Genomic DNA, 72,089 nt, shown 5'->3' with positions numbered 1-72,089 from the left:
TTGTCAGATCGCGCGATAGCGTCCTGGAGCGACGTAGTTGGGTTTTGGTATAAATCCTCCCGGAATTTAGAACGAACCCACAACGTGTTCCGCAAGGCGTCAATGGCAATACCGTCTGGAATGTCAATCCTTGAGACTACGGTTTTGAACTTCTCCATGTAGTCGCGAAGACTCTGGTCTTTGGTTTGGTTGAGGTTCCACAAGCTAGCGGCAGTAGCGCTGCGCTTGGTGAACATAATGTAAGTCTTGAGAAAAGCTGCCGACAAGTCGCGGAAACTTCCGATGGAGTTTTCTTCTAACTGGGAAAACCAGGTTAGGGCTTGCTCGTGGAGAGTTTCGACGAACAGTTGGCAGTAACCTGCGTCCCTTTCTTCTTCTGGGAGTCGAGCCCGTGCCATCGCAATATTGAAAGCTGTCATGTGTTCCACCGGGTCTCCGCCGGGTTTGTACTCGGGTAGGCGCAGTTTTTCTATTTTTCTGAGTTGGACGCTGGTCAGAGCACTAGTAAACGGAGTACTTGAGGTTGCGGCGAGGACGCTCTCGATTTGCGGTGCCGCGCTGGTTACTTGATGGATCTTCTCGCTCATTTGTTGGAAACTGAGTTTGAGCTCAGCGAGCTCGCGTATGGTTGCCAGATCAGAACCTACCGGGGGGTGGTCGGCGAGAAGGGTTTCGTTAGGCTCGGAGTCGTCTGAGAGACGTTCGCCTCCGGTCGCCGTCGGGTTTGTGTTAAAGAGGCGACGGCGTATCTGCTGTGGACGGCTTGTTTGGCCGTCGAGAGCTGTGAGGGCCGCGACCAGAGCAGCTAACTGGTCGTTGGTCGTCTTTTGGACTTCGTCTTGATGAGCAAGTCAAGCCATGATAGAGCTCATGAAATCTGTGGTGATGGGCGGCGCGGCTTCGGGCGTCGGGGTTGGTTCGCCGCCCGGAGCGCCGAGGGTGGCGTCGTTTTGAACCATGGAGATCTAGAACGTTACTTTAGTCGGCCCCACGGTGGGCGCCAATTGTTTGTACATGATTCGGTTGATTAGAATAATGAACTTAGGAATGGGGTGACTAAAGACGCTTTTATTAGAATCAAACAAGAGGTTACAAGATTGACGGGAATAAGGAGACAAGATCGAAGGTTTAAGAAACAGGATCAAAGAGATGATTGGGAAACCCTAGATCTAGCCGCCTCTGTGTGTGTTGTCCAAAAGTCCGCTTCTTCGTTGTCTCCTCATCCTCTCTTATAGTGTAACCGTCCGTGATGCCCTAATCGTGTCGTCCTTTGGGCCCTGTCGTTAAAGGCCGAGTATGCGGGCCTTGGTACTGTTCTCTATAAGCCGAGCGTATTTAGTCGGTTTAGCTGATCGGCTAAAAGTACTCTGGGATCGAGCCGACACCTTTAGCCGCTTAAGCCGACTAAACTAGTCAAGTTTGCCGGGCTAGGGCCTGTTATTCGATGGGCCTTGTGGAGGGATGTAATCCATCTCCTACCATAACTAAAGAATAGAATCGCGATGTTATAAAAGAAATATATATTTATATATATATGTATGCAAGAAATATTTGTTTTGGAAGTTGTGCATCAGTTTTGTGAAGAAATAGAACAGACGTCTCGCTGCAGTACCGTTGGCGATCTAAAAAAGGTTAAAAGAATATCATGGTTTGATTCTAACTCTATATCCATGTCGTATAAGAATACCTAGTTAAAAAATACAGGTCACTAAGAGCATTTTTAACTATCGCATTATATAAATTATAATTACTGATTGTAATATTATACTTGAATATTCGTTTAGAAATTTAGCTAGGACGGCCATGGAGAGTGCGACCAACCGATGATCTCATCACTTATTCTTCTGGCAAAGAATTTGATCTATTCTTTGGTTTTGGGGTTCTATGGCTATCAAGGTTTGTGATTTAATGGAGATCTCTATGGTTTAAATTAGTTCTTGTTGAAGATTAAGGACCAGATAAAGCGAATATAAAGGTTTTAAGTATCATATATAATATCAGGTTTCTACGGGTTTGAGCATTTCACTAAGGGTTCTAAACCGGATCTGTGTCCTCTTCTCATTGTCTTTGATCTTTCTTTCAAAGGTCTTAGAGTGGAACATAATGGAAATGTGATCTCCGATGAAGATCATATGCCTATATGATAGTCTTAAATGCTTTGATCTCTTTTATATTGTAGTTTGAAAGTATCAACTGGACATGGACTGTCTCTTGAGCTCGTCATGAGCCGTCTCTTGAGCTCGGCATGGACCATGGAACTTTTTGGGCCCATTGTCGCCTTATGGACTTAAAGGACACTCGTTCGGGTTCTCAGAACACTAATACAAGAAGTCTATTCATGAAAAGGCATGGTTTGTGTTTGAACTGTCGTTGCATTATTGCTCTCGTTGAAACTTACTAGTATATTATTGACAACATACGGATATTGTATAATAAGTCCATCCATATTGCATGGATATATATAACAAATGCTAAATGAAGCCATGAATGTTTCTTCATGTGAGATTATGCTTAGACTAAATAATGATGTCTGCCAATGAAACAGAATTCGTTGAAAGATAATATATGTTCAAGTCATGAACAACCTATCATGAAGGAATAAAGAACTATTATTCCATTCTTATCACTCTTACAGATTGGTACAGTAGGTTGAGGATGCGACGTAGAACACAAATATAATTTTTTAAAGAAACTATTTGTCCCTGTAATTAGATAATAAAGACACATAAATTTACAGTGTTTAGTCTATGATAAATCATTATAAATATTTAATATAATTGTGGGAACCAAAATTCCCACTGTCTATTTTCCGTTAAAATAAAGAAAGATAGAATACCAAAATTTTCCAGAGTTCCCGAATTATCTGCGTAAATACACGAAAAACGAAAGAAACAAAGCTAACAGAATATTGTAAGTAGGTTGCACAAAGGCGTATTATTGATTGGTAAAAGAACAAAGTTACAAGATTCACGAGAGATAAGACAGATAGGGGTTTGGCTAGCTGAGTTTATCTAAGAACAAGAACGAAAAAAAAAGTCTAAGTCAAAATCAGGACGCCAAAATCCAAAGTTTTTCTAAGCTAGCAGAGTTCTCCTAGGTCTAAAAAATCTCTCTGTTGCGTCCTCGGCTCTGGCTCCTCTTATATATCCCTCCTAAGTCGGTTTTCGCGGAAATATTCCTTTTCTTTTCGATCTTCATCATTATCTTCGAAACTTTACATTTATCTTCCGATTTCGCGAGATTTATCTTCTTCTGCAAGTAAAGATACGCCGTCATAGCATCATTGGACTTGGCTTTGTTTATGAAATTGTGAGTGGGCTCTTAGCCGTGTTCTGGGCCTCTTTGGACCGTTTTCCGACTTAAGTGTTTTTTTTTTACAATTTCTTCGAAAGAACGTTTATTGACACGACATCGGTTTGCCAAAGAAGTTCATATTTCTCTTATAGTTAGACGAGTATGGTGTCAAGTTAACCGTCGTCATTTTTACGAACACCAGGAACTGTATTCGGGAAGACGAATTCTCACGGTTCTTATTATAAAGCTCCAATGGCAACTCTGATCGATACGAAACAAGACCGATTTCAACACAGTCTTGCGAGAGGAGCATTGCGGACAGGACGAGAACAATGCGATCGTCCCAGCTCGGCCATCCCCCGAACTGGACGGATGGCCGAGCTGATCGCGCGTTCGATCCAGCTCTGCCATCCGCCGAGCTGGTCATGCGTTCGATCCAGCTCGGCGGTTGGCCGAGCTGGTCGCGCGTTCGATCCAACTCGGCCATCTGTCAAGCTGGACTGTTTGTTTTTTGGTTCTGGGGTTCGTCTCTCTTTTGAAACTTATCCTCGAGAGATTTTACCGAGAGTGTGTAGAGAAGGTTTCGGCGAGGAAATATGATTTTAGACGTTGATTTCGAGATAACCGTTTTTATCCCAACAGTTAGCCCCCCAGCTCGTAAGCTTCGAGTTCGAATCTTGCGGGCGAGTGATGGTGTTAATCGGAATTCGTGTTGGGGTCGAAGACGGTTACGACGAAGTTAACGTCCAAATCCCCGAAGAAGAAAAATTCTTCGACAAAACTTTTTCGAAATAGATTCTTCTTTACGAAAATATTTGCGGAAGAAACGCGAATCATCGGACAAGAGCTCGAGAAGGATCGTTACGCAGCGACCAAACACGTGCTCCGTTTGGTCGCTACGTAGCGACCGATTTCGAGCCAAAGCTCAGTCGCTACGTAGCGACCAAACGTCCGTTCCGCTCGGTCTCTACGTAGCGAGCTCGGTCGCTACGTAGCGACCGAGCTCTTCTGAAACGTCAATACGACATTAGTCCATGCATTCTCGTCTACCCTTCGATGCTATCTCCCGAATACCGTAGCGAAGCCATCTCACGTACCCCGCCATTTCTAAGATTATCAATCAAAATTTACCGTAAAAACCACGGAAAGTTCATTCTTTATCGAAAGAAGCCGTAATAAACGCTTCGAGTCGAAAGACGCCCCAAAGGGACCTAAGACATGACTCGAGGCCCAACTTACGATTTCTTAACCAACAGCCCGTAAACCGCATGTCGGTTTACGCTTGGTTCCCAAGGGAAGATAAATGTCAAGTTTCCGCGGATAAATACGAAATTTTGAAGATAATTACGAAGATCGGAAAAAATGGAATATCTCCATTTTTATGCTATGGCGGCTTAAGGGCAGAAGAGGAAAAGCGTAAACCGACCTTGGAGCCAGTATATAAGGGGTCCTAGGCAAGAGGCATGAGGAGGAACTTTTTCAGAGAAAACTTAGCACTTAGAACAATTAGGCAACTTTCCGTTTTTGTTATTTCGAGCTGCGACTCAATTAGGTTTAGCCGTCTTAGGGTTGCTAGAACTAGGAATCTCGCCGACAGCTCTCGAGCCCAGGCTTATACCTTGTTGTAAACGCTCATACGCAAATTCGGAATAAGACTTCTCTTTGCTCTCTTCTTACGATTTTTATACTTCTTCGTTGTCATTATTGTGTTCTGATTTGCTTGGTGTGTGGTATTAGCAGATATCCGGGACCTCTGGGAATTTAAACGGAAATCGATAGTGCGAATTTTGGTTCCCACAGTTTAGCGCTAGAAGGAGGGGGGGTACGGATCAATCTAACTCTCAACCACATCACGCTCAACCAGACATGTCAACTGACGACACGGATAACGTGCAAACTCCTCTTAACGGAGGCAGCGGTACTGATCTCCTTACTCCCGCAGCGGACGTATCCGCGGCCAACGCACCAGCCAAAACCGCGGCGCTCGAGGAGTTTAAAAAGATGTTCCCCACCTACGAAAAAAGGTCGGAAGAACAGGATAAGCTCGTGAGCACCTTGACCAAACAAGTTGAAACTTTAACGGCAAGGACTCGAGCAATCCGCCCCCGTGGAACCACTAAAGTCCGCGGGAAAAGACTCGACTTTGCGACCCCACTCAACAGGCCTGGAGCCGCCCAGGAATGACCTTCGGGTCAAAACCCTAGTGAGAAGTCTCCCGTCGAAAGGGGAAACTCCGAAAGCCCTCCGCCTCCCGCGAAGGCTTCGGAGGACAACGGAGTCGAGCAAGTCGACCTGGATCCTAGTGATGTCTCCAACAATACTGATGAGGATGCAGACAGACATCCAAGAAGGACCAGAAGCCGATTCACTCGGGAAAGCTCTCCGTTCGACAAACCAATGACAGAAGAGGAGGAAATCCTCTATTGGAACGAACAGGAAGAGCTGGCTGAAAAAAAAACTGAGCTCACTTGTAGTAAACGCCGACAAGCGCGGAAATCTGCTGACGAGACGTCGGATATACGCGATCTTCGCGACTATATCACCAAGACTGCGGCAGAAGTAAGAGCCTTAAAATCTCAAATCCATCATGTTACGAGCGCGGCCCCCGAGATCGACAGACTGCTGGAAGGGGCTCGGAAGACCCCTTTCACCGCTTGCATCTCAGATACGAGGGTATCCGATCCAGGAAAAATCAAAGTACCGAAGTATGATGGTACGACCGATCCGAGAGCGCACCTTCAGGCTTTCCACATCACGATGGGAAGAGCGAGGCTGAAGGACGGCGAGAGAGACGTCGGCTACTGCTGCATGTTCGTCGAGAATCTAGAAGGAGCAGACCTCGGTTCGCGTGCCTTAAGCGAAACTCTATCGGGAGTTTCCGACAGCTCGCATCGTAATTTCTCAAGCAATACTCTATGTTCATAGATAGAGAAACTTCCGATGTCGATCTCTGGAGTCTGTCCCAGAGGGAAGAGGAACCCCTCCGCAAGTTCATCAGCCGGTTCAGAGTTGGTAATGTCCAGGGTCAGCGGGATAAGCGACAAGGTGGCCATCGATGCGCTCAGAAAGGCGCTCTAGTACAAGTCAAAATTCAGAAAATGGATATCCCTCAAAAAACCGCGGACGATCCAAGACGCCCTCCACAAGGCGACAGACTACATCATGATCGAGGAAGAAACAAAAATCTTATCGCAGAAGCATAAGTTGGCGAGATCGTCCTCGAAAGATGTAGACCCAAAAACAAGGAAGAAGAACCCTCGTAACGACAAGTATGTCCATCACGAGGGGGAAGAACTCCAAGGAGCGCATAATTACGCGATCGGCTCAGACCAGGACCGAACCACGGGTAATATGTGGACTCGCAACCAAGGATATGATGAAAACACCTTCTGCGAGTTCCACCAATCCCCGAGGACACTCCACGACTAACTGCAAGGTCTTGGGAGCGAGGCTGGCCGCAAAGCTACTAGCCGGAGAACTCTCGGAAGTGACCAGCGTGAAAGATCTCATCCTCGAGACCGATCACCCCCCGAATCCGGACAGAAATCTTCCCGCGGAGAGATCTCCCCAAAGAAACCAATCTGGGGATAAACGCGGCAGGAGGCCAGACGACAAAGGGAACGATAACAATCGTCGTAGAGTCAACATGGTCATCGGAGGATCGTAATTCTGCAACGATACGGTTTCGGCCATCAAGGCTGACCAGCGGAAGGCGAAGTCAAGCGCGAACTGGCCTACATGGTCTCCTACCCGAGCCGATCAGAATTGCTCAATCACCTTCACAGAGGAGGAAGCCGGCGGGATTGATCAGCCTCACTGCGATCCGCTCGTCATAGACCTCGTCATACGAGATCTGGAAGTCAGAAGAGTACTCATTGACACGGGAAGCACGGTCAATGTAATCTTCCGCGACACTCTCAATCGGATGAGCATCGAACTCGGAGAAGTAACTCCAACTCCGAAACCGCTCACAGGCTTTTCTGGCGAAGTATCAATGGCCCTCGGATCCTGTCATGGCCAAGGAGATCACAAAAATCGTAGAGTTCGCGGTAGTCGATCATCCTACCATCTACAACGTGATCATGGGAACCCCGTGGCTCAACGCTATGCAAGCCGTTCCATCGACGTACCACCTGGGCGTCAAATTCCCGACCCCAAATGGAGTCGCAGCTATCTGGAGATGTCAGAAACAGTCGCGACTGTGCTTCCTCGCAGAACACAAGTTAAGACAGATGACAACCTCTGCAACGGCAAATCGCAAACGCACGAAGATTGATAAATCTTCGACCAACAACGTTTCGAGAAAAGATGATTTCACATTGTCTGCCGACGCAGACGCTTCGGGTGTCGAAATTCAACATGAGTCCGAAGCCGACACTACAACTCAACCGGAACATCCGGAAGAGAACACTGACCCTTCCACGATTATCTCGATCAAGGCGGTCAGCACGGCGACAACCGCCGAGTGAAAACGCTCGCGGCGTAAAACAGAACTACAAGATGGCTTGATCCTCGAAAGGGGTACATAGGCAGCTCGTCGAAGGACGAGTTCAGCTATCCCCCTCTCCAAAAAGGGGGGGGGGAGTGGATGCGTATACTCGTATACTCCCACATAGGAAAAGATGCGTTATTGTAATCGAATTCTATAGAGATTTCGAAATTTTTTACGAAATATGCGTTGCTCTTTTTAAAGACAAAATCGCAAAACAATCTCACTTCAGCACCAAAAATATACGTATAGTCTTCGAAATAACTGCGAGACGTCGCCAAGTTAAAAATCGAGATGATACGAACAAATTGTCCGAACGCGACCACTACAAATCTTACACTCCGTTCGTCGATTGGCCCCGACGAACACATCAGCCGTCTTAAACAAACGCAACCTGATCACTCTTTTGATCTTCAAACTTCCAACACAAGACGAAAGCACGCTACAAAAAAAATCCGAAATTTTGGTCTAGCACTTCCAGTTGGCTTAAAAATTGTCTTTGGAAAGATGCTCGATTCGTACCTTACAAGTCGTATAAGCCGAGAACCTATCGCGGACTTTAAATCGGTACGAATCAGGTAGAAATCGCAATAAGAAAACTGATAGCCGCCTAGTAACCGCACAAACCTTAAAACTGAGAGTAAACCTAGGTCTTGCCCTAAACCCATCGCATTGGTCTCATACATCTCAAAGACATGATATCTAAACGATACGAGATTCCTAAAACATGTCTCTTCGTTCATATCGCAACGTTCCCGAAAAATCGTAAATAATTTTTACGAAAACTCACGTCTCGAACGAACTAACAGATTGAATGCCTCAACGAAGATAAATATGAGACGACAACTCATATTCACCTCAAACCCACTCTAAACAAAGTAACCCAAACAGACATCCATTATATAAACCGCATAGCGGTAGGGGTTCAAAGCCATAAACGGCCAATCCCGACAAAAATGGCCAAAATAGGCCCGTACAAAGTTCGTAAGCCATACTCGGCCAGACATACATGGACAAAGGTCACACTCGACCGCTAGATACTAGATAAAGGGAAAAACTCATTAAAACCCTCACAGATCATAGTTAAAACTCCCGGACAAGGAGGCTCCGAATGCATCCGTGGGAAAGTTCACTACCTCATCGTCACCGGCAAAATCAGTCGTAGTTTCTACGGTATCAGGGGAAACCGGAATGGGGTCCCAGAATCTCTGAATCTTCCCATCGATCGGAGGAATGGTCGCCTCAGCGTGAGCATGATCCTTCATGCCACCCTTCATTAACTCCATCTCCCTCTCAAAAACGTAGTCATCTTCTTGCGTCTTCTAAAGACTCCCGACGGAGCCGCGACACTCACGGAAGTCGCCCAGCGAGTTGAAAGCGCCCTTGAGATTCCCGTAGTCAACCTGGAATTGAGAAGCGCGAGTTTTCATCACCTCGACGATTTCCCTCTTGCCTTCCGTTCCGCCCTACGAACAGCCCTAGCATGATCATGAGCAAGTTGAGCGTCTCGCGCCAGCATCTCGTCTCGCATGCGAGCAAGGTCCTTTTCCGCCTTCTCCGCCTTAAAGCGATAGATCATGGCCTCTCTATGGCTCGCCTCGATGGCCGATCCAAGCAAGTTCAAACCCTATAAAACCGATAGACACATTATAAGAAAAAAATAATAATAATAATAACGATCGTCAGAATTCTTAAAGTTTATACCCCGTTAATGATACGAGATCCTTCCGCAATAACTCTCGGCCTCCCTGACTCGCTCGTGGCCTGAGGAGCATCAAAGCCCGATGGAAGACCAGCAAAGAAATCATCAAAGTCCGGAATAGGGACCTCGCTTGTACCGCTTCCATCGCCGAAAGCAAGGTTCGGATCCCATCCTGGAAGCATGCAGTCGTCCACCGAAAAGTCCAGGTCGCCGAGATCAATATCTTTTCCCTTCGAAGGGTTTGGCCCCGTCACAATCGTGGGAGCAGCGTTGGGACCTTGGTCTTCAGGTTCGGAATCACTCCTTGTTTCTCCGCCCAAAGCAGGAACAGGATGCGCAAACCTCAGCGCCTTTCGAACTCTCTTCGGCGTAAAGGAAGTCCAGAAAAAAGGACCATTCCTGAGCAGGTCCCTCATCGCAATAATGTCCTCAGGAAACGGGGCAAGAGGGTTGATAAAGGGACGATCGTTCGGCAACGTCCGAAACAGTGAGATACAACTCTCCTCAACGAACGCCGCGTCTACACGGACGGAAAAGAAAAACTTCCTCCACGAGTTGAAGTTAGAAGCAAACCCCTTTACCACTGACATGAAGTTCTGAGGAACTAGCCTGTACGTATTCGTGTCCCGGATGATCTGTAATCGAAGACGCGCTTCAAAATGATCAACGGTGAGAGAGAGACCATGCTCGTAGCTCAGGACCAGGATCCCTATGAGGTGTTGGATGCCAAGAGGATTCAGTTGGCTTATCGCCACCCCGAAACGACCCAACACACGGACGATGATCTCGGGGATCGGGAACCACAAACGGCAACGCACTACGAATGCCTCGTAACAAGAAAAGAAGCCCTCCGGTGGAGTACTAGCGCACTCTCCTTGACGAGGAACCCTGAATTCCACCGCGTCCGAAATATGGTAGAAAGACCGCATGACCTCGAGGAATTCACTAGTACTCCTACTCGGCGCACCTGCCTCCACCGGGCGATGGTTCATGACCGGGAACGATTTTTCCATCTTCGGCACTCGAAGCTCTTCAGAAACGTTCTCGGGCAAGGATCCTTTCTTCGAACTCCTCTCCTTACTCTATATCTAGTGTTTTTCTTTTAAAATCAGGAAAGAAATGATAAAGAAAAAAGAGAAAGAACTTTTCAAGAAAAACCTCTCTATGAGAATGAGTAAGTGTGAAGATTGTGAAGAATTTACCTCCCTTCTTATAGGCATGAGAAATTACTATTTCTTTGCGGACTTTTGGACACGAACTTCGCCCAAATACACCAATCTCATCCGAACTCGCCATACCGCGCATTGGGACCACGCTAGAAATCCACGCTCCCAATGAGCTGGGGGGCTAACTGTTGGGGTCGAAATAGATTTTTCTTTACGAAAAGCTTTGCGGAAGAAACGCGAATCATCGGACAAGAGCTCGAGAAGGATCGTTACGCAGCGACCAAACACATGCTCCGTTCGGTCGCTACGTAGCGACCGAGTTCGAGCCAAAGCTCAGTCGCTACGAAGCGACCAAACGTCCATTCCGCTCGGTCGATACGTAGCGGCCAAGCTCGAACCAAAGTTCGGTCGCTACGTAGCGACCGAGTGTTTGCTCGGTCGCTACGTAGCGGCCGGCTAGAACCAAAGTTCTGAGCGCTCGGTCGCTACGTAACGACCGAGCGCTCAGTCGCTACGTAGCGACTGACCTCTTCTGAAACGTCGATACGACATTAGTCCATGCATTCTCGTCTACCCTTCAATGCTATCTCCCAAATACCGTAGCGAACCCATCTCACGTACCCCGCCATTTTTAAGATTATCAATCAAACTTTACCGTAAAAACCGCGGAAAGTTCATTCTTTATCGAAAGAAGCCGTAATAAACGCTTCGAGTCGAAAGACGGCCCAGAGGGACCTAAGACATGACTCGACGCCCAACTTACGATTTCTTAACCAACATCCCGTAAACCGCATGTCGGTTTACGCTTGGTTCGCAAGGGAAGATAAATGTCAAGTTTCCGCGGATAAATACGAAATTTTGAAGATACTTACGAAGATCGGAAAAATGGAATATCTCCATTTTTATGCTATGGCGGCTTAAGGGCAGAAGAGGAAAAGCGTAAACCAACCTTGGAGCCAGTATATAAGGGGTCCTAGGCGAGAGGCCTGAGGAGGAACTTTTTCAGAGAAAACTTAGCACTTAGAGCAATTAGGCAACTTTCCGTTTTTGTTATTTCGAGCTGTGACACAATTAGGTTTAGCCGTCTTAGGGTTGCTAGAACCAGGAATCTCGCCGACATCTCTCGGGCCCAGGCTTATACCTTGTTGTAAACGCTCATACGCAAATTCGGAATAAGACTTCTCTTTGCTCTCTTCTTACGATTTTTATACTTCTTCGTTGTTATTATTGTGTTCTGATTTGCTTGGCGTGTGGTATTAGCAGATATCCGGGACCTCTGGGAAATTAGGGTTTTCCTAGTTTCCTTATTTAAACGGAAATCGACAGTGCAAATTTCGGTTCCCACAATTCGCGGTTAAAATTGTTTTTTCCCGAAAGATTTCTCCTGATTATTTTAATGCGGAAAAAGTTACTTCAACTCTTGATTTCCTATAAGTAGTGACCTCCCTTCTTCATTCTTTCCTCATTCTCTCAATTTCTCAAGTCCTCTTTGCGTTTTCTCTAAAAATCTTTTCTCCACCAAGATGTCTTCTTCCAGCAATGTCTAGTAGAATGGTGATGTCGAGATGAGCGACGCCGCCGGTGCAAGTCCGTCGGTTCTTCCTGCCACCGTGGAGGTTCCAGTCGAGGCCCCAACTTCCGAGGCCCTCCCCGTGTGTGACACCGTCCCTGCTGGTGAGGCGGTCGCCAAGAACGTGCTGGCGCCTGTTGCTGAAGTCCAGCCGTCGGGCTCCTCCACGACTCCGGTTCGTGTTGTCGATGCCTCCTCCAGTCAAGAGATCGATCGTCGTAGGACTCTCTGCTCCAAGCACTACTCTGGCTGTCGTGCCCAAAAGTTGCAAGAGGACGAGTGCTAACCCGGATGCGACTAAGAAGAGGAAATGCGTTGAGGCCGGCCATTTGCCTACGAGGGCATCTGGTTCGGGTTCTCGTTTTCTTAACACGTACGAGTTGATCGTTTTTGATCACCTCTTTTTCCTTTCAGTTAGTCTCGTTGATTTTCGGGATGATCAGCGAGTGTGGGTCGGAGGTTGAGCGTCTTGCTAAGGAGTTAGAGGAGTCGCGAGAAAGTCGTCTCAGCTTGAAGGAAAGTTGAAGGTGATGGAGGACGCTCACTCCCTTGAGGCGGCTCGGTTCGAGTCTCGGATCGGCGAGCTTGAGCGGGATCTTGGGAGCTGCGCCGGCTGAAGCGCAAGATCAAGAGTGGGGAGGAATCGTCGGTTCGTGTGATTGGAGAGGCCAAGGAGGCCATGCGTGCCGAGTTCCAGATCCACCTGTCGAGGATCTCTGGTTTCCTTGATTCCTTGGCGGCCATTTACGTTAGGGATTTGGCCTTGGCAGGAGTCGAGGGAGGGACGAACGAGGTCGGTGAAGCGCCTCAGTCTCCATGAGTCGAAGGGGCCATGCTTCCCGTTCGTAGGGTAGAGCTGGTAGGTGCGGAAGGAGACTTTGATCTGATCCTCGCGGACATGAAGTCCGCGTGTGTTCTTTCCTCCTGCTCAAGTGAGCCCGTTGGTCAGGATCTCTTTTCCGGGGACGCAGGAGGAAGCGTGGCTCTGAACCCGGAAGGGGTGGTTGGTGAAGATGAGGCTCTGCGTGCGGAGGATGATAGAGTTTGCAGTCTCGAGTGGGACTTTTGTTTTATGTTTTTTGTTCCGGCCAAATGTGGTCGTGTTTTTATCTTGGGACTGGCCGCTTGTGGCTTTGAATCCCCGTCGCTTCTGCGACTTTTAAATGAAACTTAGTTTTTGCGTTTTTAAGATCTTATGGAGTATTCATATGGGTGTAGAGGGAAGACTACGAGTTGTCATCTCGTAGGCTAACTCTGGGTGTACAGCCATATCCATAATATGTTTCGAGAGTTTCCCATAGTACGAAGACTCGCGGAATTTCTGAAGATGCACGAATACTAGCCAAGAGACAAATTTTGAAATCTCGTATCAGGATGTTTGATACTATGCTTAGAGATGTTACAGACCAGTGTGTTGGGTTTAGGGTAAGACCTAGGTCTAATCACGGCTTTAGGGGGCGCGATAACTACTTCGACTTATGTTTCCCGTATCATTTTCGACCTGATTCCGTCCCGCTTTAAAGTCCGTGATATGTTCTCGGCTTACGTGACTTGTATGGTAGGAATCGAGCATCTCTTCGAGGACAATTTTTAAGTCTCCCGAAAGTGCTGACCAAAATTTCCGATTTTTTATATAATGCTATTACCTTTGTGTTGGGTGTACGAGAGCTATCTCTATGAGACAGATTAGTCTGTTTAGGACATTGAGAGTTTGTTGTGATCAGCAACAAACTTATCGGTAGATATTACCGTTTTTGATTCTTCGCGAAGGATATGTATTAAGAAAAGATGTGCCTTTTATAGTCTTGAACATACTGTTTTTAAAGTAAGTGTTTCCTTTCGGAAAGTTCTTGACGAAAAAGAGTCCTTCGGGCATTAGCGACGTCTCGCTTTGCCGAAGGCTGAAGTTTTATGTCGTGTTCTAATGACATTCGGATTTTGGGATGTTTTCCGCCGTGTTAAAAATTAATTTCAAAAATATCGAGTCTGGGAACAGATATTTCTTTTTGGGAGTATACGAGTATACGTATACGTACCTACTCCCTCCCCCCTCCTTTTTAATGAGGGAGGGACGACTGAGCTCGTTGTATGACGAATTGCCTACGAACCCTCTTTAGGGATCAAGCCGTCTCGTAGTTCAGTGCAAAGTGCTGCTTAGTGGTAGAATTTGTTGAGGTGCATCGCGTTCCAAGTTCTCGGAATTGACGTCCTGCATATTTGCGATTTCGTACGCGCCTGGTCGGACTACAATTATGATTTTGTAAGGTCCTTCACATTTGGTTCCGAGTTTCCCTGCATTCCGCTCGGCGGTATTTTGGAAAACATTTCGTAAGACTAAGTCGCCTTTTTAGAATTTACGGCTGCGAACATTAGCGTTGTAGTACTTTGCTGCCACCTGTTGATAGTTTTGAATGCGTATGAGGGCTTGGCACCGTCGTTCGTTGACTAGATCAAGCTCATCAAGCAACATTAGATTGTTCGAATCTTCTCGTTCCGGGAGTAATCTTCTGCGTACTCCGGGGAATTCGACTTCTGTTGGGATCATACATTCGCTTCCGTAGACGAGAGCGAATGGAGTTTCTCCCGTTGCGCGTCTCGGAGTTGTGTGATGTGACCATAAGACTCCTTCGAGTTCTTCAGCCCATCTATCCTTTTTGGCGTCCAGTCGTTTCTTAAGCCCATCGAGGATGGACTTGTTAATCGTTTCGGCTTGGCCGTTGCATTGTGGGTATCTAGGAGTCGATTTGGTCAGTCGTATCTTCCATTTTTCGTAGAATTCCTCGAACCTGGTCGAAATAAATTAGGATCCGTTGTCTGTTAAGATTTCCTACGGGACGCCATGTCTGCAGACGATGTTTCTCCACACGAAACTTTCGCCTTTGGCGTCTTTGATGCTTGCGTAGGAATCGGCTTCGACCCATTTTGAGAAAAAAATCCATCAAAACTAAAAAGAATCGTTTTGGCTTTGACATGTGCATGGGTCCAACTATGTCCATCGACCATCGCATGAATGGATATGGTGCCGAGATCGATGAGAGAACTTCTTTCGGCTGATGGATGGTAGGAGCATGCCTCTGGCACTTTTCGCATTTTTGTGTGAAGTTCTCGCAATCTTTGATCATTGTCGGCAAATATTGTCTGTGGCGTTTGATTTTGATCGCGAGGGATCTTCCACCCGAATGGTTTCCGCATGATCCAGAGTGGACTTCTTCCACTATCCTTCGTGCTTTCTCCCCTTCTACGCAGGTCATGAGTGGCCCGAAAAATCTTCACTTGTAGAGTTCTCCTTCCACCAAGACGTATTGCGCGGATTGGATCTTAATCTTTCGGGCCGCCCATTTTTCCGATGGGAGTTTTCCGTCGGCGATGTATGCGAGGATTGTTTCTGTCCTAGGTTTGTCGAATCCATACTCTGATTGTTGTAGATCCTTCGTTGCCTGGACATCAACTTCGTCTCGATCACCGTAGGGTGACTCAATTAAGTTTATTATGACGGGTGGCCCGATGCTAGGGTGCTCAATGAATTCAACGGGAATCAACCTGCTCAGACCTGGATCCGAGCTAGATGCCAAGGCGGCTAGAGACTCAGCCTGTGCGTTTTCGGCACGAGGAATCCGGGTTAGAGCAAATTGGTCGAAACTTTGAGCCAAGTTTTGAATGAGTTGTAAGTAAGCATCCATTCTCTCGTCCCTTGCTTCGTATTCCCCGCTGTATTGACTTGCAACTAGTTGGGAATCGTAGTAGGCGTTAATATTACGTATTTTTAGGCTGTGAGCCAATCGTAAACCAGCGATTAGGGCTTCATACTCGGCTTCGTTGTTCGAAGCGTGGAAAATCAGTCGGAATGATTGTTCTAGTGCTTCTCTTGTTGGCGACGTGAGTCTGACTCCGACTCCGGAGCCTTGTTTGGAAGAGGATCCGTCGATGTGGAGGGTCCTGGTCTAATCGGGTTCCTGGTTAGTCGTGCACCCTGTAGGGAGTTCTACTAGGAAGTCGGCGAGCACCTGCGATATCGTACTCGCTCAGCTCGATTGCCCATTTTGCTAACCTTCCAGATTGACTGGGGCTATGCAGGATTTTTCGTAGTGGGAACGATGTGAGTACTACGACTGTATGGGACTGGAAAAACGGCCTTAGCTTTCGTCCTGACATTACGACTGCAAGTGTGAGTTTCTCCATCATCGGATAACGTGTTTCTGCGTCGAGTAAAGTTTTGCTTACGTAAAAGATGGGTTTTTGTTCGCTTCGTTTTTCTCGGATGAGGACGCCACTTACAGCCGTGACTGATACCGCGATGTACAGGAACAATGGTTCTCCTTCTATGGGTTTTTTGAGCACCGGGGGAGTGGCCAAGTAGTGTTTCAACTGTTGGAAAGCTTTTTCGCACTCATCGGTCCACTCGAATTTCTTATTTCCCTTTAAGGTGTCGTAGAAAGGCAAACACTTATCCGTTGATCGCGAGATAAAGCGGTTGAGCGCTGCGACTCTCCCGGTTAATCTTTGTATCTCCCGATTTGTTCTCGGGGATACCATTTCGATAAGCGCGGTGATCTATTTAGGGTTGGCCTCGATCCCGAGGTAGGTGACGAGGTACCCCAGGAATTCTCCAGATTCTACTGCGAATCAACACTTAGCAGGGTTAAGTTTCATATTGTGCAGGTTTAGCCTTTCGAAGCACTCTTGGAGGTGAGTGATATAATCCCGCTCTTCGAGGGATTTGATGAGCATGTCATCAATGTACACCTCCATTGTCTTTCCGAGTTGTTTGGAGAACATACGGTTGACGATTCGTTGATAAGTTGTGCCGGCATTCTTAAGACCGAACGGCATCACCCTATAGCAGTAGGTTATGCGGTCGGTTATGAATGCGGTTTTTTCCTAGTCATCGGGGTTCATCATGATCTGATTGTACCCAGAGAACTTGTCCATGAAGGATAAGAGTTTGTTCCCTGCTGTCGTTTTGACCAAGCGATCAATGTGTGGTAGTGGGAAGTTATCTTTTGGGCATGCCTTATTGAGGTCCGTGAAATCGACGCATAATCGCCACTTTCCATTTTTTTTTTCACAATGACTGGGTTAGCGAGCCAGTCAGGATACCTAACTTTCGTTATGGATCCGACTTGGAGAAGTTTTTCGACTTCGTCGTTGACCGCTCCAGCGCGCTCGGGTCCCAGCTTTCGTCTCCTTTGCTTGATAGGTTTGAAAGTCGGGTCGACGTTGAGGTCGTGGCACGTGATGTTGATATCAATCCCTGGCATGTCCTCGGCGGCCCACATGAACGTGTTCAATTTCTTTTTCAGACAAGCAATAAGCTCAATTTTCTGGGACTCGCTCAGGTTCACGCCGATTTCAACACAGTAGTCTGGGAATGCCTCGTCTAAGCATACCGAGACAACGAGCTCGCAGGTTGGTCGCGCTTTCCCTCCAAAATTTCAGCTGCTCGTGATTGCCAAAAGACTTTGGTTTCGCCTTGTCCTGGGGTGTTGCCCATGGCGGATGATTTCTTTTTCTTTTTAGGTGTTACCTCCGCTAAAGGGTTCTTTCGCTTTAATTCTGCGGCGAAGCATACTCGCGAGATTTTCCGATCTACCCAGATGGTCTCGATTACACGAGGGGTTGGGAATTTGAGACACATGTGGTATGTTGACGGGACTGCTTGCATTGAATTCAGCCATGGAGTTCCTTTGATCGCGTTATACGACGCAGGTCAATCGAAAACCAAGAACTCCACGATTTTTGTCATGCTGCCGGCTTTAACCGAGAGTTTGATTATGCCGAGAGTCATGGTTGTGTCCCCCAAAAATCCTACTACTGGATTCGGATCGTCCGCGATTTTGGATGGGCAGATTCCCATTCTCTCGAGGGTGCTCTTGAAGATGATATCGACCGAGCTTCCGGTGTCGACCAATATCCTTGCGATATCGATATTCTGGATTGTCAGCTCAACGACAAGCAGATCATTGAGAGGTTTGACCGGATTGGTCATTGCTCTCTCCTTGAAGGAGATAACATCGCTGCCTGTTCGATCAGACATACCGTGGCTCAGACGTTCGGTGGTTTTTGAGTTAGATAATCTGACGCCCCCCTCCTTCTAGCGCCAAACTGTGGGAACCAAAATTTACACTATTGATTTCTGTAAAATAAGGAAAGATAGAAAACCTAAATTTCCCAAAGGTCCCGGATTATCTACGTAAACACACGAAAAATGAAAAAGACTAGGCTAACAGAATATTGTAAGCAGATTGCACAGAGGCGTATTATTGATTGGTAAAAGAACAAGGTTACAAGATTCACGAGAGATAAAACAGACAGGGGTTTCGCTAGCTGAGTTTATCTTAGAACTAGAACGAAAAAAAGTCTAAGTCAAAATCCGGCCCCCAAAATCCTAAGTTTTTCTAAGCTATTAGAGTTCTCCTAGGTCTAAAAAATCTTTCCCTTGCATCCTCGGCTCTGGCTCCTCTTATATATCCCTCCCAAGTCGGTTTTCGCGGAAATATTCCTTTTCTTTTTGATCTTCATCATTATCTTGGAAACTTTACATTTATCTTCCGATTTCACGAGATTTATCTTCTTCTGCAAGTAAACATATGCCGTCATAGCATCATTGGGCTTGGCTTTGTTTATGAAATCGTGAGTGGACTCTTAGCTGCGTTCTGGGCCTCTTTGGGCCGTTTTCCGACTTAAGCGTTTTTTACGATTTCTTCGAGAGAACGTTTATTGACGCGACATCGGTTTGCCAAAGAAGTTCATATTTCTCTTATAGTTAGACGAGTATGGTGTCAAGTTAAAAGTCGTCGTTTATACGAAAACCCGGAACTTTATTCGAGAAGACGAATTCTCACGGTTCTTATTATAAAGCTCCAATGGCAACTTCGATCGATACGAAATAAGAGCGAGTTCGATACAGTCTTGGGAGAGGAGCATTGCGGACAGGACGAGAACAACGCGATCGTCCCAGCTCGGCGGATGGCTGAGCTGATCGCGCGTTCGATCCAGCTCGGCCATCCGCCAAACTTGACTGGTCCAGCTCGGCGGATGGCCGAGCTGGTCGTACGTTCGATCCAGCTCGGCAATCCACCGAGCTGGTCGCGTGTTCGGTCCAGCTTGGCCATCCATCGAGCTGGACTGTTTGTTTTTTGGTTTCGGGGTTCGTCTCTCTTTGAAACTTATCCTCGAGAGATTTTACCGAGAGAGTGCCGAGAAGGTTTCCGTGAGGAAATATGATTTTAGATGTTGATTCCGAGATAACCGTTTTTGACCCCAACAATAATTTTCTTACAAAATTATTGAAGAATGAAATAAGTAAAGATAATCATTATAAAAACTTCATGAACAAAAATATTTCAGTTTAATTTCTCTTTTTCTCTCTTGAATATTTTTTTAACCGGCCAAAGTTCTCTCTTATATATTTGAACGGTATTTCTCTCTTTTTTGTCGCTTTGTTTAGACAAAAAGCAAAGTAAAACCTAGCTCTTTTCTTGCTCCGGTTGGTTCCGAAGGCTTCCTCCTACAACCATAATTTTCTTTCTCATTTTTTCCCCTCCATCTGTTTAACCCTAGTCGATAAGGAAGTTTTTTTTCGCTTGTCGAGATCTTATGTGAAGAACATTGAGAGGTCGATGGTGACAGCAACATGCATTTTATGGCGCAGCACAGCAGAAAGACTCATAGTGTGATGGACGCGGAAGGGCTGGCTTTTAGGGCTGAAGTGAGACGTCAGATTTGGTTTTTGGTTTTCAGATCTTTGGAGCGTCATTCACGTCAACGGCTCCTTAACCGTTAACATGCTTCCTCCCCCATATATTTACCTTCATCTTTGGTGGTAGGAGCTTCCGGAGGAGAGGTATGATTTTCGGTGGAAAGTGGTTTGTTCCGCATCCTAACAAATTAACTGGGTCTTCTTTTTTGAATGGTGGTACGAGCTTCGAACCTTTTGAAGCTAAGAATATTTTCTGGGCCGGTCTGTACCTGTTTTCAAGGCCCAACTTTTGTCTCATTTCAGACTCATTGGTTTAGGGGTTAGGGTTTAGGGTTCGAGATTTTAATAAGCAGTTATATTGGGTCTAATCTAGGAACAAACCTTTGGTGTCAAGTTGTCGATACATGAATATCACTCTAATCTTGTTGGCTACTAACAACTATGTAGAAAATTGATAGTCTTAATTAGGTCTAGTCCTTCGCTAGATTTTGTCTTTGTAACTGGGAGGTGCAAGAGACATTTCATTACTTCCGATTTTGGCTGAATGATTTGTTTCTCGTTTTATGTTTTTGCTAAGTGTACACTTCAGGTCAATAAGGTAACGTAGGTAGCCCTTGATTCTACTAAGTGTTACTATATCGATCCTATCTGTGTGATGGTGGTCGAAACCTCTTGTAAAGTATATGACAGCGTACCATGATTTGGTGTATATACATTGATGTTTGAGCCAAGGAAAACTTCATGAACATTAAATCCAGGTGCATCTCTGTCCATAACATTGATTCCTCTCACACTCCAGGTGCATCTCTCTCCATAACGTTGATTCTCCCATAACATGGATTACATCTGCATTACACTTACACTTATAATAAATAGCTTTTTTCGGAGGAAACACACCATTTTGGCTCTGGCGAAAAATTAAGCCATTTGGTTTCTGAGTGTCGCGACTTTGGGTTGGGCTTCCGACGGTGCCGTCATTGGTGTTCCGATGGTAGATGATGGTGATTTGGCTTCCCATGGAAGGGCTCCGGTCACTCCAGGAGTAGCGGTGGGTTCTGTGACTGGTCCAGGAGGGACGAAAGGCTCGTGGGTTGGAGCGGTTCAGGGTCAAAACGTTCTGAAGAAGTATGATGTAGAGGTGACGATGAAGGATGGTATTGGGTCGGTAATCGTTACGGAGGAGATTACGAAGGATGTTTCTCCCTTATTGGATGATTTCCTCATCGGAAAATTCATTGATGCTTCTTCACACATCGCTAAAGTTCACTCTATTGTCAATAAGATTTGGGCTCTAAATGATAAAGCTAAGATGATTGATGTGTATGAGGTTGACTCACCACAATGAAGTTTAGTGTTATGAACCAGGCGGATGGAAACATGATTCTTCGGAGAGGTATGTGGAATCTTGCGGGTATTCTAGTGGTTATGACAAATTCGTCTCCGGTGGCAGAGAAGGAGAAGCCTCCGGCGAAATCAATTCCAATGTGGGTTCATATGAAAAATGTGCCTTTGAATAGGTTCTCGTGGCAAGGGATCAGCTTCGTGGCTAGTCCTGTTGGTAGTCCGTTGAGGCTCCACCTGGAAACAACTCAGTGTTTGAATCTGGGTGTAGCGAAGATCTTTGTAAAAGCAGATTTAACTAAGGATCTTCCGAAAAAGATGAACTTCAACATTCAGGGTCAAGACATTTTGGTGGAATACACCTACCCGGGGGCTACCATCGAAGGGTCTCAAATGCGGTAAGTGGGGACACACTCCAAAAATGTGCCCTGCTAACAAAGACGAGCAAAGTGAAGTGTAGACAGACGAGGTATGCGACTGGAAGAAAGTGAGAGGGTGAAAGAAAAATCAGTGGGGGTGGTAAACCAGAACCTGGATATCACTCAAGACATGGTGGCTTCGAACCAAAATGGGGTCTTGGAAGATGAAAATGAGATGGTCGAGGGATAAATTAGGGAGTTGTGATACCACGCCAGTCTCTTCCTAGAGATTCAAAAGTGAAGGAAGTTGTGATACCGCGCCAGTCTCTTCCTAGAGATTCAAAACTAAAGCATACGGTCTTGGGTAATAAGTCCGTTCAGAAAGTGCAGGATGTTGGTCCCAGCGGTCTGAATAAAATGAAATCTCGTCGTCATCAATAATGTCTGGATTTTTTTTTTTGGAATATAAGGGGCTTCGACAAATTGTCAAAACAAAGGGTGATTAAAGATTGGGTGAGGAAGTATGGCTTTCAATTTGGTTGTCTGATTGAAATCCGGGTTAAAGAAAATAAAGCTAGGAGAATATTGGATACGGTTTTCCCAAACTAGTCTTCTATCACTAATTATGATCATCATCGTCTGGGAAGAATCGGGATAGTTTGGAGCCCAAAGGTGAGAGTCACTCCATGTTTCCAAAGCGCTCAGATGATTACATGTTCTATTCTTTTGGATGGTATGGCAGAGGAGATTTTCTGCTCATTTGTTTACGGTCACAACTTGGCGGAGGAGAGGAAAGAACTTTGGAGAGACATCAAAGCTCACCAAGACTCACCTCTTATTCAAAAGTCGCCATGGATTGTCTTTGGTGACTTTGATGGCACCTTGATGAATGAAGTTTGGTTTCGACTGTTTCCTCAATCTTATTGTGTGTTTGACGCTGGAGGATGTTCAGACCATCAGAGATGCATGATATCAATTCAAAACAAGCGTATGAAACCTAAGAAGCCTTTCAAGTTTATCAATACAGTTGCGGACATGCTTGAGTTTCGACCGATGGTTAACGAATTCTGGTTGGAGACTGAGCCTTTGTTCAACTCTACTTCTGCTCTTTTCAGGCTTTCAAAAAAATTAAAGGCTCTAAAGCCTGTGATTAAGAAACTGAGTAAAGAGAAAGTAGGAGATATATCAAAAAAGACAAAGGAGGTCTTCTCAAAGCTCTGTGAACGCCAGACCAAGACGATGGAAGATCCTACCCAGCTTAATATGGAGGCTGAGTCTGTAGTTCTGAACAGATGGTCTTTCCTCTCGAGATTGGAGGAGAAAGTTCTGAGTCAAAAAGCTAAGATTCATTGGTTAGGAGTTGGAGATGGTAACAATAAAAACTTTCATAAGGCTGCAACAATCAGAGAGGTTCGAAATTCTATCCGAGAAATTAAAAGAGATGATGGCTCAATAGCAAATAAAAAAATGATATTAAAAAGGAAGCAATGGAGCATTTCACCAATTTCCAATCTCACACGCCCCCTGATTACAGAGGTGTAAGATTGGATGAGCTAAAAACTCTTCTGAATTATGATTGTGCGGAGGAAGACAGGAACATGCTAATTGGTGAGGTTCCAGGGGAAGAGATAAGGAGGGTTCTCTTTGGAATGGCAGCAGACAAGTCTCCCGGCCCAGATGGTTACACCAGTGAGTTCTTCAAAGCTACTTGGGCTATCACCGGTGGGGACTTTGTTATTGCAGTGAAGTCTTTCTTTGACAAAGGGTTTCTCCCAAAAGGGATCAACTCAACAATATTGGCGCTCATCCCCAAGAAAGATGAAGTCATTTCAATGAAAGATTACAGACCCATCTCCTGCTGCAACGTGATCTACAAGGTTATTTCAAGAATCTTGGCTAATCGTTTGAAAAGGTTGCTCCCTTCATTCATATCTTCGAACAAATCAGCATTTGTCAAGGATAGGCTGCTTATGGAGAATGTTCTATTGGCATTTGAGCTAGTTAAAAACTATCACAAGGACACTGTCTCTACAAGATGTGCGGTTAAAATAGATATTTCGAAGGCCTTTGACTCAGTACAGTGGCCCTTTCTGCTCTCTGTTCTTTCAGCAATGAACCATCCAGAGAAATTCATCATATGGATCAAGAAATGCATAGAGCTGACCTCCTTCTCTGTTCAGATTAATGTGGAGTTACCAGGGTACTTTAATAGCAAGAAGGGACTTTGTCAACTGCTCTCTCTCGCCATATCTATTTGTGATATGTATGCCAGTGCTGTCTGAGCTCCTAGATAAAGCCGCAAAAGAGAAGCGTATTGGCTTCCATCCATACTGTCAAGACCTGAGCCTCACTCACCTTTGTTTCACTGATGGTGTTCTAGTTTTCTCAGACAGAAAGAACGCTCTATTTAAGGCATCCAGAAAGTATTTCGAGATTACGCGACAATGTCTGGTCTGAATATCAGCCTAGAGAAGTCTACTCTCTACATGGCGGGTGTTACTGAGGATGATAGCGTCGCAATCCTTGATCAGTTCCCATTTGAAACAGGTTCTCTCCCGGTCAGATATCTATGCATTCCATTGATGTCAAAAAAAATGTCACTAAATGATTATGCTCCCCTGCTTTCGAGAATAAGATCGAAGATCAGCTCATGGACAGCTCGACACCTTTCTTTTTCTGGTAGACTGCAGCTGATTGGCTCGGTAATATATAGCTTGACAAACTTTTGGATGTCAGCTTTGAGGCTTCCAAACCAGTGTATTCAGGAAATCAACAGCATCTCGTCAGCCTTCCTCTGGTGAGGTCATGTTATGTCCACTCAGAAAGCTAAGATAGCTTGGTCAGATGTTTGCACACCGAAGGATGAAGGAGGGTTAGGGCTGAGATCTCTGGAGGAAGGTAACAATGTCTCCTGTTTAAAATTTATATGGTGCATTCTCTCTGCTAGCTAGGACTGCTTTGGGGGGTCAATGGATTCACAAGTATCTTATCAGGAAAGGTTCTTTCTGGAGTGTGAAAGACACAAGCTCTTTAGGTTCTTGGATGTGGAAGAAACTTCTAAAACTTCGACCCTTAGCCTCACAACTTACAAGAGTTGACATCCGAAATGGCTCAGTGACATCATTCTGGTATGATCACTGGTCTTCCTTGGGTAAGCTACTTGACCTAACAGGAGAAAGAGGTTGCATTGATCTTGGTATCCCGATAAACACCACAGTGGAAAGGGATGTTCAGGCTTATCGATGTCGAAAACACAGAACCTCTGTCTTGATGCAAATTGAGCAGGAAATTATGGGACTACATCGCCCCGGCCTTGTCCAGGAGGACGATATTTGTCTTTGGAAGAGGGAGAATGGTGATTTTCATCCTGTTTTCTCCACTTCTCAGACATGGCACCTCACTTGATCTCAGTCACCAAAGATTCCATGGCATAGACGAGTTTGGTTTCCTGAAGCTACTCCTAAGTACTCTTTCATTACATGGTTTGCAATGCATAACAGATTGTCGACCGGAGACCGGATCCTCAGGTGGAACCCTCAAGCTGTTTCTTCTTGCTGGCTATGTATCTCGGCTGTAGAAACTAGATCGAGACCACTTGTTCTTTGAGTGTTCCTATTCTGCGGAAGTCTGGAGAGGAACCACAAAAGACTTGGCCGGTCCTTGCTGTTCGAATCAATGGACTCTTCTGATTCAAAAGCTGGTGACAGGGCTGCATGGGAGAACCTTGAGCTTTTTGTTCAGATACTCGTTTCAAGCAGTGGCCTATGCTATATGGTTTGAGAGGAATGCTCTTCGAGTTGCGGAGCCTCCAAAGCCCTCTAATCTGATAATTCTCTATCTGGACAAGTTGGTTCGGAACATAATATCATCTTTGAGAAGAACAGGGGGGAGTAAGCACGAGAAGGCCATGGCAATCTGGTTTGGGAGGAGATAAACTCCGGTTTCTTTCATATTCCATTCTAAAATCCAAAAACTTTGTCCCTTTTGTAGATAAAAAATAGCATTAGCTTGTACAAAGGTTTTTGAAGTGAATAAATTTAAAATTCTTTAAAAAAAAATAGCTTCTTTTCGAATAAAATTTACAACATACAATACCACGACAGATGGTTTTACTTGCAGTACAGATTTTCAGATAGTTTTTATATTGATTAATCTGCAGAAGCTACAATATCAGAAATAAAATCCTAATATGATATTAAAATAATTGATGAGAGTAGGAAATATGTTCGTAAAGATTTAGTATATTATAATTTTATGAGAATAAAAATGCAAAATGCATAGATATAAATAAAGGGAAAATTGTTTTTTAGGCCAAAAATGATAACAATGTCCTATTAGGCTAATTTTTTTTGTACCATTTTTTCCTCTAATACAATTTAGTATTTTCCAAAATAAATCAAATAAATAGTTTTATAAACAAAAAAAAATTCAAAAATAGTAACTACTGATGAAATACATATATCAATTTTTGGTATTTTTTCAGTTCTAAAAATGTTTAAATCATAATTTCATATTTTGTTCTACAAAAAGTAGAATTGACATTTTACACAGTAGAAAATGTAATCTACTTTTTTCATTGAATATAATATGTTTAGAATACATTATCTATGTAAATAATAGTAATCTAAAAATATTTGAAAAACACATTCCACGCTTAACCTATCGCTCTAAAATCTAGAATCTACACATTACAATAAATCTAAAACCTGTAAAAATCAGAATCTACACATTATTATAAATCTAAAACTAGTAGAAATCAATTTCAAACATGTTTACTGCGTTCTACATATAGTAGAATACAAATTCTATGGATAAAGATAATCAGTTCCAAAAATATGGGAAGAGAATATTTGGAAATATTCAGTTTCCTTATATTTATAAAATCGATTTTATAAAAATAAAAAAGAAAATCGTGATTTATAAAATTAAATTTTAAATTAAAAAAACCAAAACATCGATATGGAAACTTCTTCTCTCGCCATCTTCTTCTCCCCTTTGTTCTTCAAGGAGAAAAGAAAAATGGGTTTGATTGATTAGAAATTGAGGTTTAAGAGTTCAGCTCGTGTTTGTTCGGTTCAAATCAAGTGGGAGTCATACCGGATTTAACCGACGAAAACCAGGAAATCGATTTGGAAGACTTACATGGGCACGGGATCGATCGATCCCGAAGACGCGACCGATCGAAGTGGGATCGAGCTTCTGCGATCGGCTGACCTCGGCTTGGTCGATCAGCATATGCTCTGCATATTTTTGTTGTTCTAGATATATTTCTCAGGAACGACCGGTTCAGATCGAACGGTTTCTTATGGGATCGATCGATCCCTTTGAGAAAAAAAATTCGAACTTTAAGCCTTTTTTGGGGATTTTTAATATTTTTTAAAATTATTTTAGTTAAATATTATATTTTAATATTTAATAATTGTTTTATTAATTGTAATTTCAAATTTTTAATTGAAATTAAGGGCAGTATTGCCATTTTGAAATTATTTAGACTAATAGGACATAAAGTATATGAGATTAGCCTAATAGGACATAGTTATCATTTTTTGGCCTAAAAACAATTTTCCCATAAATAAATAGAATTTACTTAGCTTTCTTAAATTCTATGGAACATAAATTTGTAAACTGTGGTATTGAGTAGGATTTTAAACGTTAAAACCCTTCAACTAACTGTGATATATATGCAAGTGATGTCTGAGCTCTTAGATAAACCCCCAAACTAACTTTATTTAATGAATTAAACCCTATCAGGTCATAATTACCATTACTACCGGTAAATCTTTAGTTTGAGAGTTTCTACATTAAGTAAACATAGTTGAGGAGTTTTACCATTAAAAATTGAAAAAGAAAAAAAATATAATAAAATTTATCTAATGATTTATTATTACATTTTTATTAGATAAGATATAATTTCTATTATATTTTCTTGTTTTTTACATTTTTAACCTTTTAATAATTTTACTACAGGTAAATCTCTATTACATTTTTATTAGATAAGATATAATTTTTATTATAATTTTTTTATATTTTTAACCTTTTAGTAGTTTTATTACAGGTAAATCTTTAGATAATTTTTCTTATATTTTCTGTGTTTTTACATTTTTAATTGATACATATATGATGTTGATGTTAAAAACCTTTCAAACTCATATATTTACAAAAAAAAAATTAAAAGTGCTAATTTTGAAAATTTAGGTTACTAATTTTTAGATAACATTATAAAACTTCTAATTTTTTTGATTTTTTTGGATTTTTAACGGTAAAATCCCTCAACTTTGTTTACTTAATGTAGAAACCCCTAAACTAAAGATTTACCGGTAGTAATGGTAATTATGACCTGTTAGGGTATAATTCATTAAATAAAATTAGTTTGGGTTTTTTTTTGTTAAATAATTAGTTTGGAATTTTTTACCAAAAATAAACTTAGCCGAAGGGTTTTAAAGTCAAAAACCATATTGAGTAATAGAGACAGTTTCAAATATATATATATATATATGGTACAGTTTCTTCATTTTTCATGAATAGTCATGATATTTTAAACCAAGATATGGTCGATCTTGGGTATCTTTTAATACACTGCAATAAAATCATATATGATGAACTCATGTGAAATTACGTGTCATCAAAAATATGTTTGAACGTTAAACAACAAACAAAACGATTATCTCCTTTCATTTTGTCACGGCTCCCACTACTATTTATATTAGTCTGTATCATCTTTGAACCAGCCTATTCCACATAAGAATTTGTAGATTTTGTAAATAAATTTTGTACTATTTATTTCCAAACTTAAAATTATAAAACAGTCAAAAGTTATAAATTGTAAATAATATTCTTGATTAAATATTTTGTTTAAACGTGGAGACAGGGTGTAGTGTAGTGGCTAACAAACTTATAGTAGTAGTTTAGTCTTTGTACAATATTCTTTTTTATGATTTGCCAACTAATTCAGACAATAACTGTTGCGTGTACTTATTATAGTCGACACGTAAATTTGAAAAAAAAAAAGTCAACTAATCTCTTGTAGAAACCAATTTATGACTCTCCTATAGAAAACTCTATAAATATCCACTAAAACGCCATAATTTTATCTCCACCCTTCTCAAAGAATATAAACACACTACTACTTCCTGAGATTTTGTTTCAGAGTTTTTCTGGTACACAAACAAATGGCTCCAAGAACCTCTCTTGCACTCTTCCTTTTCCTTAACCTCCTCTTCTTCACTTACGCTTCTGCTCAAGGCACTTGTCCTAGAAATGCCCTTCAGATCGGTGCTTGCACTAATGTGCTCAATGCAATTGACTTAACATTAGGAAGCCCACCGCCACCAGTACCGCCTTGCTGCTCGCTCATTGCAGGCTTGGCTGACCTTGAGGCTGCAGTCTGTCTCTGTACCGCGCTCGAGGTAAACGTTCTTGGCTTCAACGTTCACCTTCCCATCGATATCAGTGTACTTTTCAATGCTTGTAGCAGATTTTCTCCACCAAGTTTCCAGTGCCCGTAAGTTTAATACGTATGACATATCTGAAGACATACCGAAAAAATAAAGGTTGAACGTGTTGCCTGTCGTCTTTTGCTTTTTAACTGGTGATTTCTTTTGTATTTGTAACATCCTTCGATTGAATAAAATGATGAGTGTAACGTTCTCATGCAATAATGGGTTTGTGTGTGTAATCGCCACGTTCGTTCCCCTTTTACTTCATTGTTCTTCCTTACCTTCGTTTGTACAACGTTTCTTTCGAATTTGATTAATAAAAGCTTCAATCGGTGTTGTTGTCTATATCGGGCTTATATGTTTATCGAAAAAGCAAGGTAAAATGATACGATCTCACTGAAAACAACACGTTTTAGTAATTTTGTTGTAAGCATTAATTAATGGCATGTGCTTAATTTTTGGTAAGGAAATGGAAACAAAATATCTCCAGCTTAATTAAGCTTAATATATTTTGCCTCTAATCTGATATCTCCAAACCAAAATTGTTGTCAAAAAAGTGAAGAAATATGTAGTCGCTACTATATTTATTTAATACTTTTATCAAACTACATTATAGTGCAGTTAATATTAATATTTACTAGATAACTGCAAACTTGTTGTTTTGGTAACTAAAGAACGAAATCGTGATGTTATAAAAGAAATATATATTTATATATATGTATGCAAGAAATATATGTTTTGGCAAATGTGCATCAGTTTTGTGAAGAAATAGAACAGTCGTCTCGCTCCGGCACCGTTGACGATCTAAAAAGGTTAAAAGGATATCATGGTTTGATTCTAACTCTATATCCATGTGGTATAAAAATACCAGTTAAAAATTATGTGTCACTAAGAGCATTTTTAACTATCTTATTATATAAATTATAATTATTGATTATAAGATAATACTTGAATATTCGTTTAGAAATATAGCTAGGGCGCGAATAGAGAGTGCGACGTAACCGATCTCGTCACTTATTCTTATGGCAAAGAATTTGATCTATTCTTTGGTTTTGGGGTTTCCATGGCTATCAAGGTTTGTGATTAGAGATGAGCTATGGTTTGGATTAGTTCTTGTGAAGATTAAAAACCAGATAGAGCGAATATATGGGTTTCAAGTATCATAATATCAGGTTTCTACGGGTTTGATTGGCATTTCACTGAGGTTTCTAAGCCGGATCCGTGTCCGCGTCCTCTTCTCGTTGTCTTTGATCTCTCTTTCAAAGGTCTTAGAGTGGAACATAATGGAAATGTGATCTCTGATGAGGTTCATATGCCTATATGATAGTATTAAATGCTTTGACCTCATTTATATTATAGTTTCAAAGTATCAGCTCGGCATGGACCGTCTCTTGAGCTCGTCATGGACCGTCTCTTGCGCTCGGCATGGACCGTGGAACTTGGTGGGCCCATTGTCGCCTTATGGGCTTCAAGGACACTCGTTAGGGTTCTCGGAACACTAAAACAAGAAGTCTATTCATGAAAAGGCATGGTTTGTTTTGGAACTGTCGATGTATTATTGCTCTCGTTGAAACTTACTAATATATATTATTGACAACATACGGATATTGTATGATAAGTCCGTCCACATGGCATGGATATATATAACAAATGCAAAATGAAGCCATGAATGTTTCTTCATGTGAGATTATGCTTAGACTAAATAATGATACTAGTCTGCCAATGAAATAGAATTCGTTGAAAGATAATATATGTTCATGTCGTGAACAACCTAACATGAAGGAATAAAGAACAATTATTCCACTCTAATCACTCTTACAGATTGAGATTGGTATAGTAGGTTGAGGGTGCGACGTAGCACATATATAATTTTAAAGAAATTATTTATCCCTGTAATTAGATAATGAAGCCGCATAAATTTAAAGTGTTTAGTCTATGATAAATCATTATAAATATTTAATATAATTTTCTTACATATTTATTGATAAATGAAGTACGTAAAGACAATCATTATGAAAACTTCATGAACAAAAATATTTTAATTTAATTTTCTCTTTTTCTCTTTTGAATCTTTTTTAATCAGCCAGAATTCTCTTTTCTGTATTTGAACAATATTTCTCTCTTTTATGTCGCTCTGTGTAGACAAAAAGCAAAGTAAAAAACTAACTCCGTTCTGGGTCTGGTTGGTGCCGGAGGTTTCCTCCTCCAACCATAATTTTCTTTCTCATTTTTCTTTCTATCCATCTGCTTAATCCTAGTCCATAAGCAAGTTTTTTATGCTTGCCGAGATCTTATATGAAGAATTGTGTGAGGTCGATGGTGACAGCAACATGCATTTTATGGCGCTGCAACAAGACTCATAGTGTGATGGATGCGGAAGGACTGGCTTTTCGGGCTGAAGTGAGCCGTCAGATTTGGTTTTTGGTTTCAGAGATCTGGCATTCACATCAACGGCTCCTGAACCGGTAACATGCTTCCTCCACCATATATTTACCTTCGTCTTTGGCGGTGGGAGCTTCCGGAGAAGAGGTATGACGTCTGGTGGAAAGTGGTTCGTTCTGCATCCTAATAATGTAATTGGGTCTTCTGTTCTGAACAGTGGTACGAGCTTTGAACCTCTTGAAGCTAAGAATTTTGTTTGGACCGGTATGTACCTGTTTTCAAGGCCCAAACTTTCGTTTCATTTCAGACTCATTGGTCCCGTTTTGTTGGCTAAGGGTTCGAGATTTTAATAAGCGATTATATTGGATCTAATCTAGGAACACACCTTTGGTGTCAAGTTGTCGATACATGAATATCACTCTAATCTTGTTGGCTACAACCAACTATGTACAAAATTATAGTATTAATTTGATCTAGTCCATCGATAGATTTTGTCTTTGTAACTGTGAGGTGCAAGAGACATTTTATTACTTACGATTTTGGCTGAATGAATTGGTTCTCGTTTATGTCTTTTGTTAAGTGCACACTTCAGGGCAATTAGGTAATATAGGTAGCCCTTGAATTCTTCTAAGTATTACTATTTTGATCCTATTTGTGTGATGGTGGTCGAAACCTCTTGTAAAGTATATGGTAACGTACCATGATTTAGTGAATATATATTGATGTTTGAGCCAAAGAAAATTCATGAACAATAACTCCAGGTGCGGCTCTGTTCATAACATTGATTCATCTCCCATAATTCAGGTGCAGCTCTCTCTCCATAACGTTGCTTCTCCCATAACATGGATTACATCTGAATTACACTTACACTCATAATAAGTAGATTATTTTCGAACAAAATTTGCAACATACAATACCAAGACAGATGGTTCTACTTGCAGTACTATAGATTTTCATATAGTTTTTATATTGATTAATCTGCAGAAGCTACAATATCAGAAATAAAACCCTAAATCTTATATGAAAATAATTGATGAGAGTAGGAAATATGTTCGTAACGATTTAGTATATTAGAATTTTATGAGAATAAAAATTTAAAATGCATAGATATAAATAAATAGAATTAACTTAGCTTTCTTAAATTCAATGGAACGTAAATTTATAAACTGTAGTATTGAGTAATATAGCCAGTTTCAAATATAGTATATATGTGGTCAGTTTCTTCATTTTTCTTGAATAGTCATGATATTTTAATCCAATATATGGTCGATCTTGTGTATCTTTTAATACACTTCAATAAAATCATATATAATGAACTAATGTGAAATTACGTATGTCATCAAAAATATGTTTGAACGTTAAACAACAAACAAAACGATTATATCTTTTCATTTTGTTACGGCTCCCACAGCTATTGATATTAGTCTGTATCATCTTTGAACCTGCCCCTTCCACATAAACATTTGTAGATTTTGTAAATTAAGAGTGTACTATTTATTTCCAAACTTCAAATTATAAAACAGTCAAAAGTTATAAATCGTAAAAAATATTCTTGATTATATATTTTGTTTAAACGTGGAGGTAGAGTGGCTAACAAACTTATAATAGTAGTTTACTCTACTCTATAATTTGTACAATATTCCTTTTTATGATTTGCCAACTAATTAGACAATAACTATTGCGTCTACTTATTATAGTCGACTCATAAATATGAAAAAAAAAAAATAGGCAACTAATCTCTTGTAGAAACCAATTTATGACTCTCCTACAGAAAATTCTATAATTATCCACTATAACCCCCATAATTTATCTCTACCCTACTCAAAGAATATAAACACACTACTACTTCCTGAGATGTTGTTTCAGAGTTTTTCTGGTACACAAACAAATGGCTCCAAGAACCTCTCTTGCACTCTTCCTTTTCCTTAACCTCCTCTTCTTCACTTACACTTCTGCTCAAGGCACTTGTCCTAGAATTGCCCTTCAGATCGGTGCTTGCACTAATGTGCTCAATGCAATTGACTTAACATTAGGAAACCCACCGCCACCAGTACCGCCGTGCTGCTCGCTCATTGCAGGCTTGGCTGACCTTGAGGCTGCAGTCTGTCTCTGTACCGCGCTCGACGTTAACGTTCTTGGCATCAACGTTCACCTTCCCATCGATATCAGTGTACTTTTCAATGCTTGTAGCAGATTTGCTCCACCAAGTTTCCAATGCCCGTAAGTTGAATACGTATGAGATATCTGAAGACATACCGAAAAAATAAAGGTTGAACGTGTTGCCTGTCGTCTTTTGCTTTTTAACTGGTGATTTCTTTTGTATTTGTAACTTCCTTCGATTGAATAAAATGATGACTGTAACGTACTCATGCAATAATGAGTTTCTGTGTGTAATCGCCATGTTCGTTGCCCTTTTACTTCATTGTTCTTCCTTACCTTCGTTTGTAAAACGTTTCGTTCGAATTTGATTAATAAAAGTTTCAATCGGTGTTGTTATCTATATCGGGCTTATATGTGTATCGAAAAAAGCAAGGTAAAATGATACGATCTCACTGAAAACAACAAGGTTTAGTAATTCTGTTGTAAGCATTAATTAATGGCATGTGCTTAATTTTTGGTAACAAAATGGAAACAAAATACTCCATCCGGTTCATAAAGTCATATGTGCGACGTAGCACGTATATAATTTTAACGAAATTATTTATCCCTGTAATTAGATAATGAAGCCGCATAAATTTAAAGTGTTTAGTCTATGATAAATCATTTTAAATATTTAATATAATTTTCTTACATATTTATTGATAAATGAAATAAGTAAAGGCAATCATTATGAAAACTTCACGAACAAAAATATTTCAATTTAATTTTCTATTTTTCTCTATTGAATAATTTTTAATCAGTAAGAATTCTTTCCTGTATTTGAACGATATTTTTCTCTTTTATGTCGCTCTGTGTAGACAAAAAGCAAAGTAAAAAGCTAGCTCCGTTCTGGCTCTGGTTGGTGCCGGAGGTTTCCTCCTCCAACCATAATTTTCTTTCTCATTTTTCTTTCTATCCATCTGCTTAACCCTAGTCCATAAGCAAGTTTTTATGCTTGTCGAGATCTTATATGAAGAATTGTGTGAGATCGATGGTGACAGCAACATCCATTTTATGGCGCAGCAACAAGACTCATAGTGTGATGAATGCGGAAGGGCTGGCTTTTAGGGCTGAACTGAGCCATCAGATTTGGTTTTTGGTTTTTGGTTTTCAGAGATCTGGCACGTCATTCACGTCAACGGCGCCTGAACCGGTAACATGCTTCCTCCACCGTATATTTACCTTCGTCTTTGGCGGTGGGAGCTTCCGGAAGAGAGGTATGACCAGTACCGGTCCTGAAATGAAAAAGACTACAAGCAATTTTAAAAAAATTGGCCACTTTTATAAATTTTGTAGATAATTATTTTTTAAAAAAAGGCTGATTTATGCAAATATTTTTTGTCGGCTGGAAGCGGGTGCTTGTAATGCTTCCCCTAGGGCCGCCACTGGGTATGACGTCTGGTGGAAAGTGGTTCGTTCTGCATCCTAATAATGTAATTGGGTCTTCTGTTCTGAACGGTGGTACGAGCTTCGAATCTCTTGAAGCTAAGAATTATTTTTGGACCGGTATGTACTTGTTTTCAAGGCCCAACTTTCGTTTCATTTCAGACTCATTAGTCCCGTCTTGTTGGCTACGGGTTCGAGATTTTAATAAGCGGGTATATTGGGTCTAATCTAGGAACACACCTTTGGTGTCAAGTTGTCGATACATGAATATCACTCTAATCTTGTTGGCTACAACCAACTATGTAGAAAATTATAGTCTTAATTAGGTCTAGTCCATCGATAGATTTTGTCTTTGTAACTGTGAGGTGCAAGAGACATTTTATTACTTGCGATTTTGGCTGAATGAATTGGTTCTCGTTTATGTCTTTTGTTAAGTGCACACTTCAGGGCAATTAGGTAACGTAGGATGCCCTTGAATTCTTCTAAGTATTACTATTTTGATCCTATATATTTGTGTGATGGTGGTCGAAACCTCTTGTAAAGTATATGATAGCGTACCATGATTTAGTGAATATACATTGTTGTTTGAGCCAAAGAAAAATTCATGAACAATAACTCCATGTGCAGCTCTGTTCATAACATTGATTCCTCTCCAATAACTCCAGGTGCAGCTCTCTCTCCATAATATTGATTCTCCCATAACATGGATTACATCTGAATTACACTTACACTCATAATAAGTAGATTCTTTTCGAATAAAATTTGCAACATACAATACCAAGACAGATGGTTCTACTTGCAGTACTCTAGGTTTTCATATAGTTTTTATATTGATTAACCTGCAGAAGCTACAATAACAGAAATAAAACCCTAAATATTATATGAAAATAATTGATGAGAGTAGGAAATATTTTTTTTTTTTTTTTGATAATCCAGGGGTTCCCCGCTTCGCGGGTCTTTCCCCTGGGCCCGGTCAGGCAGCGGTCCACTTCACCCGGGAGGGCTTTACCTGGGCTGGATCGAACCCAGTACCGCTTTGGTGTCCAGAAGAGGCAGGGTAGTTTCCGCATGAGGAGGGAATCGAACCCGGATGGTGGTTGCCACCACAGACCCGTCCTGCCACTTGGACTACCTCGTCCGGACAGAGTAAGAAATATGTTCGTAACGATTTAGTATATTAGAATTTTATGAGAATAAAAATTTAAAACGCATAGATATAAATAAATAGAATTAACTTAGCTTTCTTAAATTCTATGGAACGTAAATTTGTAAACTGTGGTATTGAGTAATATAGCCAGTTTCAAATATAGTATATATATGGTCAGTTTCTTCATTTTTCTTGAATAGTCATGATATTTTAAACCAAGATATGGTCGACTTGTGTATCTTTTAATACACTGCAATAAACATATATAATGAACTCATGTGAAATTACGTATGTCATCAAAAATATGTTTGAACGTTAAACAACAAACAAAACGATTATTGTTATCGATCAATTGATGGATGTCCATAACCGGCCAGATCCATAACCGGCTCATACACTTAGAGAGAGACGACCCAATCCTAGAGAGAGAAAGGCGGCCACGACTTGGAGAGAGAGAGAGAAAGAGGCGGCCATGTAGCTTGGAGAAAATGAAACCATATTTCTTTTTTCCTTGTATTTGTACTCTTTCCTTATTATGTATTACTAGTTTTCCTAATCCTAGTTGGTTTAGGTTTGGATACTTTCCATATTTCTATATCTTGTAATCTTTATATAAAGAAACACACTTTTGATTAATAATACACAGAAACTTACAGTTCTAAATCCTATGTTTCACAACACGTTATCAGCACGACAAACTCTAACGCCCTGAACCTAAAACCAAATCGCTAAAACCCTAAAACCCTAAACGAAGAGGAATCTGCCTCAGAACTTCAAAGAGGTCGTTCTCCCAAACCGGGAGGACCCAGAAAACGATCAAGATATCAAATCGAAACCCTTGCCGAGATGAATCAGTCAGTACAAACCGCTTGTCGATCTGACTACCGACACGCCCTTACGCACAGATACAGTGCGTGCCGATTTGCTTTGGAACCATAATCCGAACCCGACGAACCTTAATCCGTCCCCGCATCTGTTCCAGCTCGTATACACCTGATCAGCTCCAGCCCCAAAGCGTTCCTGATCCTAGACGAACTCAGCTCCATCTTGATCCAGGACAGCTCGCGTTCCAGACAGCAAAGCTTCCCGTTCGCATCAGAACCGCTCGCGATCCCGACTGCAACAGCTTCTGTTCGACGATCACCTGCTCGCATCTCCAAGCTCAATCCGTTCGCGTCCAGGCCAGCTCGTGTCCAGCTCGCGTTCCTGCCCAGCTCGAGGTTCATTCTCTTGCTGGTTCGGTTTCAACAATCTACTAACCTAAGGTAATTTGAATTCTAAGAACATGAAAATCGAATTTGGTTGATTGTAAAGAATGAAACCTAAAATCTAATCTCTATAAACTAAAGCCATAGGATAATAGATCAATCCCTAATGAGTAAATCGAAGCTCTATAAGTTCGATCCCCAAACCTAAAACGAGATTGATCCATTGATCAATTAAAATCAAAGCCTTAATGGTTTTGAATCTTAAATCAAAATTCATTTGATCTAAGATCAAATTTTCAAAAATCCTAAAACCCTAATTCGAAAACTATTGATTCATTGCTTGCTTGATATAATCCGAATTTGATTGATTGTTTATTGAGATTGAAACTGATCTGATTAGGATTGTTGCTAGAATTGATTAATTGCTTAAATAATTAAACCCGAATCTGATTGTTTGTGATTGAATTGTTTCTGAATATGAATCAACTAGAAACTGATTGCTAGGATCTCATACTGAAATTTGATTGTTTGAATTAAATTAATTGTTTGAGATTTCATGCTTTCATAATCACTTAGAAACCTGATTGCTAAGGTGTTTAAAACTAGTTGCATTATGATCATATAGAAACCGATTAAGATTGTTCATACCATTAGCTGTGTGACTTGTCTTGCATCCATGATGATCACTTAGAAAATTGTTAGGATTGATTTTATTGCTTATAATCATCATGTATCTGTGTGGCTTGCATCAATATTACTAGGATAAGTAAATCATCTCGTTTGGTCGTGAGACCAATAATGCATTATAACCTGATCATTTTGTTTGCATATGATACTTCTTAGAATTTTTTTTTTCTGGTCCGTGTGACATAAACTATTATTATAAAGCTATAAAATTTTTCTAAAAGTATTAATAATTGTTTCCAGATGTCGAAAATCAACAACTTGGATTTTGTTGCCCTAAATCGCTCAGGAGATAATTACTTGCAATGGGTGCTTGATACTAAGTTTATATTGAAATCCAAGGGCCTCAGTGAATGTATTGCCAAGGACAATAATGCAAGTAAGAAAGATCGATACAAGACAATATTAATTATTCGCCATCATCTTATAGAGAGTCTCAAAGATCAGTACATAACAATTGAGAATCCTCTAGACATTTGGAACAAGTTAAAACAAAGATATATCACCAAAGGTTGGTGTTATTGCCAAAGGCTAGATATGATTGGGTGAGTCTCAGGATCCAGGACTTCAAGTCCGTGGATGAATATAACTCAGAAATGTTCAAAATTGTTTGTACATTGAAGCTGTGTTGTAAGGAAATCACGGATGAGGATATGTTGGAAAAGACATTGTCCACCTTCCACACAAATAATATGGTGTTAGGACACCAGTACAGTGAAAAAGGCTTCAAGAGTTATGAAGATCTGATTCCATGTTTGTTGCGTGCTGAGCAAAACAATGAGTTACTGATGAGAAACAGTGAGATGAGACTTCCAGGATCCACACCATTACCTGAAGCACATGCAGACTAAGAAGCTATGAATGAACCTAACCATGTCCATCATGATAAACCACACGGCCATTGCCGTGGTGGATGGAGAGGACGTGGCCCCGGCCAATACAATTTACATGGCCGCGGGAATAGCTATGGAAGAGGCCGTGGATATCAATTTCATTCAGGCCGTGGTCGAGGCAGAATCTGTGGTGTTTCTAAACCACAACACTCGACCAGATCAGTGTGTCATAGGTGTGGAATACATAATCATTGGGCTAAGAATTGTAGGACTCCCAAGCATCTAGTTGATGTGTACCAAGAGAATTTTGAAAGGGAAGAATCCTGAAGCCCACACGATCTTATGGAATACGAGACTTCTAATTGTCTAAAAAAATAAGTTGATTTCGATGTCTTGTTTTGATTTTATGATTTCTTTGTCTTTATGACTTATTTGAATTTATTATATGAATGAAAGTTTTTATTTTAAAAATCCTATCTCTGAAAATCTGAAATAAGTATGATAAAATCTATAATAATAAATCACCTAAAATTTCTTCATTCTTAAGATAATGGGTAAATGGTTTCAAAATTGAAACCATGGGCATAGGGAACAAAGAATTCCTTTACATCGCCCAAAGAGATAAGAAATATAGTTACGGGTATAGCCATTCCCATGAAAGGCTACGGCCAGACTAAAGAGATCTAATGATTTATACTCACCCATAGAAGCCAATTGAGTTTAAACAACATAAGAATGGTTTCTATATTGAAACAATGAGCAAAGGAAATAAAGATTTCCTTTTAGAATTCACTCAAGATCATAGAAATAATGGCCGAGACTATACCTGCATTCTCTACTGGTCTATACTATACAAAGATCAGTATGATAGAGACAAATGTCTGCGAACTTTTCACTCTATGGCATAACCGGATTAGCTATCCTGGTTCAAACATGATGCAAAATGGGCACACATTGAAAGAAAGAAAGAGTTATCCCATAGAATCTCACAAGGGAAACTCATTAGGCCATAATTATAGTATGTCCATGAGGGGGCAGTGTGGACAAATCCGTGGCACATGTCCACACTATAAACGGCTTGGTCGAATCCTTTTATAAACCGCATAGGCCATTACTTATAAGGTCAAAACTCCAAATCTAAAGCTTGGGGACATACGAATTTTACATGCATCTAAGTTAAAAGCATCAGGCCATTTAGTGATCATAGATATTCCCCATCTCGATTAGATAACGGGTCAAGAGCCAGACATATTTCATCATTAAAGACATTTAGATGTGCCAATTGCTCCACCACAGAAAACTAAGATGGGACCTCAGAAGGAGGATGGGGATATATGTTGGATATGAATCTCCCATGATAATGAAGTACCTTGAGCCAAATATGGGTGATGTATTTAGTGGCCAAGAACACGGATCGCAAGTTTAATGAATCCGACTATCCAACATTAGGGGGATAAAATAATAAGCTGGTAAAAGAAACAGAATGGCATCGACCATCATTGTCTTGGCAAGATCCTCAGACTAAAGAATGTGAAATAGATGTCCAAAGATTATACATTTACAAAGCTAGCTAATCAAATGCCAAACACATTTGATGACCCGGGAAAATGACTAAGTCATATATAAACCAGCTTGTAAAGCACCAACGAAAATGATATCCAAGAGAGACACAGTCAAGTTGCTACAGAGTCTATACAAGATAGACCAATAAGTTCCAAAAAATTAGAATCCTCGGAAACAAAAGAAAGGTGCAGATAATGATAAACAGATCCAAATCTGAGGTTACTAAGGAAACCATCCCAGACATAGAGATAAGGCCGGCCGGCAGGCTAAACATCTAAGGTATCAAACAATGTAGCTTGGGACGCCAAGCTGCAAGGTAATAAAGGTCCTTGATAATAATAAAATCTCAATCGATTATATCATGTTTGGAACATTATGGAACACATAAAGAATGTCGACATAAGATGATTTTAGTAGCACTTGAAATTATGAATATAAACGAGGATCATGAACCCACGTCCATACATGAGTGCACTCAACAAATCAGATAAAAGGAAAAGGGGGCGTGGAATTAATTAATAAAAGAGAGGTTTTGGTCCCACATTTCGGACACCTCTAGATGTAAAACCAGTTGGACAAATGAGTCTTTGTGAAAGAAATGAAACATGGCGAGATAGCAAGATATAAGGCACGACCATATGCACAAGGATTCACACAAAGACGAGGAATCAATTATGAGGAGATATACTCCCCTGTGGTGGATATAACAAACATTTAGATTCCTAATAAGTCTGGTCATAAGAAAAGAAAATAGATTTGCGGTTAAAGGATGTAGAAACCGCCTACTTATATGGTCTACTGGATAATGAATATATATATAACTCCCAGAAGATATTGAGTTGTCAAATACAACAGGTTCTCGAGAACTAAAATATATATGTGTATGTTAATATCCTCTAGAGAGATTTCCCAAACGATTATCTAAAAGAAAGAGATTGAAATGAGAATTTGGGACAAACAAGGTTTTGTTTGGGAATAAAATTAAAACATCTTAAAAGATGGAATTTTTATGCATCAAAGGGCTTATAGAAAGTCATTCAACCAAATTTTAAACATGGACTAAAAGCTCGCCCATTGTGTTGTCCTATAAGGTACTTTGTTCCGGACACAAACGTATTGTAAGTCTCAAGAAGGACATGGTCGTGAGGATTTTTTGAATTAGACACGGATCCTTTGATCCCAAGAAGGACAAGGGATATGTCCTTGGTCCTGAAAAGTTCTTAACACAAGTACCATTGGCGCCTTGATGAAATAGGCAAGCTATACTAGGCTGGACATGTGTTTTTGCCATGAATCTCTTGTATATGTTTAGATCATGTCCGATCATGAGGTTATCTATCAGATCCACATCAAGCTCGATCGCAGATAGGATATATCTTTACACATGGAGGTACGGCCATACATGAGGCCAGCCGCGAGTGTGTTTGGTTGAGGTCGATGACCCAACACGTCCGAGCTGATTGCGGGATGGCCGAGAACAAAGAGCCAACCGTGATGTATGAGGACAATGCTGTGTGCATTGCTCAGCTCAAGGACGATTACATAAAAGGTGATAGGACGAAGTACATATTGCCTAAGTTCTTCTTCACTCACGAGCTTCAAAAAGCCGGTGAGGTCCAGGTCGTCCAAGTACGATCCAGTGACAATTCAGCAGACCTATTCACCAAAGCACTTCCTACCTGCACATTCAGGAAGCTCACGCATCAGATTGAGATGCATAGGCTGAAGGACCTCCACTGAGGTTCACATCAGGGGGAGTAGTACGTGTTGTACTCTTTTTCCTTCATCATGGTTTTGTCCCACTGAGTTTTCCAGATAAGGTTTTAATGAGACAACATTAAGCGTATTACAATCCCTGTATGGTTATGGCATCCAAGGAGGAGTGTTATAAATCAATTGATTGATGTTCATAACCGGCCCGGTCCATAACCGGCCCGGTCCATAACCGGCCCGGTCCATAACCGGCCCGGTCCATAACCGGCCCATACACTTAGAGAGAGAGAATGGCGGCCACGACTTGGAGAGAGAGAGAGAGAGAGAGGCAGCCATGTAGCTTGGAGAAAAGGAAACCATATTTTTTTTTCCTTGTATTTGTACTCTTTCTATATTATGTATTACTAGTTTTCCTAATCATAGTTGGTTTAGGTTTTGGATACTTTCCATATTTCTTTATCTTGTAATTCTTATATAAAGGAACACACTTTTGATTAATAATACACATAAACTTACAGTTCTAAATCCTAAGTTTCACAACAATTATCTCTTTTCATTTTGTCAAGGCTCCCACTGCTATTGATATTAGTCTGTATCATCTTTGAACCTGCCGCTTCCACATAAACATTTGTAGATTTTGTAAATTAAGATTGTACTATTTATTTCCAAACTTCAAATTATAAAACAGTCAAAAGTTATAAATCGTAAATAATATTCTTGATTATATGTTTTGTTTAAACGTGGAGACAGGGTAGAGTGGCTACTCTTCCTTTTCCTTAACCTCCTCTTCTTCACTTACACTTCTGCTCAAGGCACTTGTCCTAGAAATGCCCTTCAGATCGGTGCTTTCACTAATGTGCTCAATGCAATTGACTTAACATTAGGAAACCCACCGCCACCAGTACCGCCGTGCCGCTCGCTCATTGCAGGCTTGGCTGACCTTGAGGCTGCAGTCTGTCTCTGTACCGCGCTCGACGTTAACGTTCTTGGCATCAACGTTCACCTTCCCATCGATATCAGTGTACTTTTCAATGCTTGTAGCAGATTTGCTCCACCAAGTTTCCAATGCCCGTAAGTTGAATACGTATGAGATATCTGAAGACATACCGAAAAAATAAAGGTTGAACTGGTTGCCTGTCGTCTTTTGCCTTTTAACTGGTGATTTCTTTTGTATTTGTAACTTCCTTCGATTGAATAAAATGATGAGTGTAACGTTCTCATGCAATAATGAGTTTGTGTGTGTAATCGCCATGTTCGTTGCCCTTTTACTTCATTGTTCTTCCTTACCTTCGTTTGTAAAACGTTTCGTTCGAATTTGATTAATAAAAGCTTCAATCGGTGTTGTTGTCTATATCGGACTTATATGTGTATCAAAAAAAGCAAGGTAAAATGATACGATCTCACTGAAAACAACACGTTTCAGTAAAGCTGTTGTAATCATTAATTAATGGCATGTGCTTAATTTTTGAGAAAAAGACAAAAATAGCAGTAAATCAAGTTTTTGTTCCCAAACTAGCACTCAAGGTCAAAACTTTAAACCCTAAACCCTAAACTCTAAACCCTAAACCCTAAAACCTAAATCCTAAACCCCACCCTTTAACTCTAAACCCTAAGTTTGTGACTTTTGATAAAACATTAAGTGCTATTTTTGTGACTTTTGACCTTGAGTGCTAGTTTGGGAACAAAAACTTGATTTACTGCTATTTTGGAGATAAGATTTTAAATTTTGAAAAATAAAAAAAATAAAATTTTCAAAGGATAAACTTAGAAAGGTGCTATTTTGGTCATTTTAGTTTTTGAGTGCTATTTTTGTGATATAAACTTAGAAAGGTGCTATTTTGGAGATTTGCCCTTAATTTTTGGTAACGAAATGGAAACAAAATACTCATTCTTTTTCATAAAGTTATTCTAGAAAAAAATTTTGTTTCAAAAAGTTTTATTTTTTGGATTTTCAATACATGTTTTATTATCTAATTGTAAACTTCAAAAACTTAATAGTATTTATTAGATTTTTATTGGCTTAAATTTATGAGAAAATTTTAGTCACAAAAAAATTATGTAAATTTAATGTGTTTTATTAACATGTGTGAAAAATCTAAAATATGTAACAATTTGAAACGGGGGAGAGTATCTCCAGCTGAATTGAGCTGAATACATTTTGGCTCTAATCTGATCGAACTATCTCCAAACCAAAATTGTTGTCATAAAAGGAAAAAAATATTTGTAGTCACTGCTACATTACTTTAATATACTTTTATCAAACTACATGATAGTGCAGTTAATATTAATATTTTCTTGATAACTTCAAACTTGTTGTACTATTAATATCTTATTATATAAATTATAATTATTGATTATATCATAATACTTGAATATTTGTTTAGAAATATAGCTAGGGCGTGAATGGAGAATGCGATGTAACCGATGATCTCGTCACTTATTCTTATGGCAAAGAATTTTATCTATTCTTTGGTTTTGGGGTTCCATGGCTATCAAGGTTTGTTATTTGAGATGAGCTATGGTTTGGACTATTTCTTGTTGAAGATTAAAAACCAGATAAAGCGAATATATGGGTTTCAAGTATCATAATATCAGGTTTCTACGGGTTTGATTGGCATTTCACTGAGGTTTCTAAGCCGGATCCGTGTCCGTGTTCTCTTCTCGTTGTCTTTGATCTCTCTTTCAAAGGTCTTAGAGTGGAACATAATGGAAACGTGATCTCTGATGAGGTTCATATGCCTATATGATAGTATTAAATGCTTTGACCTCTTTTACATTGTATTTTCAAAGTATCAGCTCGGCATGGACCGTCTCTTGAGCTCGTCATGGACCGTCTCTTGCGCTCGGCATGGGCCATGGAACTTGGTGGGCCTATTGTCGCCTTATGGGCTTCAAGGACACTCGCTCGGGTTCTCGGAACACTACTACAAGAAGTCTATTCATGAAAAGGCATGGTTTGTTTTGGAACTGTTGATGTATTATTGCTCTCGTTGAAACTTACTAATATATATTATTGACAGCATACGGATATTGTATGATAAGTCCGTCCATATGGCATGGATATATATAACAAATGCAAAATGACGCCATGAATGTTTCTTCATGTGAGATTATGCTTAGACTAAATAATGATACTAGTCTGCCAATGAAATAGAATTCGTTGAAAGATAACATATGTTCATGTCGTGAACAACCTATCATGAAGGAATAAAGAACAATTATTCCATTCTAATCACTCTTACAGATTGAGATTGGTATAGTAGGTTGAGGGTGCGACGTAGCACATATATAATTTTAAAGAAATTATTTATCCCTGTAATTAGATAATGAAGCCGCATAAATTTAAAGTGTTTAGTCTATGATAAATCATTTTAAATATTTAATATAATTTTCTTATATATTTATTGATAAATGAAATAAGTAAAAACAAACATTTTGAAAACTTAATGAAAAAAAATATTTCAATTTAATTTTCTCTTTTGAATAATTTTTAATCAGCCAGAATTCTCTCTTCTGTATTTGAACGATATTTCTCTCTTTTATGTCGCTCTGTGTAGACAAAAAGCAAAGTAAAAAGCTAGCTCCGTTCTGGCTCTGGTTGGTGCCGGAGGTTTCCTCCTCCAACCATAATTTTCTTTCTCATTTTTCTTTCTATCCATCTGCTTAACCCTAGTACATAAGCAAGTTTTTATGCTTGTCGAGATCTTATATGAAGAATTGTGTGAGGTCGATGGTGACAGCGACATCCATTTTATGGCGCAGCAACAAGACTCATAGTGTGATGAATGCGGAAGGGCTGGCTTTTAGGGCTGAAGTGAGCCGTCAGATTTGGTTTTTGGATTTTGGTTTTCAGAGCTCTGGCACGTCATTCACGTCAACGGCGCCGGAACCGGTAACATGCTTCCTCCACCATATATTTACCTTAGGCTTTGGCGGGAGCTTACAGAAGAGAGGTATGACGTCTGGTGGAAAGTGGTTCGTTCTGCATCCTAATAATGTAATTGGGTCTTCTGTTCTGAACGGTGGTACGAGCTTGGAATCTCTTGAAGCTAAGAATTATTTTTGGACTGGTATGTACCTGTTTTCAAGGTCCAACTTTCGTTTCATTTCAGACTCATTGGTCCCGTCTTGTTGGCTATGGGTTCGAGATTTTAATAAACGGTTATATTGGGTCTAATCTAGGAACACACCTTTGGTGTCAAGTTGTCGATACATGAATATCACTCTAATCTTGTTGGCTACAACCAACTATGTAGAAAATTATAGTCTTAATTAGGTCTAGTCCATCGATAGATTTTGTCTGTGTAACTGTGAGGTGAATTGGTTCTCGTTTATGTCTTTTGTTAAGTGCACACTTCCGGCAATTAGGTAACGTAGGATGCCCTTGAATTCTTCTAAGTATTACTATTTTGATCCTATTTGTGTGATGGTGGTCGAAACCTCTTGTAAAGTATATGATAGTGTACCATGATTTAGTAAATACACATTGATGTTTGAGCCAAAGAAAAATTCATGAACAATAACTCCATGTGCAGCTCTGTTCATAACATTGATTCCTTTCCCATAACTCCAGGTGCAGCTCACTCTCCATAATATTGATTCTCCCATAACATGGATTGCATCAGAATTACACTTACACTCATAATAAGTAGATTCTTTTCGAATAAAATTTGCAACATACAATACCAAGACAGATGGTTCTACTTGCAGTACTCTAGATTTTCATATACACTACAAGAAAACATCGGCATACTGAGGGAAAAAATCGTCGGTATGTCGTCGGAATAACGCTATTCCGACGACATACCGACGAAAAAAGTCCTCGGAAATAACTCCTCGGAAATTCATCTTTCCTCGGAAATCCCTCGGAAATTTCCGACGGAATTCCGAGGAAATGAATTTCCTCGGAATATTCCGAGGACTTTTTTCGTCGGAAATTCCTCGGAATATTCCGAGGAAGATGTCGTCGGAATATTCCGAGGGATACACTTCCTCGGAATATTTCCAAAATTAAAAAAAAAAATTATAAATTTATTTTTTTAAATTGAAATTCGAAAATATAAAATTAAAATTGAAATAGAAAACATATTTAAAATACAAAAAATAATAAAATAGTTTTATAAATAAAAAAAATGTTTTATAAATACAAAATTAGTTTTAATAAATATAAATATTTTTATAAATATGAAATCATCTTTTTATAAATACAAAATAGTTTTTATAAATACAAAAAATAATAAAATAGTGTTTATAAATCAAAAAAATGTTTTATAAATACAAAATTAGTTTTAATAAATATAAATATTTTTATAGATATGAAATCATCTTTTTATAAATACAAAATAGTTTTTATAAATACAAAAAATAATAAAATAGTTTTATAAATCAAAAAATGTTTTATAAATACAAAATTAATTTTAAAATATGAAATCATCTTTTATAAATCCAAAAATCGAATTTATATACAAAGAACGTTTTGTATATTTAAAAATAGTTTTTATAAATACAAAAATAAAAAAATAGTGTTTATAAATCAAAAAAATGTTTTATAAATACAAAATTAGTTTTAATAAATATAAATATTTTTATAAATATGAAATCATCTTTTATAAATCCAAAAATCGAATTTATATACAAAAACGTTTTGTAAAATCGAATTTATATAGAAAAAACGTTTTGTAAATACAAAAATAATAAACAATTTATAAAACAAGTTCTAAATCAATTCAACACAACCAAATCACAATTCTAAACCTATTACACAACAAATCACAATCCTACCCAATCACCCTAACAAAAATCTATCAAAAAACTTCTAAAATCATCAAATCTACTTAAAAACCTAACAAATAGGACCTAAGAGAGTGGGATAGGGTCCTTACATGATTTGTAAGGGAATGGAAAGGATTCGCCGGAGAGATCGTCGCGAGAGAAGGTGGAGAACGCCGGAAGGAGAGAGAGATCGCCGGAGAGGAAGAAGAGAGAAATGGAGAAGAAGAGAGAAATGGGGAAGAAGATGCGGTTCGAGTTTATAAAACCTTGGGTCTGACGGATATTTTCCGTCGGAATTCCCTCAGTATTTTCAATTTCAATTTTCGCGAAATATTTGGCGGCTTGTTTGCCCGGTTAAATGAAAATATTCCGAGGAAATTCCGACGGCCACTTAAATATCCGTCGGAATTTCCTCGGAATATTTTCATTAATTCGAGGAAAAAGAATATCCTGTGCATACATTTCTATTAATTTATATTGTTCCTCGGAATTTCCTCGGAATATTCCGAGGAAATACCGAGGAACTAGTGTTTGGGGTTTCAAAACATCAATTTTTTTTGCCGTATTTCATTTCTTATACAATTGTAATGCATACCATTGAGGATTCTTTGTATAGATGAGCATAAACCATGAAATAACAAATTTCAAAACGAATTGTAAGTATTCCCTTTACCGTTCATTAAAGTGTATAAGTGTTTCTCTTATGTTGTGGGGATTTCGTTCATACAATCGGAAAAGTGTTTATTATAGGGTAAGGAACAAATTTTTGACTTCATAATGAACGTAAGACACTTAATAAGGGTTATATAGGTGTTATTCAAACCGCAAAACGTTGTTTTCGGTTTAAAAACCCTATTTCCTCGGAATTTCCTCGGAATATTCCGAGGGAATTCCGAGGAAACCCTTTTCTTCCTCGGAATTCCGTCGGAATATTCCGAGGAAATTCCGAGGAACTAGTGTTTGGGGTTTCAAAATCTTGAATGTTTTTTTATAAACGAATCGATCGATGGATTTATGTCCAGAAACGCATCGATCGATCACTAAGATGGAACAAAGCGTAACAATGTGATCGATCGATGAGATTATCCCATCGATCGATCTAGGATATCAAGTGTTCCTCGGAATTTCCTCGGAATATTCCGAGGAAATTCCGAGGAACTAGTGTTTTGGGTTTCAAAATCTCGAATGTTTTTTTATAAACGAATCGATCGATGGATTTATGTCCCAAAATGCATCGATCGATCACTAAGATGGAATAAGCGTAACAATGTGATCGATCGATGAGATTATCCCATCGATCGATCTAGGATATCAAGTGTTCCTCGGAATTTCCTCGGAATATTCCGAGGAAATTCCGAGGAACTAGTGTTTTGGGTTTCAAAATCTCGAATGTTTTTTTATAAACGCATCGATCGATGGATTTATGTCCAAAAACGCATCGATCGATCACTAAGATGGACCAAAGCGTAACAATGTGATCGATCGATGGGTATATGTCCAAAAACGCATCGATCGATCACTCGTTCGTCGGAATTTCCTCGGAATTTTGTGAGGAACACATTTTTCCTCGGAATTTCCTCGGAATATACCGACGGATTAGTGTTTCCTCGGAATTCCGTCGGTATATTCCGAGGAAGTTCCGAGGAAACCCAAAATTTGGGCTTCCTCGGAATTTCCTCGGAAATTCCTCGGGAAATTCTGAGGATTTCATTTTCCGTCGGAATGTCCGTCAGAATACCGATGTTTTCTTGTAGTGATAGTTTTTATATTGATTAATCTGCAGAAGCTACAATATCAGAAATAAAACCCTAAATCTTATATGAAAATAATTGATGAGAGTAGGAAATATGTTCGTAACTATTTAGTATATTAGAATTTTATGAGAATAAAAATGTAAAATGCATAGATATAAATAAATAGAATTAACTTAGCTTTCTTAAATTCTATGGAACGTAAATTTGTAAACTGTGGTATTGAGTAATATAGCCAGTTCCAAATATAGTATATATGTGGTCAGTTTCTTCATTTTTCTTGAATAGTCATGATATTTTAAACCAAGATATGGTCGATCTTGTGTATCTTTTAATACACTGCAATAAAATCATATATAATGAACTCATGTGAAATTACTAATGTCATCAAAAATATGTTTGAACGTTAAACAACAAACAAAACGATTATATCTTTTCATTTTGTCACGGCTCCCACAGCTATTGATATTAGTCTGTATCATCTTTGAACCTGCCCCTTCCACATAAACATTTGTAGATTTTGTAAATTAAGATTGTACTATTTATTTCCAAACTTCAAATTATAAAACAGTCAAAAGTTATAAATCGTAAACAATATTCTTGATTATATATTTTGTTTAAACGTGGAGGTAGAGTGGCTAACAAACTTATAATAGTAGTTTACTCTACTCTATAATTTGTACAATATTCCTTTTTATGATTTGCCAACTAATTAGACAATAACTATTGCGTCTACTTATTATAGTCGACTCATAAATATGAAAAAAAAAATAGGCAACTAATCTCTTGTAGAAACCAATTTATGACTCTCCTACAGAAAATTCTATAAATATCCACTATAACCCCCATAATTTATCTCCACCCTACTCAAAGAATATAAACACACTACTACTTCCTGAGATTTTGTTTCAGAGTTTTTCTGGTACACAAACAAATGGCTCCAAGAACCTCTCTTGCACTCTTCCTTTTCCTTAACCTCCTCTTCTTCACTTACACTTCTGCTCAAGGCACTTGTCCTAGAAATGCCCTTCAGATCGGTGCTTGCACTAATGTGCTCAATGCAATTGACTTAACATTAGGAAACCCACCGCCACCAGTACCGCCGTGCTGCTCGCTCATTGCAGGCTTGGCTGACCTTGAGGCTGCAGTCTGTCTCTGTACCGCGCTCGACGTTAACGTTCTTGGCATCAACGTTCACCTTCCCATCGATATCAGTGTACTTTTCAATGCTTGTAGCAGATTTTCTCCACCAAGTTTCCAATGCCCGTAAGTTGAATACGTATGAGATATCTGAAGACATACCGAAAAAATAAAGGTTGAACGTGTTGCCTGTCGTCTTTTGCTTTTTAACTGGTGATTTCTTTTGTATTTGTAACTTCCTTCGATTGAATAAAATGATGAGTGTAATTCTCATGCAATAATGAGTTTGTGTGTGTAATCGCCATGTTCGTTGCCCTTTTACTTCATTGTTCTTCCTTACCTTCGTTTGTAAAACGTTTCGTTCGAATTTGATTAATAAAAGCTTCAATCGGTGTTGTTGTCTATATCGGACTTATATGTGTATCGAAAAAAAGCAAGGTAAAATGATACGATCTCACTGAAAACAACACGTTTTAGTAAAGCTGTTGTAATCATTAATTAATGGCATGTGCTTAACTTTTGGTAACGAAATGGAAACAAAATACTCATTCCTTTTCATAAAGTTACATATTCTAGAGAAAAATTTTATATCAAAAAATTTTATTTTTTGCATTTTCAATGCATGTTTTATTATCTAATTGCAAACTTCAAAAAACTTAATAGTATTTATTAGATTTTTATTAGCTTAAAAGTATGGGAAAAATTTAATCACAAAAAAGTTATGCAAATTTAATGTGTTTTATTAACATGTGTGAAAAATCTAAAATATGTAACATTTTGAAACGGGGGAGAGTATCTCCGGCTTAATTGAGCTGAATACATTTTGGCTCTAATCTGATCGAACTATCTCCAAACCAAAATTGTTGTCATAAAAGGGAAGAAATATATGTAGTCGCTGCTACATTACTTTAATATACTTTTATCAAACTACATAATAGTGCTGTTAATATTAATATTTTCTAGATAACTACACACTTGCTGTACTGGTAACTAAAGGACAAAATTGTGATGTTATAAAAGAAATATGTATTTAGATATATGTACGCAAGAAATATTTGTTTTGGCAAATGTGCATCAGTTTTGTGAAGAAATAAAACAGTCGTCTCGCTCCGGTACCGTTGACGATCTAAAAAGGTTAAAAGGATATCATGGTTTGATTTTAACTCTATATCCATGTGGTATAAGAATACCAAGTTATATAAAAGTTATGTGTCACTAAGAGCATTTTTAACTATCTTATTATATAAATTATAATTATAGATTATAAGATAATACTTGAATATTCGTTTAGAAATATAGCTATGGCGCGAATGGAGAGTGCGACGCAACTGATGATCTCGTCACTTAATGGCAAAGAATTTTATCTATTCTTTGGTTTTGGGGTTCCATGGCTATCATGGTTTGTTATTTGAGATGAGCTATGGTTTGGACTAGTTCTTGTTTAAGATTAAGAACCAGATAAAGCAAATATATGGGTTTCAAGTATCATAATATCAGGTTTCTACGGGTTTGATTGGCATTTCACTGAGGTTTCTAAGCAGGATCCGTGTCCGTGTCCTCTTCTCGTTGTCTTTGATCTCTCTTTCAAAGGTCTTAGTGTGGAGCATAATGGAAACGTGATCTCTGATGAGGTTCATATGCCTATATGCAGGGGCGAACCCATAAAGTTTTTTATGTGGGGTCATAAGTGTGGGTAAAATTTTGTCAAAAAACAAAAATATTAAGAAAAAGGGTCACTGAAGGGATTTGATCCAGGGTTTGTGGGTTTAGTACCAAGCTTCCTAACCAAATACGCTAGCGTCAAATAACAATTTAGCTTGCAAAATTATGTTTATCATATATCTGTGGTGTCAAATGACCCCATAACTCTTAACGTGGTTCCGCCACTGCCTATATGATAGTATTAAATGTCTTGACCTCTTTTATATTGTAGTTTCAAAGTATCAGCTCGGCATGGACCGTCTCTTGAGCTCGTCATGGACCGTCTCTTGCGCTCGGCATGGGCCATGGAACTTGGTGGGCCCATTGTCGCCTTATGGGCTTCAAGGACACTCGTTCGGGTTATCGGAACACTAATACAAGAAGTCTCACTACAAAAAAGGGCATATTGTTACAAAAATTTGAGACCAAAACTTTTGGTCACATATTTGTGACTAAATACACACTAATTTGTGACTAATATTATATGTCAAGAAAAAGTTGGTAATTGGTAACAATATTGTGACCGGTTTTATCGTAGCCAACTTTTGTCACATTTAGTGACATAAAAATGACGAAAATAAACGAGACAAAATATGTGACATAATTGTGACTATATTTATTGTTATCATAGTGACTGATATATGACTAAATCATATGTCTCCATTTATAACGATAGAGAAATTAAATGTTCGTGGCAAATTCATATAAAAGAAGGCAACAAAAATATTTCTAGACCCCAAATGAATTTTTAAACCCTTTCTCTTAACACAAATCTCAAAACTCTAATATTTTCATATTTTAACCCCACATCTTAAATTTAAATATAAAATTTAGTATTTTCAAAACCTTTTCTCATATTCTGAAAGTAAACCTCAGACACCCAACCCGTAAGTCACAAAAAATAAACCTTAACCTTTACATAAAGTTTCAAAATTACTATAATACACCTAAACTAATATCCAATATTTATAAAAAAAATTATTTTTTTCAAATCTTATTTAAAAACCTTAACTTGGTATTTAAATTTAAAGTCCAAACCCTTTTCTTCAAACTCCAAACCCTATATCATAAATTTTATCTCTAAATTTGTTTATTCTTTTTTAGAACTATACAGATGTGTACTTTAAATGAATTAACTTAGAATTCTAATGAAACTTATAATAAACATTAAAAATTAAAGAAAGATCAGAAACAAAAACTTCTATTGTAAGTTTCAGAAAAAAAACAAATTCTATCGTTGTATAGAAGAGATGTAATCAACAATTCTACTGCTGTACAACCAAATAAAACTTGCCCCGTCAAAAAAAAGCAAATTTTCTATTGGCTAATTCATAAGCACAAGAACCAAGTTTTTGACCGTCGGATGAGACCAAATCAATGGACCAAAGTTATTAATTTTTCACATCTGCATATCTTTTTTTTTACCAAACAGATCTGCATATCTCTCGACAGATTCTCTTATTTGATTTCATCTCCTAATCTCTTAATTCTTAAGATTTCTTCACTGCGAGCCTCTTCATTCTCTTAACAATCTCTGCTCCCATATCTCTTCAGCTTCGCTACCGTCTCTGTCAATGGTCGTTGTAAGAAGCGAATCCTCCTTCTCTTTTTTAAGATCTACAAATTAATTACTTTCTCATTATCTCTCTTTTGTGTAGCTTTGATTTTGGTCCATGTTAAAGAATCGAAGGAGTGAAGGAGAACCAGAGGAGGAAGGAGAGAGAAGAGAAGGAAGAAAATGAGAAGGATGAACCAGCATGAGAGGTGCAGACATGAAGGTGTTCCGGTGTACCGTCACAGCGTCCGTTGTCGCTCCGGCATGACTGTTCAGATTGTGAGGATCCAATGAATCTGTTCATCTTAATTATATTTCTGTTGAGTTGATTTAAAAAGCGAGATGAATATGTGTAGTTTTGCAATTATTTTCACAGAACCGTTTTTCCTAAATTTGTATAGTTTAACAATTATTGGTATACTTGTGTAGATTTAAGAAGAAAGACGAGGAAGAAGAAGAGTAGGAGGAGACGTAAGAAGAGCGGTTTCTCCTGATGTCTACTTGTTCACTGCAGTGATTAACGCATTTTGCAAGGGAGGGATGGAATGAGGATGAGTGGGAGGTATGATGAGGCATTTATGTGTAAGGAGCTATGGCTTTGGAGACAAAGCGTTGAGTTGCTGAGAAGATGCATGCTAATCAATTAGGTTTAGTTTTTTTTTTTTAATTTGGTTTAGTTTTATAAACCAGTTTTAATATGTAAGTTGGTTCGACCAATAAATATTTGTAAGTTTGTTTTAATTTATAAACCAAATTAGTAAATCAATTTTATTATGTATGTACTGAATTTTAGATTTTATTTTAACGGTAAGTTTAAATTTTTCATATAATTAATTTTATTTTAGTAATTCAATTTATAAATTTGTATTATTAAAATAAAAAAAATGAATCAATATGGATATGTTACATTATAATTAATTATATTTATATTTTTTATTAAATACTTTGAGATAATTGATCCGTTACTACAAATGACATTTTTGTCACATTATAATTAGTCACAAATTACAACGAATTGAAACAATTTAATATGTAAAGAATTGTAACATTCTTGTCACATTATAATAGTCACAGATTATAACGATTTGAGACAATTTAATATGTAAGAAATTGTAACAGTGTTGTTACTAACATACAACATAACTATGTGAAACGAATTTGTTACAAATATATTAGTCACAAATATAAAAATGTTACGCTATGCATTTGTGACACACGTATTGTAACCATTAAAATTGGTAACAAAAACGTAACAATAACTATATTGTTACGAATTGTTTTCTATTGTGACGAAATGTTTTCTCACAATACTTTTATTTTCTTGTAGTTTCTATTCATGAAAAGGCATGGTTTGTTTTGGAACTGTCGATGTATTATTGCTCTCATTGAAACTTACTAATATATATTATTGACAACATACGGATATTGTATGATAAGTCCGTCCATATGTCATGGATATATATAACAAATGCAAAATGAAGCCATGAATGTTTCTTCATGTGAGATTATGCTTAGACTAAATAATGATACTAGTCTGCCAATGAAATAGAATTCGTTGAAAGATAATATATGTTCATGTCGTGAACAACCTATCATGAAGGAATAAAGAACAATTATTCCATTCTAATCACTCTTACAGATTGAGATTGGTATAGTAGGTTGAGGGTGCGACGTAGCACATATATAATTTTAACCAAATTATTTATCCCTGTAATTAGATAATGAAGCCGCATAAATTTAAAGTGTTTAGTCTATGATAAATCATTTTAAATATTTAATATAATTTTCTTACATATTTATTGATAAATGAAATAAGTAAAGACAATCATTATGAAAACTTTATGAACAAAAATATTTCAATTTAATTTTCTCTTTTTCTCTTTTGAATAATTTTTAATCAGCCAGAATTTTCTCTTCTGTATTTGAACGATATTTCTCTCTTTTATGTCGGTCTGTGTAGACAAAAAGCAAAGTAAAAAGCTAGCTCTTTTCTGGCTCTTGTTGGTGCCGGAGGTTTCCTCCTCCAACCATAATTTTCTTTCTCATTTTTCTTTCTATCCATCTGCTTAACCCTAATCCATAAGCAAGTTTTTATGCTTGTCGAGATCTTATATGACGAATTGTGTGAGGTCGATGGTGACAGCAACATCCATTTTATGGCGCAGCAACAAGACTCATAGTGTGATGAATGCGGAAGGACTGGCTTTTAGGGCTGAAGGGAGCCGTCAGATTTGATTTTTGGTTTTTTTGTTTTCAGAGATCTGGCACGTCATTCACGTCAACTGCGCCTGAACCGGTAACATGCTTCCTCCACCATATATTTACCTTCGTCTTTGGCGGTGGGAGCTTCCGGAAGAGAGGTATGACGTCTGGTGGAAAGTGGTTCGTTCTGCATCCTAATAATGTAATTGGGTCTTCTGTTCTGAACGGTGGTACGAGCTTCGAATCTCTTGAAGCTAAGAATTATTTTTGGACCGGTATGTACCTGTTTTCAAGGCCCAACTTTCGTTTCATTTCAGACTCGTTTGTCCCGTCTTGTTGGCCATGGGTTCGAGATTTTAATAAGCGGTTATATTGGGTCTAATCTGGGAACACACCTTTGGTGTCAAGTTGTCGATACATGAATATCACTCTAATCTTGTTGGCTACAACCAACTATATATGTAGAAAATTATAGTCTTAATTAGGTCTAGTCCATCGATAGATTTTGTCTTTGTAACTGTGAGGTGCAAGAGACATTTTATTACTTACGATTTTGGCTGAATGAATTGGTTCTCGTTTATGTCTTTTGTTAAGTGCACACTTCAGGGCAATTAGGTAACGTAGCATGCCCTTGAATTCTTCTAAGTATTACTATTTTGATCCTATTTGTGTGATGGTGGTCGAAACCTCTTGTAAAGTATATGATAGCGTACCATGATCTAGTGAATATACATTGATGTTTGAGCCAAAGAGAAATTCATGAACAATAACTCCATGTGCAGCTCTGTTCATAACATTGATTCCTCTCCCATAACTCCAGGTGCTTCTCTCTCTCTCCATAATATTGATTCTCCCATAACATGGATTACATCTGAATCACACTTACACTCATAATAAGTAGATTATTTTCGAACAAAATTTGCAACATACAATACCAAGACAGATGGTTCTACTTGCAGTACTATAGATTTTCATATAGTTTTTATATTGATTAATCTGCAGAAGCTACAATATCAGAAATAAAACCCTAAATCTTATATGAAAATAATTGATGAGAGTAGGAAATATGTTCGTAACTATTTAGTATATTAGAATTTTATGAGAATAAAAATTTAAAATGCATAGATATAAATAAATAGAATTAACTTAGCTTTCTTAAATTCTATGGAACGTAAATTTGTAAACTGTGGTATTGAGTAATATAGCCAGTTTCAAATATAGTATATATGTGGTCAGTTTCTTCATTTTTCTTGAATAGTCATGATATTTTAAACCAAGATATGGACGATCTTGTGTATCTTTTAATACACTGCAATAAAATCATATATAATGAACTCATGTTAAATTACGTATGTCATCAAAAATATGTTTGAACGTTAAACAACAAACAAAACGATTATATCTTTTCATTTTGTCACGGCTCCCACTGCTATTGATATTAGTCTGTATCATCTTTGAACCTGCCGCTTCCACATAAACATTTCTAGATTTTGAAAATTAAGATTGTACTATTTATTTCCAAACTTCAAATTATAAAACAGTCAAAAGTTATAAATCGTAAATAATATTCTTGATTATATGTTTTGTTTAAACGTGGAGACAGGGTAGAGTGGCTAACAAACTTCTAATAGTAGTTTACTCTACTCTATAATTTGTACAATATTCCTTTTTATGATTTGCCAACTAATTAGACAATAACTATTGCGTCTACTTATTATAGTCGACTAATAAATATGAAAAAAAAAATAGTCAACTAATCTCTTGTAGAAACCAATTTATGACTCTCCTACAGACAATTCTATAAATATCCACTATAACCCCCATAATTTATCTCCACCCTACTCAAAGAATATAAACACACTACTAATTCCTGAGATTTTGTTTCAGAGTTTTTCTGGTACACAAACAAATGGCTCCAAGAACCTCCCTTGCACTCTTCCTTTTTCTTAACCTCCTCTTCTTCACTTACACTTCTGCTCAAGGCACTTGTCCTAGAAATGCCCTTCAGATCGGTGCTTGCACTAATGTGCTCAATGCAATTGACTTAACATTAGGAAACCCACCGCCACCAGTACCGCCGTGCTGCTCGCTCATTGCAGGCTTGGCTGACCTTGACGCTGCAGTCTGTCTCTGTACCGCGCTCGACGTTAACGTTCTTGGCATCAACGTTCACCTTCCCATCGATATCAGTGTACTTTTCAATGCTTGTAGCAGATTTGCTCCACCAAGTTTCCAATGCCCGTAAGTTGAATACGTATTAGATATCTGAAGACATACCGAAAAAAATAAAGGTTGAACGTGTTGCCTGTCGTCTTTTGCTTTTTAACTGGTGATTTCTTTTGTATTTGTAACTTCCTTCGATTGAATAAAATGATGAGTGTAACGGTCTCATGCAATAATGAGTTTGTGTGTGTAATCGCCATGTTCGTTGCCCTTTTACTTCATTGTTCTTCCTTACCTTCGTTTGTAAAACGTTTCGTTCGAATTTGATTAATAAAAGCTTCAATCGGTGTTGTTGTCTATATCGGACTTATATGTGTATCGAAAAAAAGCAAGGTAAAATGATACGATCTCACTGAAAACAACACGTTTTAGTAAAGCTTTTGTAATCATTAATTAATGGCATGTGCTTAACTTTTGGTAACCAAATGGAAACAAAATACTCATTCCTTCTCGTAAAGTTACGTATTCTAGAAAAAAAATTTGTTTCAAAAAGTCTTATTTTTTGCATTTTCAATGCATTTTTTATTATCTAATTGCAAACTTCAAACAACTTAATAGTATTTATTGAATTTTTATTGGCTTAAAATTATGAGAAAAATTTAATCACAAAAAAATTATGCAAATTTAATGTGTTTTGTTAACATGTGTGAAAAATCTAAAATATGTAACATTTTGAAACGGGAGAGAGTATCTCCAGCTTAATTGAGCTGAATACATTTTGGCTCTAATCTGATCGAACTATCTCCAAACCAAAATTGTTGTCACAAAAGGGAAGAAATATATGTAGTCGCTCCTACATTACTTTAATATACTTTTATCAAACTACATATAGTGGAGTTAATATTAATATTTTCTAGATAACTACAACTTGCTGTACTGGTAACCAAAAGACGAAATTGTGATGTTATAAAAGAAATATGTATTTAGATATATGTATGCAAGAAATATTTGTTTTGGCAAATGTGCATCAGTTTTGTGAAGAAATAGAACAGTTGCTCCGGTAAAAGGATATCATGGTTTGATTCTAACTCTATATCCATGTGGTATAAGAATACCAAGTTATATAAAAGTTATGTGTCACTATGAGCATTTTTAACTATCTTATTATATAAATTATAAGATAATACTTGAATATTCGTTTAGAAATATAGCTATGGCGAGAATGGAGAGTTCGACGTAACCGATGATCTCGTCACTTATTCTTATGGCAAAGAATTTGATCTATTCTTTGGTTTTGTGGTTCCATGGCTATTAAGGTTTGTGATTTGAGATGAGCTATGGTTTGATTAGTTCTTGTTGAAGATTAAAAACCAGATAAAGTGAATATATGGGTTTCAAATATCATAATATCAGGTTTCTACTGGTTTGATTGGCATTTCACTGAGGTTTCTAAGCCGGATCCGTGTCCGTGTCCTCTTCTCGTTGTCTTTGATCTCTCTTTCAAAGGTCTTAGAGTGGAACATAATGGAAATGTGATCTCTGATGAGGTTCATATGCCTATATGATAGTATTAAATGCTTTGACCTCTTTTATATTGTAGTTTCAAAGTATCAGCTCGGCATGGACCGTCTTTTGAGCTCATCATGGACCGTTTCTTGCGCTCGGCATGGGCCATGGAACTTGGTGGGCCCATTGTCGCCTTATGGGCTTCAAGGACACTCGTTCGGGTTTTCGGAACACTAATACAAGAAGTCTATTCATGAAAAGGCATTGATTGTTTTGGAACTGTCAATGTATTATTGCTCTCGTTGAAACGTACTAATATATATTATTGACAACATACGGATATTGTATGATAGGTCCGTCCATATGGCATGGATGTATATAACAAATGCTAAATGAAGCCATTAATGTTTCTTCATGTGAGATTATGCTTAGACTAAATAATGATACAAGTCTGCCAATGAAATAGAATTCGTTGAAAGATAATATATGTTCAAGTCGTGAACAACCTATCATGATGGAATAAAGAACAATTATTCCATTCTAATCACTCTTACAGATTGAGATAGGTATAGTAGGGAGGGTGCGATGTAGAACAAATATATATTTTTTAAAGAAATTATTTATCCCTGTAATTAGATAATAAAGCCGCATGATTTTAAAGTGTTTAGTCTATGATAAATCATTATAAATATTTAATATAATTTTCTTACAAATTTATTGATGAATGAAATACGTAAAGACAATCATCATTATGAAAACTTCATATAAAAAAATATTGCAATTTAATTTTCTCTTTTTTCTCTTGAATATTTTTTAACCAGCTAGAGTTCTCTCTTCTGTATTTAGACGTTATTTCTCTCTTTTCTGTCTCTATGTATAGATAAAAAGCGATTATGTTCCGTGAAATAAATATTTCTTGCATTTATATATATTCCTTTTATAAATATTTCTCTCTCTTCTTCATTTATATATTCCTTTCATAAAGCTGAATTTATATATTTCTCTTTTTTCTCTAAAACAAATATTTCTTGCATTTATGTATATATTCCTTTTATAACATTGCGATTATGTTCTTTAGTTACCAATACAACAATTAATGACATGTGCTTAATTTTTGGTAACGAAATGGAAACAAAATACTCCATCCGTTTCATAAAGTTATATGTGCGACGTAGCACATATATAATTTTAACGAAATTATTTATCCCTGTAATTAGATAATGAAGCCGCATAAATTTAAAGTGTTTAGTCTATGATAAATCATTTTAAATATTTAATATAATTTTCTTACATATTTATTGATAAATGAAATAAGTAAAGACAATCATTATGAAAACTTCACGAACAAAAATATTTCAATTTAATTTTCTCTTTTTCTCTTTTGAATAATTTTTAATCAGCCAGAATTCTCTCCTGTATTTGAACGATATTTTTCTCTTTTATGTCGCTCTGTGTAGACAAAAAGCAAAGTAAAAAGCTAGCTCCGTTCTGGCTCTGGCTGGTGCCGGAGGTTTCCTCCTCCAACCATAATTTTCTTTCTCATTTTTCTTTCTATCCATCTGCTTAACCCTAGTCCATAAGCAAGTTTTTATGCTTGTCGAGATCTTATATGAAGAATTGTGTGAGGTCGATGGTGACAGCAACATCCATTTTATGGCGCAGCAACAAGACTCATAGTGTGATGAATGCGGAAGGGCTGGCTTTTAGGGCTGAAGTGAGCCGTCAGATTTGGTTTTTGGTTTTTGGTTTTCAGAGATCTGGCACGTCATTAACGTCATCGGCGCCTGAACCGGTAACATGCTTCCTCCACCATATATTTACCTTCGTCTTTGGTGGTGGGAGCTTCCGGAAGAGAGGTATAACGTCTGGTGGAAAGTGGTTCGTTCTGCATCCTAATAATGTAATTGGGTCTTATGTTCTGAACGGTGGTACGAGCTTCGAATCTCTTGAAGCTAAGAATTATTTTTGGACCGGTATGTACCTGTTTTCAAAGCCCAACTTTCATTTCATTTCAGACTCATTGGTCCCGTCTTGTTGGCTACGGGTTCGAGATTTTAATAAGCGGTTATATTGGGTCTAATCTAGGAACACACCTTTGGTGTCAAGTTGTCGATACATGAATATCACTCTAGTCTTGTTGGCTACAACCAACTATGTAGAAAATTATAGTCTTAATTAGGTCTAGTCTATCGATAGATTTTGTCTTTGTAACTGTGAGGTGCAAGAGACATTTTATTACTTACGATTTTGGCTGAATGAATTGGTTCTCGTTTATGTCTTTTGTTAAGTGCACACTTCAGGGCAATTAGGTAACGTAGGATGCCCTTGAATTCTTCTAAGTATTACTATTTTGATCCTATTTGTGTGATGGTGGTCGAAACCTCTTGTAAAGTATACGATAGCGTACCATGATTTAGTGAATATACATTGATGTTTGAGCCAAAGAAAAATTCATGAACAATAACTCCATGTGCAGCTCTGTTCATAACATTGATTCCTCTCCAATAACTCCAGGTGCAGCTCTCTCTCCATAATATTGATTCTCCCATAACATGGATTACATCTGAATTACACTTACACTCATAATAAGTAGATTCTTTTCGAATAAATTTTGCAACATACAATACCAAGACAGATGGTTCTACTTGCAGTACTCTAGGTTTTCATATCGTTTTTATATTGATTAACCTGCAGAAGCTACAATATCAGAAATAAAACCCTAAATATTATATGAAAATAATTGATGAGAGTAGGAAATATGTTCGTAACGATTTAGTATATTAGAATTTTATGAGAATAAAAATTTAAAATGCATAGATATAAATAAATAGAATTAACTTAGCTTTCTTAAATTCTATGGAACGTAAATTTGTAAACTGTGGTATTGAGTAATATAGCCAGTTTCAAATATAGTATATATGTGGTCAGTTTCTTCAATTTTCTTGAATAGTCATGATATTTTAATCCAAGATATGGTCGATCTTGTGTATCTTTTAATACACTGCAATACAATCATATATAATGAACTCATGTGAAATTACGTATGTCATCAAAAATATGTTTGAACGTTAAACAACAAACAAAACGATTATTGTTATCAAATCAATTGATGGATGTACATAACCGGTCCGGTTCATAACCGGCTCATACATTTAGAGAGTGACGACCCAATCTTATAGAGAGAAAGGCGGCCACGACTTGGAGAGAGAGAGAGAAAGAGGCGGCCATGTAGCTTGGAGAAAAGGAAACCATATTTCCTTTTTCCTTGTATTTGTACTCTTTCCATATCATGTATTACTAGTTTTCCTAATCCTAGTTGGTTTAGGTTTTGGATACTTTCCATATTTCTATATCTTGTATCCTTATATAAAGAAACACACTTTTGATTAATAATACACAGAAACTTACAGTTCTAAATCCTATGTTTCACAACACGTTATCATCACGACAGCCTCTAACACCCTGAGCCTAAAACCAAATCGCTAAAACCCTAAAACCCTAAACGGAGAGGAATCTGCCTCGGAACTTCAAAGAGGCCGTTCTCCCAAACCGTGAGAACCCAGAAAACGATCAAGATATCAAATCGAAGCCCTTGCCGAGACGAATCAGTCAGTACAAACCGCTTGTCGATCTGACTACCGACACGCCCTCACGCACAGATACAGTGCGCGCCGATTTGCTTTGGAACCCTAATCCGAACCCGCGAACCTTAATCCGTCCCCGCATCGGTTCCAGCTCGTATACACCTGATCAGCTCCAGCCCCAAGTCGTTCCTGATCCTAGACGAACTCAGCTCCATCTTGATCCAGGATAGCTCGCGTTCCAGACAGCAAAGCTTCCCGTTCGCATCAGAGCCGCTCGCGATCCCGACTGCAACAGCTCCTATTCGACGATCACCTGCTCGCATCTCCAACCTCAATCCGTTCGCGTCCAGGCCAGCTCGTGTCCAGCTCGCGTTCCTGCCCAGGTCGAGGTTTGTTCTCTTGGTGGTCCGGTTTCAACAATCTAGTAACCTAAGGTAATTCGAATTCTAAGAACATGAAAATCGAATTTGGTTGATTGTAAAGAATGAAACCTAAAATCTAATCTCTATAAACTAAAGCTATAGGATAATAGATCAATCTCTAATGAGTAAATCGAAGCTCTATAAGTTCGATCCCCAAACCTAAAATGAGATTGATCCATTGATCAATTAAAATCAAAGCCTTAATGGTTTTGAATCTCAAATCAAAATTCCTTTGATCTAAGATCAAATTTTCGAAAATCCTAAAACCTAATTCGAAAACTATTGATTGATTGCTTGCTTGATATAATCAGAATTTGATTGATTGTTTATTGAGATTGAAACTGATCTGATTAGGATTGTTGCTAGAATTGATTAATTGCTTACTGTTTTAAAATCCGAACCTGATCATGATTGCTTAAATAATTAAACCCGAATCTGATTGTTTGTGATTGAATTGTGTCTGAATATGAATCACCTAGAAACTGATTGCTAGGATCTCATACTGAAATTTGATTGTTTGAATTAAATTAATTGTTTGAGATTTCATGCTTTCATAATCACTTAAAAACCTGATTGCTAAGGTGTTTAAAACTAGTTGCATTATGATCATATAGAAACCGAATAAGATTGTTCATACCATTAGCTGTGTGACTTGTCTTGCATCCATGATGATCACTTAGAAAATTGTTAGGATTGATTTTATTGCTTATAATCATCATGTATCCGTGTGGCTTGCATCAATATTACTAGGATAAGTAAATCATCTCGTTTGGTAGTGAGACCAATAATGCATTATAACCTGATCATTTTGTTTGCATATGATACTTCTTAGAAATTTTTTTTCTGGTCCGTGTGACATAAACTTTTATTATAAAGCTATAAAAATTTTCTAAAAGTATTAATAATTGTTTCCAGATGTCGAAAATCAACAACTTGGATTTTGTTCCCCTAAATCTCTCAGGAGATAATTACTTGCAATGGGTGCTTGATACTAAGTTTATATTGAAATCCAAGGGCCTCGGTGAATGTATTGTCAAGGACAATAATGCAAGTAAGAAAGATCGATACAAGGCAATATTAATTATTCGTCCTTATAGAGAGTCTCAAAGATCAGTACATAACTATTGAGAATCCGCTAGACCTTTGGAACAAGTTAAAACAAAGATATGATCACCAAAGGTTGGTGTTATTGCCAAAGGCTAGATATGATTGGGTGAGTCTTAGGATCCAGGACTTCAAGTCCGTGGATGAATATAACTCAGAAATGTTCAAAATTGTTTCTACAATATTGAAGCTGTGTTGTAAGGAAATCACGGATGAGGATATGTTGGAAAAGACATTGTCCACCTTCCACACAAATAATATGGTGTTAGGACACCAGTACCGTGAAAAAGGCTTCAAGAGTTATGAAGATCTGATTCCATGTTTGTTGCGTGCTGAGCAAAACAATGAGTTACTGATGAGAAACAGTGAGATGAGACCTCCAGGATCCACACCATTACCTGAAGCACATGCAGCCGAAGAAGCTATGAATGAACCTAACCATGTCCATCATGATAAACCACACGGCCATTGCCGTGGTGGATGGAAAGGACGTGGCCTTGGCCAATACAACTTACATGGCCGCGGGAATAGCTATGGAAGAGGCCGTGGATATCAATTTCATTCAGGCCGTGGTCGAGGCAGAATCTATGGTGTTTCTAAACCACAACACTCGACCATATCAGTGTGTCATAGGTGTGGAATACGTAATCATTGGGCTAAGAATTGTAGGACTCCCAAGCATCTAGTTGATGTGTACCAAGAGAATTTTGAAAGGGAAGAATCCTGAAGCCCACACGATCTTATGGAATATGAGACTTCTAATTGTCTAAAAGAATAAGTTGATTTCGATGTCTTGTTTTGATTTTATGATTTCTTTGTCTTTATGACTTATTTGAATTTATTATATGAATGAAAGTTTTTATTTTAAAAATCCTATCTCTGAAAATCTGAAATAAGTATAATAAAATCTATAATAATAAATCACCTAAAATTTCTCCATTCTTAAAATAATGGATAAATGGTTTCAAAATTGAAACCATGGGCATAGGGAACAAAGAATTCCTTTACATCGCCCAAAGAGATAAGAAATATAGTTACGGGTATAGCCATTCCCATGAAAGGCTACGGCCAGACGAAAGAGATCTAATGATTTATACTCACCCATAGAAGCCCATTGAGTTTAAAAAACATAAGAATGGTTTCTATATTGAAACAATGGGCAAAGGAAATAAAGATTTCCTTTTAGAATTCACTCAAGATCATAGAAAAAATGGCCGAGACTATACCTGCATTCTCTACTGGTCTATAGTTATCATGGTTCAAACATGATGCAAAATGGGCACACATTGAAAGAAAGAAAGAGTTATCCCATAGAATCTCACAAGGGAAACTCATTAGGCCATAATTATAGTATGTCCATGCGGGGGCAGTGTGGACAAATCCGTGGCACATGTCCATAATATAAACGGCTTGGCCGAATCCTTTTATAAACCGCATAGGCCATTACTTATAAGGTCAAAACTCCAAATCTAAAGCTTGGGGACATACAAATTTTACATGCATCTAAGTTAAAAGCATCAGGCCATTTAGTGATCATAGATATTCCCCATCTCGATTAGATAACGGGTCAAGAGCCAGACATATTCCTTCATTAAAGACATTTAGATGTGCCAATTGCTCCACCACAGAAATCTAAGATGAGACCTCAAAAAGAGGATGGGGATATATGTTGGATATAAATCTCCCATGATAATGAAGTACCTTGAGCCAAATATGGGTGATATATTTAGTGGCCAAGAACACGGATCGCAAGTTTAATGAATCCGACTATCCAACATTAGGGGGATAAAATAATAAGCTGGTAAAAGAAACAGAATGGCATCGACCATCATTGTCTTGGCAAGATCCTCAGACTAAAGAATGTGAAATAGATGTCCAAAGATTATACATTTACAAAGCTAGCTAATCCAATGCCAAACACATTTGCTGACCCGGAAAAATGACAAAGTCATATATAAACCAGCTTGTAAAGCACCAACGAAAATGATATCCAAGAGAGACACAGTCAAGTTGCTACAGAGTCTATACAAGATAGACCAATAAGTTCCAAAAATTAGAATCCTCGGAAACAAAAGAAAGGTGCAGATAATGATAAACAGATCCAAATCCGAGGTTACTAATGAAACCATCCCAGACATAGAGATAAGGCCGGCCGGCCGGCTAAACATCTAAGGTACCAAACAATGTAGCTTGGGACGCCAAGCTGCAAGGTAATAAAGGTCCTTGATAATAATAAAATCTCAATCGATTATATCATGTTTGAAACATTATGGAACACATAAAGAATGTCGACATAAGATGATTTTAGTAGCACTTGAAATTATGAATATAAATGAGGATCATGAACCCGCGTCCATACATGAGTGCACTCAACAAATCAGATAAAAGAAAAAGGGGGCATGGAATTAATTAATAAAAGAGAGGTTTTGGTCCCACATTTCGGACACCTCTAGATGTAAAACCAGTTGGACAAATGAGCCTTTGTGAAAGAAATGAAACATGGCGAGATAGCAAGATATAAGGCACGACCATATGCACAAGGATTCACACAAAGACCAGGAATCAATTATGAGGAGATATACTCCCCTGTGGTGGATATAACAAACATTTAGATTCCTAATAAGTCTGGCCATAAGAAAAGAAAATAGATTTGCGGTTAAAGGATGTAGAAACCGCCTACTTATATGGTCCACTGGATAATGAATATATATATAAGTCCCAGAAGATATTGAGTTGTTAAATACAACAGGTTCTCGAGAACTAAAATATATATGTGTATGTTAATATCCTCTGGAGAGATTTCCCAAACGATTATCTAAAAGAAAGAGACTGAAATGAGAATTTGGGACAAACAAGGTTTTGTTTGAGAATAAAATTAAAACATTTTAAAAGATGGAATTTTGTGCATCAAAGGGCTTATAGAAAGTCATTCAACCAAATTTTAAACATGGATTAAAAGCTCGCCCATTGTGTTGTCCCATAAGGTACTTTGGTCCGGACACAAACGTATTGTAAGTCTCAAGAAGGACATGGTCGTGAGGATTTTTTTGAATTAGACACGGATCCTTTGATCCCAAGAAGGACAAGGGATATGTCCTTGGTCCAGAAAAGTTCTTAACACAAGTACCATTGGCGCCTTGATGAAATAGGCAAGCTATACTAGGCTGGACATGTGTTTTTGCCATTAATCTCTTGTATATGTTTAGATCATGTCCGATCATGAGGTTATCTATCAGATCCACATCAAGCTCGATCACAGACATGATATGTGTTTACACATGGAGGTACGGCAATACATGAGGCCAGCCGCGTGAGTGTTTGGTTGAGGTCGATGACCCAACACGTCCGAGCTGATTGCGGGATGGCCGAGAACAAAGAGCCAACCGTGATGTATGAGGACAATGCTGTGTGCATTGCTCAGCTCAAGGACGATTACATAAAAGGTGATAGGACGAAACACATATTGCCTAAGTTCTTCTTCACTCCCGAGCTTCAAAAAGCCGGTGAGGTCCAAGTCGTCCAAGTACGATCCAGTGACAATTCAGCAGACCTATTCACCAAAGCACTTCCTACCTGCACATTCAGGAAGCTCACGCATCAGATTGGGATGCGTAGGCTGAAGGACCTCCACTGAGGTTCACATCAGGGGGAGTAGTACGTGTTGTACTCTTTTTCCTTCATCATAGTTTTGTCCCACTGAGTTTTCCTGATAAGGTTTTAATGAGACAACATTAAGCGTATTACAATCCATGTATGGTTATGGCATCCAAGGGGAAGTGTTATAAATCAATTGATTGATGTCCATAACCGGCCCGGTCCATAACCGGCCCATACACTTAGAGAGAGAGAATGGCGGCCACCACTTGGAGAGAGAGAGGCGGCCATGTAGCTTGGAGAAAAGGAAACCATATTTCTTTTTTCCTTGTATTTGTACTCTTTCCATATTATGTATTAGTAGTTTTCCTAATCCTAATTGGTTTAGGTTTTGGATACTTTCCATATTTCTATATCTTGTAATCCTTATATAAAGGAACACACTTTTGATTAATAATAGTTCTAAATCCTAAGTTTCACAACAATTATCTCTTTTCATTTTGTCACGGCTCCCACTGCTATTGATATTAGTCTGTATCATCTTTGAACCTGCCGCTTCCACATAAACATTTGTAGATTTTGTAAATTAAGATTGTACTATTTCTTTCCAAACTTCAAATTATAAAACAGTCAAAAGTTATAAATCGTAAATAATATTCTTGATTATATGTTTTGTTTAAACGTGGAGACAGGGTAGAGTGGCTACTCTTCCTTTTCCTTAACCTCCTCTTCTTCACTTACACTCCTGCTCAAGGCACTTGTCCTAGAAATGCCCTTCAGATCGGTGCTTTCACTAATGTGCTCAATGCAATTGACTTAACATTAGGAAACCCACCGCCACCAGTACCGCCGTGCTGCTCGCTCATTGCAGGCTTGGCTGACCTTGAGGCTGCAGTCTGTCTCTGTACCGCGCTCGACGTTAACGTTCTTGGCATCAACGCTCACCTTCCCATCGATATCAGTGTACTTTTCCATGCTTGTAGCAGATTTGCTCCACCAAGTTTCCAATGCCCATAAGTTGAATACGTATTAGATATCTGAAGACATACCGAAAAAATAAAGGTTGAACGTGTTGCCTGTCGTCTTTTGCTTTTTAACTGGTGATCTCTTTTGTATTTGTAACTTCCTTCGATTGAATAAAATGATGAGTGTAACGTTCTCATGCAATAATGAGTTTGTGTGTGTAACCGCCATGTTCGTTGCCCTTTTACTTCATTGTTCTTCCTTACCTTCGTTTGTAAAACGTTTCGTTCGAATTTGATTAATAAAAGCTTCAATCGGTGTTGTTGTCTATATCGGACTTATATGTGTATCGAAAAAAAGCAAGGTAAAATGATACGATCTCACTGAAAACAACACGTTTTAGTAAAGCTGTTGTAATCATTAATTAATGGCATGTGCTTAACTTTTCGTAACCAAATGGAAACAAAATACTCATTCCTTCTCGTAAAATTACATATTCTAGAGAAAAATTTTGTTTCAAAAAATTTTATTTTTTGCATTTTCAATGCATTTTTTAATATCTAATAGCAAACTTCAAAAAACTTAATAGTATTTATTGAATTTTTATTGGCTTAAAATTATGAGAAAAATTTAATCACAAAAAAATTATGCAAATTTAATGTGTTTTATTAACATGTGTGAAAAATCTAAAATATGTAACATTTTGAAACGGAGGAGAGTATCTCCAGCTTAATTGAGCTGAATACATTTTGGCTCTAATCTGATCGAACTATCTCCAAACCAAAATTGTTGTCACAAAAGGGAAGAAATATATGTAGTCGCTGCTACATTACTTTAATATACTTTTATCAAACTACATAATAGTGGAGTTAATATTAATATTTTCTAGATAACTACAACTTGCACTGGTAACTAAAGGACGAAATTGTGATGTTATAAAAGAAATATGTATTTAGATATATGTATGCAAGAAATATTTGTTTTTGCAAATGTGCATCAGTTTTGTGAAGAAATAGAACAGTTGCTCCGGTACCGTTGACAATCTAAAAAGGTTAAATGGATATCATGGTTTGATTCTACCTCTATATCCATGTGGTATAAGAATACCAAGTTATAAAAAAGTTATGTGTCACTATGAGCATTTTTAACTTTCTTATTATATAAATTATAAGATAATACTTGAATATTCGTTTAGAAATATAGCAATGGCGCAAATGGAGAGTGCGACGTAACCGATGATCTCGTCACTTATTCTTATGGCAAAGAATTTGATCTATTCTTTGGTTTTGTGGTTCCATGGCTTTTAAGGTTTGTGATTTGAGATAAGCTATGGTTTGATTAGTTTTTGTTGAAGATTAAAAACCAGATAAAGCGAATATATGGGTTTCAAATATCATAATATCAAGTTTCTACTGGTTTGATTGGCATTTCACTGAGGTTTCTAAGCCGGATCCGTGTCCGTGTCCTCTTCTCATTGTCTTTGATCTCTCTTTCAAAGGTCTTAGAGTGGAACATAATGGAAATGTGATCTCTGATGAGGTTCATATGCCTATATGATAGTATTAAAATACTTTGACCTCTTTTATATTGTAGTTTCAAAGTATCAGCTCGGCATGCTCTTGAGCTCGTCATGGACCGTTTCTTGCGCTCGGCATGGGCCATGGAACTTGGTGATATTCCGTATTTTTAACGGTTTTAAACTCGTTTTGGAGCAATTAAATGGTCGGTTTTAATTAATGTTTTGGTCTATTTGATGCGTTTTGGTGTTCTTAAGTGTAATATGCAGGTTACTAGATAGCTTGAAAGAAAAGAACGCATTCGGGATTTATTCAGAAGCAAGATGGACCGAACAATGGACCGAATGAAGTATTGATCGCACAGAGCACGAGATCGACCGATCCGGGCTACCTGGATCGACCGATCTGTGGCTTTCATGCACTAGATCGACCGATCCGAGACATGTGGATCGACCGATCTCAGGCGCTACGGGCTCCACACGCACAAACGAGCTTTTCACTCCTTTTTACCCACTCCCCTCAATAATTCAGAGAAGAACTCGACCTTTGAGACTCAGAAAAGACCAGGGGCGACCAAGAAGGAGATTTACAAGTTCTAGAGAGAGATTTGAGAGTTTTTGTTCATCTTTTGTGTGATTTGTGAAGATTTGTGAAGGAGTTCATCTCAAAACCATTTGGAGAAGATCTTCTGAACCTTTACTCTGTTTTAATACAATCTTATCATGTTTTCTTCATCAAAATCGTTTTGTTCTTGCTTAGTTATGTGTGAGTAGTCATCTAGTTGGGTTTAGGGGTTCTCATAAGGGATTTCTTGATGTTTTGATCCATAAAACGTGTGTAGACTAAGGGATTACGTTTTGGTTCTTCATCTAATGGATTTCTTACTGCTTGAACTGAATTGATCACTTAGTTCATGATATTAGATTGTTTGATGCACCGAAAGTGATTGTTTGAACTTCCGAAAATACTTTAGATGAGCAAAGTGTCCTTAACCCTCGGAAGTT

General features: G+C 38.5%; 5 protein-coding genes and 1 long non-coding RNA gene across 6 annotated transcripts; all 6 read left to right on the top strand.

Moving 5' to 3' along the window:
- The first annotated feature begins 24,064 nt into the window (after positions 1 to 24,064).
- On the top strand, positions 24,065 to 25,025 carry LOC106378333. The gene is made up of 3 exons (XM_013818481.1): positions 24,065 to 24,178; positions 24,443 to 24,518; positions 24,568 to 25,025. Exons 1-3 carry the CDS (start codon positions 24,065 to 24,067, stop codon positions 25,023 to 25,025), a joined length of 648 nt encoding a protein of 215 aa, XP_013673935.1.
- A 3,675-nt stretch (positions 25,026 to 28,700) lies between these two features.
- LOC106379596 (putative lipid-binding protein AIR1) lies at positions 28,701 to 29,401 on the top strand. Its single transcript, XM_013819515.3, has one exon. The coding sequence runs from the start codon at positions 28,790 to 28,792 to the stop codon at positions 29,123 to 29,125; it is 336 nt and encodes a 111-aa protein (XP_013674969.1). The 5' UTR covers positions 28,701 to 28,789; the 3' UTR covers positions 29,126 to 29,401.
- A 3,074-nt stretch (positions 29,402 to 32,475) lies between these two features.
- Positions 32,476 to 34,453, top strand: LOC106381633 (putative lipid-binding protein AIR1). Its single transcript, XM_048749284.1, has one exon. The coding sequence runs from the start codon at positions 33,327 to 33,329 to the stop codon at positions 33,660 to 33,662; it is 336 nt and encodes a 111-aa protein (XP_048605241.1). The 5' UTR covers positions 32,476 to 33,326; the 3' UTR covers positions 33,663 to 34,453.
- A 15,623-nt stretch (positions 34,454 to 50,076) lies between these two features.
- Positions 50,077 to 51,178, top strand: LOC125581960 (putative lipid-binding protein AIR1). Its single transcript, XM_048748250.1, has one exon. It carries the CDS (start codon positions 50,569 to 50,571, stop codon positions 50,902 to 50,904), a length of 336 nt encoding a protein of 111 aa, XP_048604207.1. The 5' UTR covers positions 50,077 to 50,568; the 3' UTR covers positions 50,905 to 51,178.
- Positions 51,179 to 52,478: 1,300 nt separating this feature from the next.
- On the top strand, positions 52,479 to 54,726 carry LOC125582539. The gene is made up of 3 exons (XR_007319999.1): positions 52,479 to 54,058; positions 54,134 to 54,309; positions 54,460 to 54,726. It is a non-coding gene; the product is annotated as an uncharacterized LOC125582539 (long non-coding RNA).
- Positions 54,727 to 57,772: 3,046 nt separating this feature from the next.
- On the top strand, positions 57,773 to 58,754 carry LOC106379598 (putative lipid-binding protein AIR1). The gene has a single exon (XM_048748525.1). It carries the CDS (start codon positions 58,142 to 58,144, stop codon positions 58,475 to 58,477), a length of 336 nt encoding a protein of 111 aa, XP_048604482.1. The 5' UTR covers positions 57,773 to 58,141; the 3' UTR covers positions 58,478 to 58,754.
- The last annotated feature ends 13,335 nt before the right edge of the window (positions 58,755 to 72,089 follow it).

The sequence above is a fragment of the Brassica napus genome, chromosome C2 (assembly GCF_020379485.1).
Source record: "Brassica napus cultivar Da-Ae chromosome C2, Da-Ae, whole genome shotgun sequence".
Taxonomy (NCBI): domain Eukaryota; kingdom Viridiplantae; phylum Streptophyta; class Magnoliopsida; order Brassicales; family Brassicaceae; genus Brassica; species Brassica napus.
The sequence above is the reverse complement of the archived record's forward strand: the minus strand, read 5'-3'. Positions and strand labels throughout refer to the sequence as shown.

Bases quoted from the DNA above. Each gene is read 5' to 3' on its own strand.
- LOC106378333 (XM_013818481.1), top strand. From the start codon at position 24,065: ATGTCTGGTCTGAATATCAGCCTAGAGAAGTCTACTCTCTACATGGCG. The intron at 24,179-24,442 runs GTCAGATATCTA...ATGTCCACTCAG, and splicing joins TTGAAACAGGTTCTCTCCCG to AAAGCTAAGATAGCTTGGTC. The intron at 24,519-24,567 runs GTAACAATGTCT...TCTCTCTGCTAG, and splicing joins GCTGAGATCTCTGGAGGAAG to CTAGGACTGCTTTGGGGGGT.
- LOC106379596 (XM_013819515.3), top strand. From the start codon at position 28,790: ATGGCTCCAAGAACCTCTCTTGCACTCTTCCTTTTCCTTAACCTCCTC.
- LOC106381633 (XM_048749284.1), top strand. From the start codon at position 33,327: ATGGCTCCAAGAACCTCTCTTGCACTCTTCCTTTTCCTTAACCTCCTC.
- LOC125581960 (XM_048748250.1), top strand. From the start codon at position 50,569: ATGGCTCCAAGAACCTCTCTTGCACTCTTCCTTTTCCTTAACCTCCTC.
- LOC106379598 (XM_048748525.1), top strand. From the start codon at position 58,142: ATGGCTCCAAGAACCTCCCTTGCACTCTTCCTTTTTCTTAACCTCCTC.